The sequence below is a fragment of the Cricetulus griseus genome, chromosome 3, assembly GCF_003668045.3.
Source record: "Cricetulus griseus strain 17A/GY chromosome 3, alternate assembly CriGri-PICRH-1.0, whole genome shotgun sequence".
NCBI lineage: Eukaryota > Metazoa > Chordata > Mammalia > Rodentia > Cricetidae > Cricetulus > Cricetulus griseus.
In genome coordinates this window covers 200,485,324-200,556,403 of record NC_048596.1, presented here as the reverse complement: position 1 = coordinate 200,556,403, position 71,080 = coordinate 200,485,324, and the positions used below count along the sequence as shown (strand labels likewise).

At 45.1% G+C, this 71,080-nt stretch overlaps 3 protein-coding genes across 5 annotated transcripts; 1 reads left to right on the top strand and 2 right to left on the bottom strand.

Moving 5' to 3' along the window:
- Positions 1-17,885: 17,885 nt before the first annotated feature.
- On the top strand, positions 17,886-35,222 carry Ccsap (centriole, cilia and spindle associated protein). Its single transcript, XM_027404864.2, has 3 exons — positions 17,886-18,298; positions 30,365-30,633; positions 32,800-35,222. Exons 1-3 carry the CDS (start codon positions 17,989-17,991, stop codon positions 32,974-32,976), a joined length of 756 nt encoding a protein of 251 aa, XP_027260665.1. The 5' UTR covers positions 17,886-17,988; the 3' UTR covers positions 32,977-35,222.
- Positions 26,179-26,516, bottom strand: LOC100769251 (small nuclear ribonucleoprotein E). Its single transcript, XM_027404866.2, has one exon. It carries the CDS (start codon positions 26,485-26,487, stop codon positions 26,209-26,211), a length of 279 nt encoding a protein of 92 aa, XP_027260667.1. The 5' UTR covers positions 26,488-26,516; the 3' UTR covers positions 26,179-26,208.
- A 4,470-nt stretch (positions 35,223-39,692) lies between the features above and the next one.
- Positions 39,693-68,420, bottom strand: Rab4a (RAB4A, member RAS oncogene family). 3 transcript variants are annotated; one of them, XM_035442749.1, is made up of 9 exons: positions 68,092-68,420; positions 67,189-67,257; positions 52,313-52,393; positions 48,196-48,310; positions 46,455-46,517; positions 45,014-45,168; positions 42,213-42,308; positions 41,156-41,288; positions 39,693-40,245 (listed from the first exon to the last, which is right to left on the bottom strand). In XM_035442749.1, exons 2-8 carry the CDS (start codon positions 67,235-67,237, stop codon positions 41,173-41,175), a joined length of 675 nt encoding a protein of 224 aa, XP_035298640.1. In that variant the 5' UTR covers positions 67,238-67,257; positions 68,092-68,420; the 3' UTR covers positions 39,693-40,245; positions 41,156-41,172. The 3 variants fall into 3 exon arrangements, with proteins under 3 accessions (XP_035298640.1, XP_027260666.1, XP_035298641.1); XM_027404865.2 differs by lacking the exon at positions 67,189-67,257 and having other exon boundaries at positions 68,092-68,417; XM_035442750.1 differs by lacking the exons at positions 48,196-48,310; positions 67,189-67,257; positions 68,092-68,420 and having other exon boundaries at positions 52,313-52,380.
- Between the last annotated feature and the right edge of the window lie 2,660 nt (positions 68,421-71,080).

Genomic DNA, 71,080 nt, shown 5'->3' with positions numbered 1-71,080 from the left:
CAAAAGCTGCACCTGGGAAGCCTTTACCTCACAGGGATGAGGGCTTCCCCATAGCCCACATAGGTAGAGCCCCCTTCTCTTAGCCTTCTCTGGCCTATGTACTCTAGCCCTTCCCTATGGGACACATTGCAATTAAGGCCAAGTTGCATAGAATAGGTAGGTAGTATGAGTGATGGGACACACCAGTGAGAGCCTAGTGACTCTCCCCACCCTTCTATGAGGGGATGTAAACAGTCAACAGCCCAGCTGGGAAATCCTTTTGCAAGAAGGCACAGCTGAACTCCCCAAGATGGTGGTTGCTTGGTTCAAAGGATACAACGCAGGACGTTTTCAGAAAGGCAGGTGCTTGTACATAGAAGTGTCAGCTTTAGAAATTGCCTCTGGTGTGGGTTTTAAGACCCTGGCTTAGAAGTTGAAGTCAAGGCTTTGCTGAGCTGAGCCCAGCCTCTACTGTAGTGAGTCAAGTAGAGAATAATGATACTCCCAAATGTTCTCCTGCTTCAAGATCAGCAGGTGTCATGACTCATGTGTCTTAAAGGTTTTCAGGGAAGGACAAGGGACCAGAGTAGGGATGAGGTGGATCAGCAGGTAAAGGCACTTGCTATCATGCCTGAAACCCCAAGTCTGATCCATGGAATCCATGTGCAGGAGAGAACTGGCTTCCACAACTTCTTCTCTGACCTCCATCAATGTAGGACAGATGAGGGACAAGTACATGTCCACACTCACATGTGCACACTCACACAATAGTAATAAATAAATTTACCATAATTGACCTCAACATCATAGCCTCTCACTTTCAATGTGAAATCTCATCTTTGTGTCCTTATATCCCCATGGTAGTTTGAATGTAAGGCCCCCATAAGCTCATAGGTAGTACCACTATTATTAGGAGGTGTGGCTTTGTTGGAGTAGATATGGCCTTATTGGAGGAAGTGTATCACTGTGGGGGTGTGCTTTGAGGTCTCATATGCTCAAGCCACGCCCAGTATCTCAGTTCACTTCCTTCTGCCTGTGAGTCAAAGATGTAGAATTCTGAGCTCCTCCTCCAGCACTATGCCTGCCTGCATGCTGCCATTTCCCACCATGATGATGATGGACTGAACCTCTAAACTGCAAGCCACCCAATTAAATATTTTCTTCTATAAGAGTTGCCATGAGCTGGGTGGTTGTGGCGCATGCCTATAGTCCCAGAACTCAGGAGGCAGAGGCAGGTGAATTTCTGAGTTTGAGGCCAGTTTGGTCTACAAAGTAAGTTTCAGGACAGCCAGGACTACACAGAGAAACACTGTCTAAAAATAAAACAAAAACCCCAAAGCGGAAGAAGTTGTTGTGGTCCTGGTGTCTCTTCATTGCAATAGAAACCCAAACTAAGACACTCCCTATGAGCTTTCTGATCTGAATAAAAGATCCTGTACTTCAGGAGTGATGTTGCTTCTGATTCAAAGGGCTTTCAATGAGACTGTCATGAGGAGAAAAATGAATAACAACGCTGTGGATGATTCATCTCAGGGATGTTCCGCTCAGCCCTGCCGTCTGTGTGCAGGAAGATCAATTTTGAGAGTCAGAGAGAACAGTTTGCACCTTTATGTAACAACAAAAATAGCATTTGCTCTGTTAGTTTGGGACTTCTGGAAGCAAAATCTTAAGCATTTCCTGTGAGCCTGGCTCTCTAGCAGGAACAATCCCATCCCCAACCTACAGGGCTATTGTCTGATGGGTAACGCAGCACGCTGGGTGATAATTATGGGAGGAGTCCCTATTTTTCTACCAGGAAAGGTAGATGTAGGCCCAGTGTCATGATGCATGTGCCTATAATTCCAGCAATGAGAGGCTAAGGCAAGAAAATCCTAAGTTCCAGCTCAGCCTGGACTACATAGCTAGATCCTATTTTAAAAATACAGGAACAGAGCCAGGCATGATGATGTTGATTTGCTAATCCCATCACTTGAGAAGCTGGGAAAGGATGGCAAATTTGAGGCCTAACTGAGTTACATATTGAGCTACGAAGTACCAGGCCAGACACTGCTGCATAGCAAGACCCTATCTCAAAACAAACAAACAAACAAACAAAACAAAACCAAGGGGGCCGAGTCCACCAAAGGCTTTCTGAGTGGGAAGCTCTGATACAGACTGCAGAGCTGGGTTGGGCTTGAGTGTGGCTTGGTGCTTAGATCCAGTACTGGTCTCTGTCCCATGTTCACATAAGGTGTCTCCACAAGGGTTCTGAAGCTTGTGGCAGGAGCTGTCATGGATAGTGGGTGTATAATTACCTTTTCTGGGGTATGTGAGGGAAATGGAGAAGGGGCTAGTGTGTACAGAGATGGTTTCCTGGACTCTGACTAGATACCAGACCTGCCTGGGCTCAGGGTTGGATGGAGATATGAGGCAGATACAGAGAAGGGGTCTTTTTCGAAGACCCTGCTGTGAGGGGTGACCACAGTGCAAATGCTGTGGAAGCAGAGGATAAAGTGAGCTAACTTGGGCCTGCAGAGCATAGCCAGCTCACCACACAGATTGCTGGCCTCTGTGCCCACACTGCCCCTAGCAGAACACTCTAGAATTCTGTCCGTGATGTTGGGTGTCTGAGACACTGGCCAGAGAGCAGTTGCAAGCACTTTTTCAGAATCCACTGTCCTAGCTGGGTATCATGGCTGGCACAAGCCTAAAATTCCGCACTCAGGACCCAGAGGCAAGAGGATCAAGAGTTTGAGGCTAGCCTGGACTATAAGAGAACTTGTCTCAGCTGGGTGATAGTGGTGCACACCTTTAATCCCAGCACTTGGGAGGCACAGACAAGTGAATCTCTGTGAGTTTAAAGTCAGCCTGGACTACAGAGCAAGTTCCAGGACACACTCTAAAGCTACACAGAGAAACCCTGTTTGGGGGCAAGGGAAAAGAGAACTTGTCTCAAAAACAAAACAAAACCAACCAGCCAAATAAATAAACAAAGGAGCCCCAATATATTTCCTTCCTCTTAAGCGTGACCAAATGTTCTCTTTGAGTGAGGCTATCCCCTGAGCGCCAAAGACTGGATTGTTAGCATTCTTGCATCCCTTCCCTAAGGCCTGAGATACTGCCCAGCACTGCCCACCTCCACATAACTCCTCAGGCAGAGACAAGATTTACCTCATCCTCTCTGAGATCTCCAATGAGCAGATAGGAGGAAGGCTCAGCCTGTTTGTCCTTCCTCACACAGATTCCAGGCCCAGATGAGCCTTCCTCCCAGAACCTCAGGTGAGCAGTCCACACTGACTCCTGACCTCTGACCTGCCATTCTCTTCTCAAGTTTCTACACACCATGGTAGGGACTGGGCATCTAGTCCAATGGCTGAAGGCTGTAGTGAGATGGAAATAGTAATAAAGATACCAGGGTAGTGTGTGTCCTTTACATTAAAGCCAATGCCTGAAGTGTATCCTGCTGGGCAGTCAAGGAAATAGCCTAATCCTATTTCTCAGAAGTTGGGCCTTGACCTCCACAGTGACCTGGAAAGGTGCCACTTTCAGCTAGGTATCTTGAGGGGACTGGATTGCTGAGGGCCTGCTGTGAAAGGCATGCGACATTTCTCTGCTTTCCAGTAAAATGGGTCATTAAGCTATTTGGAAAGTAAGTCTTGAGTCCCTTCACCGCCGCCCCTCCCCCCAGCCCCTGCCAGTGCCCCAGCCTCTAAGGTTTCTGGCCTTGTGCTGTCTGGTTCTTGCTGCCACAAATCCAATCTAAATCCCAAAGGAAATTAACCTGAAAATCCTGGATTCTATAATAGGCTTGACTTGATGCTTTTGAAATCATAAAAGCGTTCTTTTCCCTCACCTCAGCAGTGCCCTTTACTCTCAGGAACACCTTGAACCTAGAGCAGAGCTGGAGGGCTATTTATAGCCCTGACACACTGCACAGGCTTTGATGAGCGCCTGCACAAGGATGGATGTCTGGGCATGTGGACCTGGCCGTGGTATCATTTACTTCCTAATCCACAGTGGCTGTTACCCAGGAGATGCCTTGCAGAAGGCTTAGTCCCTGAGGACCCCAGCTGGTGGGTTTGGAAAAGTCTGGGCCTGTCACATGTGCTGGGCATGGAGAAGTTTGAATTTCTGTGTCAGTTTGTACCAACAAGGAGGTTTCACTGCTCATAATGGACAACACACTTAGGCAGGGTGAGACATTGTGAGTGGGCTGTAGCTTCTGGCCAGGGGACCTAGCGTGGGCCTTCTGAGCATTGTAATTGGGCCTCAAAAGTAATTGGCCATCAAGTATAATTGCTCAGGGTGTAACTGGAAACTTTTTAGGGGACTTTATCTCTCTCTCTCTCTCTCTCTCTCTCTCTCTCTCTCTCTCTCTCTCTCTCTGTGTGTGTGTGTGTGTGTTTCAAGACATTTGTCACTATATAGCTCTGCTGATCGGCAGCTTATAGAGACCTTGCCTCTGCATGCCCAGTACTTGGATTAAAACTGTATGCCACTATACTAGGTGCAAGTGGGTTGGGTGGTTTTTTAGTGAAGAATTATACAAGAATCAGAGAGAAACTGTGCTTGGTGGCTCAAGCCTGGAATCTCTGAATTACAGAGGCAAAACAAGGAGGATTGCTGCAAGCCTGAGGTCAGCCTGACCTGTATTTCATTTCAAACTATCAAGAGCTACATAGTGAGCAAGATCCTGTCTCATAATGAATGGATAAATAAGTAAATAAATAGACACCAGAATGATAGGACTCACGCAGGAAAAACTTTAATTTCTTAAAAGAAAGATGTCTCACTTCTTGGCCTTTGGCTAAAATCAAGTGAAAAGGAGGGTTTAGCTGACCCTAAGAGATAGTTGGAGAGTGCATGGTCAATGACCATCAGTAGCAAGAGTAAAGGCTACCAGGATTCTATGTGTCTTAGTGTTCTATTGCTGTAAAGAAGCACTATGACAAAGACAACTCTATTTGTCTCTTTGTTTTGAGACAGGGTTTCTCTGTGTAGCCTTGGCTGTCCTTGAACTATCTCTGTAGACCAGTCTGGTCTCAACTCACAAAGATCTGCTTGCTTCTGCCTCTCAAGTGCTGGGATTAATGGTGTGTACCACCTGGCTAACCAAGGCAACTCTTATAAAGAATTTAATTGAGAGCATATCATTTAGTCCATGATCACAGTGTCAGGAAGCAGACAGGCATGGAACTAGGACAATAGTTTAAAGCTTTATATTGATCTGGAGAGAGAGAGAGAGAGAGAGAGAGAGAGACAGAGAGAGAGACAGAGACAGAGAGACAGAGAGACAGAGAGAGACAGAGACACACAGAGAGAGACAGAGAGACAGAGAGAGAGAGAGAGGAGAGAGAGAGAGAGAGAGAGAGAGAGAGAGGAGAAACTGGGCCTGGTGTGGGCTTTGAAACCTTCAACAAGGCCACACCTGTTAATCCTTCCCAAACAGTTCCCTCAACTGAGGACTAAGCCTTCAAACATATGAACCTCTGGGGGATATTCTCATTCAAAACACCACACTGTGTTTATTCCCAAAGAATACATCAAATTAAATATTTGCCATTCTCTGTAAGACAGTGCTCAGCTATTAACTTAGAGGAAACTGGCAGAGAGCATTAATGAAGACCATAAATTAGGTGGTGCACACCTTTAATCCCAGCGCCCAGGAGGCAGAGGCAGGAAGATCTCTGAGTTTGAGGACACTCTAGTCTACAGAGTGAGTTCCAGGACAGCTAGTCATACAAAGAGAGACCCTGTCTCAAAAACCCAAAATAAATAAAAATATAAAAATCCATGTCAGGGCTGACATGGCTCAGCAGTAAAGGTGCTTGCCCCCAAACCTCATGATATGAATTTGAACCCCAGAACCTGTGTAAAGGTGGGAGAGGAGGCCTGAGTCCACAAAGTGGTCCTCTGGATTTTTACACATATTTGTCCCTACCACAGATAATAATAATAATAAATAAAGTTAAAAAAGAGAAATCCATGAGACACTCCACATAAAACCTGTGTATGGTGTAATATGGGTTGTGTACTAGCAAAACTTGTCAAAGATCCCCTAACTGAACAATTACATTTTAAAAATAATATTACTAACATTGTATAAAGTGGTAAAATGTGTTCTTGCTCCTCAGTGTTCGGAAGCAGAAAACTTGCCAAATCTGTGGGTGGCACAAGGCTTGTCTGGAAATTTCTAGACAATGGCCAAACCCATCTCCTGAATTTAACAACTTGCAACTGTGGACTTAGGGCCATCTCTAACCTCTACACTCTTGTGGTATGTGTGTACACATACACATCATACACATACACATACATACATACATACATGCATACATACATACACATACATACACACACTACATGTAAAATAAAATGTTTGCCAAGGTAATTTCCAGGTTTGCATTAAGGATCTTTATTTATTTAGATGTGTCTCATGTAGCCCAAGCTATCTATCCCATCCTCCTGTCTCTGCTTCCTTCCTAAGTGCTAGGTATACAGGGTGTGCCACCATGCCAAGTTTATGTGGTGCCGGTGCTGAGAGCCAACCAGACTGTGTAAGTTAGGCAAACACTCTGCCAACTGAGCACACTCTCAGTCCTGCACTGAGATTCAGCAATGGAGGGATATCTCAGGTGATTTCTGCAAAAGAGCTTTAGAGAGTCAAAGAGAACAAACACAGTGTCACAGTTGGTTAAAGTTGCCTCTAGCCCTGTCCTGTTTTCCTGGGACACCAAGTGGATCACCATCAGTCACAATAGAAGAAAGTGAGTTTCCTTCCAGCTCTTGCTGAGCCACTCGCATTTGAAGATCCAGGAACAGTGCCTAGCCAAAGACACTGGGCCAGAAGAACAGGGAGGAATCCCGAAGTACCTCACACTAAGCATGCTAGATTTTAATGTTTAATGCATATGTATGTTTTATGTTTTTGTGCTTTGTTTTTTGGTTTTCTGAGACAGGGTTTCTGGCTATCTTGGAACTTGCTCTGTAGACCAGGCTGGCCTCGAACTCAGACATGTGTCTGCCTCTGCCTTTGCCTCCCAAGTGCTGCATCTGCCACCACAGCCTGGCTATGTTTTTTTTTTTTTCTTAAAAAAAAAAAACAAATGCTGGTGTCACATCCCTTTAATCTCAGCACTCTAGAGGCAAAGGTGGACAGATCTCTGTGATTTCCAAGGTATGCTGGTTTAGTTCCAAGTCAGCAAGGGCAAATAGCAACAAACAGAACAAAACAACAACAAAACGACACCACCAAAAAAAAAAAAAAAAGCCCAACAACAATGCACAGCATATAAGGAGATATCCCAACAACCTGTGTGTTTCTGCCATGGAGAGGGTAAGGCTGAGCTTAGGTCTGACTTGGCTTCCAAATGGCTACCTTTTCACCAGAGAAAGGGACTTCATTTAATGGTCCTGTAGCCTACCTCTAATGTTCAAAAAAAAAATGGCTTGCTAATAGATGTACATGTCTCTAATCAGAAGACAGCAGAAAGGCTTCATGGTCCTGAAGAATGCAAGGTTTTTCGTGCTACTTGCCACTCACCTGGCAAACCAAGTAACAGCTACTCCACCAACACTACTGACCAGGTACCAAGCACTCTGATATGGTGTCACTTGTTTTTGTCAGTCAGCATGACACCCCGGAGAGATTGTCACAGTCCACCATAGTGCCAGCCTTCTTAGACTGTCAGAAAGTTCTCTATTCTGAGGCAAATGCTGCCTCCCCATCTCTCCCCACCTCTGAACCCTGATTATGGATGTGTGCTTCCATTTTAAGAAGACAAATGAGCTGCACAGATGGAGGACAGATCTAATGGACTGTCTTCTACAATGTTTCTGAAGCAGATCCAGGGCAGCAGCACACAGCAGCAATCATAAAAGAATGTCTCTTAGCCTAGTAGAGTGACTCGTGCTTGTAGCTCAGAGCTTGGGAGGCAGTGGAAGAAGCAGGAGGACTGTCGTAAGTTCCAGACTAGACTGGCCTACACAGTGAAATCTTGTCTCATGAAGAAGAAGAGTGGGGGGTGCTGGGGAGAGGTCTCAGGCATTAAGAGTGAATACTGCTTTTGCTAAGGACTGGAGTTCAGTTCCCAGCACTCACATAGGGCAATTCACAACTTATTATATAACTCCAGGGAATCCAACACCTTCTTCTGGACCTGATGGGCAACTGCACTTACACACACACACACACACACACACACACACTTAACAATAAGATTTTTGCTGGGTGGTGGTGGCGCACACCTTTAATCCCAGCACTCAGGAGGCAGAGGCAGGTGGATCTGTGAGTTCGAAGCTAGCCTGGTCTACAGAGCGAGTTCCAGGACAGGCTCCAAAGCAATACAGAAAAACCATGTCTTGAAAAACCAATAAATAAATAAATATAAAAATTTAAAATATTTAAAAGAAGCATATTTCACAGAAGGGTTGAAGTAAGGTATTGTCCATTGATCCAGGATCAAGAGCTACCCTCAGGCTGTATTCCTGTTACAACAAGGGGCGTTCTAAAGGTTTAGCAATTATTCTTTAGGAGTGGTTGTAAAGATAGACCTCCCCTTGGGCAAGATTAAAATTCTTATCTAAATCTAAAACATTTTATTTTAGATAAGTTTGCCAAGGCAGACTTTTATTTGAATATACATGTACATATATATGTATATATACATGCAAATACATATAAATATAACAGGGCTCCAGACCTTAACACAACTGACTCCATGATGGAAATACCATTCAGGCGTAAAACTCAGCACACAGATAGCACCACCTGCCAAAACTAAAGACCTAATCCATCAATGTTCACAGTTCTGGGAAAGTCTCTAAATGTACTAACCTTGCTTTTTAGCTTCTGTAGTTCCACTTCTGGTTAACTGTTCTCTCTAACTGAAGCGTGTAAACCCAGGATATGGTCTTTGTGCTTAAAAGCTCACCCTGAGAAAGGCTCAGTGCTGATTGGGATCCCAGACACCCAGTGTAGTGCCAGCCAGCTAATAAAAACTTTCTATTGGCTTCAACCCATATCTGAGCAGTCTTCTCTAGTGAATACTCCACAACATAATCACATATTTGGAGAGGAGAGGTGGGACTATTATATATATCTATATAAATATATATCTATCTATACATCTATATATCTATATAGATGTATCTGTCTTGTAAGCCTAGAAAATCTGTCTTAGAAGGCCTAGACTTGCCTCAAAGTGGATATGTGAGGATGACCCTGAATTTCCTGATCTTTCCACCTCTATTTCCTAAGGACTAGTATTACAGAAGTGTGCCACCATACTTGGATTAATGTGGTGCTGGGGGATCAAACCAGGGCTTTGTGCATGTTAGGCAAGCACTTTATCAACGGAGACCTACATTCCCAGCCCCAAGGTAGACTATTTTCTTTTCTTTTCTTTTCCTTTCTCTTTCTTTCTTTCTTTCTTTCTTTCTTTCTTTCTTTCTTTCTTTTTTTTTTTTGAGACAGGATTTCCCTGTGTAGCCCTGGCTGTCTTGGAACTTCCTCTGTAGACCAGGCTGGCCTCAAAATCAGAGATCTGCCTGCCTCTACCTCCCAAGTGCTGGGATTAAAGGCATGGTCCACCAATGTCTGGCAGCATCCATCTTTTCAGTTAGTTTATTTATTTTGATTTTGTGTATCTGGGTGTTTTGCCTGTGTGTATATGTCTGTGTGCCACACACATTCTGGATGGTCCCAGAGGCCAGAAGAGACATCCAATCCTTTGGAACTAGAGGTACAGATAACTGTAGCTGACATGTGGATGCTGGGAATCAAACCTGGGTCCTCTGGAAGAGGATTCAGTCAGTGCTCTTAAGCCACTGAGTCAACTCACCATCCCCTATTTTTATTTTTTTACTGGTGGAAGGTAATGTGATAGCTCCTAAACTCCAGGGCATGCTAGGCAAGTGATCTATGACTGAGCTACACTGCCAGACACTTATTTATCTGATAAATATTTTTTGTTTGGCCCAATAAAATCCCAGTTTTCTATTAGACTATTCATTTATTAAAATAAATATAGGTTGAAGATTTATTTAACTCATGAGTGTGTGGGCCAGCATTTGGAAAGAGATGTGCTCTTAGATTCCTGGGGAAATTTTGTACTCATGAAAAACCATGATGAGGGTTGGAGAGATGGCTCAGTGGTTAAGAGCATTTGACTGTTCTTCTAGGTCCTGAGTTCAATTTCCAGGAATCATAACTCACTGTGCAATGCCTTCTTCTGGTTTGCAGGAGTAAATGCAGACAAAGCACTTACACACACACACACACACACACACACACACACACACACACACACAGAGAGAGAGAGAGAGAGAGAGAGAGAGAGAGAGAGAGAGAGATAAAGATAGGAAGGAAGGAAGGAAGGAAGGAAGAAAGAAAGAAAGAAAGAAAGAAAGAAAGAAGAAAAAAACATGAAGTATGCTTCACTTACAGAAAAACCGTGGCTTAGCAGCAGAGAACTATGACCCTACCTGGTCTCCCACCTCTGGCACTGCTACTGGGATGGGGAAATGCCCTGTTTCTGTTGAACAATGTGTAGGGTCTAATTATGGTTGGGGCTTGATGAAAGCAAGAAAAAGATAAAATAGAAGACGGTTGGGTGTGATGGCACACACCTGTGCTCCCAGTTAACATAGGAGGCTGCTCAGGACAGATCACAAGGCCAAGTTTGGCCAGTGCTACAGGGTGAATCCAAGGTCAGTCAGAACAACTCAAAAATAAGGAATAGGAAAGGGTTAAGGACATAGCTTGACTAGTAGAATGCTTACCAAGCATGCACTAACCCCTAAGTCTGATCCCCAGTAGTGTATATACATGAAGTGGTGGTACATGCCTGTAATCCCAATGACCCAGGTAGAGGCAGGAGGGTCAGAAGTTCAAAATCATTTTCAGTTACATAGTGAGTTTGAGGGTCTGTCTTTAAACAACAACAACAAAAACCACACACACACACACAAAAAAAAAACAAAAAAAAACAAAAAACAGTTGTGATTGATTCTTGGGGTGGAATGGGGAAGGCACATTGATCTTGAGTGTTCCAGTATTTAAAGCAAACAGACAAACAGAAAGAGTTTACTTTCTCTGAGAAGTAGAGAGGAAGTCAGTTTACTAATCAAGGATGAAGATAAATGTCTTCTAAGGTCTTCACAAAGGGAACCGTGGGCCAAGAGTGATGGCTGCTTGTGGACTATTTTTGGAGAGCCCAGGCACTAAACCAAGTACAATTCAGCAAAGCAGCTCTATGTGGGGCTGGGACATTCTCCCCAGAGCACTAGCTTTCCAGTGGCTTGGTTAGGGCTCAAAGAAAACCTTAGGATTTGGAAAACCCACAGCAGCAGAGCATCAAATATTGATTAGCAATCCTTGAAAATTATTCTCCGCCTCCCAGTAGATCTAGAGGTGCAACCTTCTGGGGTGGAGACAGGGTGGGGCAGAGGAGCTGGGGTATAGATATACTGAGCTGTGGGCAGTGGGACGATCATCCTCTCGTGGAAAGTCTCATGGAAAGAGAGAACTCAGATCTTCAGTGACAGGTGGATGGAGTAACTTCCTCAGACATGCAAGGAAGCAATCAGTTTTCTCCAATGGAGTATCACAAGGTGTGTCAAACACATTCCAGGTGAGCCCTATGCCCAGGAGTAGTTGCCAACAGAAAACAAACTCAACGGCATTTTGTTTCATTTTCTTTGTCTTGACATTTTTTTTTGTCTTATTGATCCTTTGTTTGTTTCTTTTGATTTTGATTTTTCTGTTTTTGAGGGGGTTTTGTTTCTTTTCTTTTTTTTTTTTCTTTTTTGGTTTTTTCAAGACAGGGTTTCTCTGTGTAGCTTTGGAGCCTATCCTGGCACTCTCTCTGGAGACCAGGCTGGCCTTGAACTCACAGAGATCTGCCTGCCTCTGCCTCCCAAGAGCTGGGATTAAAGGCATGCGCCACCAACGCCTGGCCTTTTTTTGGGGGGGGGGTTGTTTCTTGTGTTTCTGTATTTGTTTCTTTTTTGAGAGAACATGATCAAAATATGATGCATGGAAAACAATTTTCAGTTAAAAACAATAAAGAAAAATTTTTTGAAAAGATATGCAAGGAAGCAGGAGCCCCAAGCTAAGCATAATCACCAGCATCATTATTAGTACCAGTGTTATCAGCTGATTTAATAACAGCATCAGCACCAGTATCCTCAGCATCAGTACCAGCATCATCATTTTCACCATCATATCATCATCATCATCATCATCATCATCATCATCATCATCATTAATCATCATCATTAGCAGCAGCAGAAGTAGCCTATATTATGGAAGAAAGCAGGGAAACTCAATCCGGGCACATTTTCAAAGCAGGTGTTTCCACTGCAGCCAAATGAGGCTGCACATAGAATTTTGTGTTCTGACAAATTGCCATGGTAATCACACTGTTCTTCTTCATTTGACAGCTTATTATCTAGCAGTCGAAGTAATTGGGGAAATGTTTGTTTCTTTGTTATGTGGTTCTAAGAGGGGGAATATCAGGGAAAGGTATGGAAGAGAAAGGCAAAGAGAGAGGTAGAGATGGCGAGGAAGAGCAGAAGAGAAGAAAGGAAAAGAGAATGTGGAATAAGACAGAGTCATCGCTGTTTGCTAATAGGAAAAGATTAGAGGGTGTGGAAAGGCAGAGGCTTAGAGTCCTTGAGGGCATCAGTCCCATCTGAGACACTTCTCAGGAGAGAAGAAGCTGGGCCAGAGCCTAATCAGGGCTTGTGGTTGGCAGGTTCCACAAAGAACATCCCTGTCTTTCCTCAGTGAGTTAAGGTTGCAGGCAGTTTCTGTTTGAGCCTGAGAAACCCCTACAGGGAGCAGCTGTACTTCAGTGTAGAGACAACATGCAGGTACTGTCGTTTGATCTGTGGCTGTTGCACGTTCAGGGGGTCCAGGTCATCTGTCTACTGGAGGGGGAAGATTCCTTGTCTGACTCAAGCTTCATGCTTCAATTTCAAAGCACATTCTTGACATTTCCTGGAGAAATAAGGGCATGGCCATCATGACAATGGAGAGCAACAGACACTGTTCTGAACTTCACTTTCCCTATGATGCTTTCACTGTGTCTGCTGTAGATAGATGATCAAGAAAGGGGCCAATATAGCCAGGTGTTAGTGGTGCATGCCTTTAATCCCAGCACTTGGGAGGCAGAGGCAGACGGATCTCTTTGAGTTCGAGGCCAGCCTGGTCTCCAGAGCAAGTGCCAGGATAGGTTCCAAAGCTACACAGAGAAACCCTGTCTCAAAAAAACAAAAAAAGGGGGGGGGGGCAATAAATTGCTGAGTTGTCATTGACTTGATTCATTATTTTATGTGTATGAGTGTTTTTGTCTACACATATTTATGTGTGTACTACATGCATGCCTGATTCTTGAGGTCTGGAGAGGGTGTTGGATCCCCGGGGACTGGAGTTACATCTGTGGGCTGGGAATCCAAACACGGTGCCTCTGCAAGAGCAACAAGTGTTCTTAACTACTGAGCTAACTCTGCAGCTCCAAGGACTTGTTTTAAGGATCTTTGTTCTAATTCAGCTGCCTGCCTGGGTCAATCTGAGAGCTCTACTAGTTCCTTTTGGACCTCAAGTATGGGGACTAGGAGATCCCGAGAGCACAATAGCTCAGTTGGGCCCAAGCTGGTTGCAAACCCTTCCTTTGGATCTGCAGGACCAAGAAGGCTTGATGCTTGTGGACTATGTCCCAACATGGCTTATCAGCCCCAACCAAGGTGATAATGGAGGAATTGGGGTGGGGGTTGATGATAGGACATTGTCTTGTAAACAGGATTGCCCTTCAAGTGTGTGAAGAAAGTCCATTTACACAGAGTGGAGAGCACAGCCCTTGACAAGGAAGCAGAGCCCAAATCAAGGAAGTCCCAGTGACATAGACTAAAATCCTGGGTTGAACTCTGCCTGAACCAGAAAGCATTTGTTTAGAATGAGGTCCCCTAAAGGCCCGTGTGCTGACTGCTTGGGCTGCCATATGGCAGTGCTCAGAGGTGGAGTTCTGAGAGGTGAGTGGATTCCAGGCACCCTAGGTTTATTCACAGGTGGATTCTTACATGGTTTAATGAGTCAATGGGAGGTGATGGAAACAGGGAGATGCAGTGTGGTTGGAGGAGGCTGGCCACTGGAGGTTGTGACCCTAAAGAGGATTTTCTGTTCATTCTTGTTTCCTCCTTGCTAGTGGTCTACCATGAGATGAACAGCTTTGCTCTACCATGTGTTCCCCACAGTGATGGTCTGCCTTGTCACACACCCAGAAACAATGGAGCCGATCTTCCATGAACTAAAAGTTCTGAACCCATGGGCCAAAAGAAATGCTTCTGCCTTTGTATTGATACTCTCTCCTTCTCTCTCTCTGACTGGGTGGTTCAGTGGTTAAGAGTACTGGCTGCTCTTCTAGAGGCTCCAGGTTCTTTTCCTACACTATCTGTTGTTGCTCCAGTTTCAGGGAATCCGCCGTCTACTTCTGGACTCTGCAGGCACCAGTCACCCATGTATGCATACATATATAGGCAATACCTATGCACATTAAACTTTTTAATATTTTTTTCTGAGACAGTGTCTCTCTACATAGCCCTGGCTGTCTTGGAACTTACTATGTAGAACAAGTTGGCCTCAAATTCATAGAGAACCATCTGCCTCACCACCACCCCCCAAGTGCTGTGTGTGCCACCACACCTGGCTTTAAATTTTTTTTATGTTTATGTGCATTGTTGTTTTGCCTGCATGTATGTTTGTGTGAGGGTATCAGATCTTGGAGTTACAGGCAGTGTGAGCCACCTTATGGATGCTGGGAATTGAACCCGGATCCACAGGAAGAACAGTCGGTGCTTTTAACTGCTGAGCTATCTCTCCAGTCCCCTAATTTTTTTTTTTTTTTAATTAAAAAAAGAATGAGGACTGGGGATGCAGCTTGTAAGGTGTAGCGAGGTATTTGCCAGAGATCCCGTAACAGTGGCCACGCCTTTTGGGCGTGGTTACAGGTGCAGACATGATCTGCTTAAGAGGTTTAAGAGGGAGGATCAGAAATCAGGGAGTCCCTTTGGTCTCGGAGGGCATAGGGGAGCAGGTTCTGTTTCCTTGGAGCAGGAACGCCGCTGAAGTTACTTTTTGTCTTCCGTGTAAGTTATTTACTAATAAACTGCACTTCAATTATACTAGTCAGGTGAATCCTAATTTCCATGCCTTCAGTAAGGTTCTTGCCTAGCATATATGAGGCCATGGAATCTATTCTTAGCAACACACACCAGGTGTGGTATGCAAGCCTATAATTCTAGCACTTAGGAGACAGGATTGCCCACTAGCTTGAGGCCAGTCTTGTCTACACAGTGAGTCCCAAACCAGACCAGGAACTATTTCAAAAAACCAAACCAATCAAAAATTAAATAAATAAATAAATAAATAGCACATTTTGTTGTTGTTGTTGTTGTTGTTGTTGTTGTTAATACTTTGAGATAAGCCCTTACTAGGTATCTCAACCTGGGTTCAAATTCATGGGCCTCTGCCTCCCATGTGCTGAGAGTAATACATCTTAAGGATGGAAAATAGACACATTACGATTAGGAAATATGAGGGGGGCATGGGAGGATGGAAGGGAGAGAGAACTGGGAATGATTTGTAAAATAAGATTTTTTCTAATTTAAATAAAAATTTTAAAAAAGATTAGGAAAGATGATTCTGATTTTTGTTTATATAAAATTTGGTACTAAACCTTAAAAGTCCTCTTGTGAGAGTGTATTCCCGTTTGTTGCATATCGTGATCCTTAACCACTGGGTCCACCAAAAGTGTGCAGTCCTTTTCAGTGTGTCAGTCTGATAGAGGTGGAATGGGACTTCTCCCTTGAATCCTCATGTGGGGACTTATTTGGACATTAGAACATGTGTTTGATTTTTAGAGGCCAGTCTAGCCCATTAGACATGACCCATGCTCCCAAATTTCTCTGGACCAACCTAGGCCCCTAGACTTCAGGGACTGCCCAGCTTATCTTTATGTTGCCATCAAAAGAAGTCATATTGGTTGCTTTAAATCACTTTGTTGTCATTATTTCATTTCCTTTTTCAGTGACAAAACTCAAGGCCTTGTACATGCTAGGCAAGTGCTCTACCATGATACTTCGTCCCTAGTTTTGTTTTTAAGACAGGATCTCAGTATGTAACTCAGGCTGGCTTGGATTGGCAGGCACCACAGGTAACCCAATCTACTAAATTTTGCAATCAGGAAGCAAAAGCTGAGACACTCTAACCCTAGCCCTGATTTCTCATGTCACAGCACATCATTTCTTCCACACTATTCAAAAATTATTTACCTAGTTTTTGAGACAAGGCTAGGGTTACAGGTGTGCCACCATGCCTAGTGATTAAATATTTATAAGCTTCTTTTGGTTGCTAACACCATAGATCAGTCAGCTTAAGTAAAAGGAATGCAATGAGAGGTTCCCGAGGCTTGTTAAGGGGTAGGGAGAGGAGTCTGACCTCTGTGGGAATCTCAGCAGTGGCGGCTTCCTTAATTCCTGTTTCCTACCAGAAAATGGCTCTGGACAATTCCATGATACAAATAATCAGTTCAGGTTCTCAGGACAGCCAGCTAGGCTGTCCTTTGAACCACCCTGAAGGATCAGTGTCTTATCGTCACGACTTTCAGCTACGAAAGGGTCCAGGCAGGACTAGACACCTGGGAATAGTTCATCTGAACTGAAGAAATATCAGAGTTAATCTGCCAACTGGAAATGGTTACACATCCTGGCTTGGGCCTACTTTTTGTTTTTTTAAACTACATTATCTTTCCTTGAATGTCTTTCCTTTCAAAACTTCCTGCAGCTACTGCACCAAGGCTCCTTTTCACAAACGCAATCCGTAGAGCAGGATTCCATCCCTGTAACACTATACATTTTGACAGAGCCGAAGTCAAACATTCGCACCGGTCTTTGAGCAGGCCCCGGGGTGTCTGTCTGTCTGTCTGTCTGTCTGTCTGTCGGTCTATTTATTATTAATATTGCAAAAGTTGACCTGTAGATAAGGATGAGGACAGGTGAGGTGAGGTGGCTTACACCTGTAATTCCAGCACTTGTGAGGTTGAAGCAGGATTAGAAGTTCAAGACCAGCTTGGGCGGTGGAATGAGTGCTAGGCCATCCTGGACTACCCGAGATTTGTCTCAAAGGAGGGCTGGGGAGGGGAATATATTAAAATAAGAAAAAAAAGTCTTAGGGCCTGAGTGAACAGAGAGGAACGAAGCGGGACACATGATTTGGGCTTGGCCCAGGTGCTGGTTGCTCACAGGCGCAGGTTGCACCTAAAGCTGAAGCCTGTTCCCGAGGGCGCCGGTAGCGAGTGGGCGAGAGAGCTGGGGGGGATCACAGCAGCGCCCCAGGCGCGGGCGGGGGCCCGGCGGGCGCGCGGGGAGGTGCAGGCTTCAGGCTGGGGCGGCGCCTTCGCCTCCGGCTGCCGTAGGACCGCGGGGCGGCCGCTCCATCGGCGACATCTTGGTGGAGAACGCGCTGAGGGAAACGCTGGTCACAGTGTAGCTGCTGCGCCACGATCTCTGCTGCCCTCCGGAGCGCGCAGGACTGAACGCGCAGTAGGTAAGGCTGCTGCTGCTCCCGGAGTCCCCACTCCCTTGCCCAGGACCCAAATCTGGGTGCCTGGGGACCCAGATCCCTGGCCTCGCCGCCCTGAGTCCGTTAGTCGCCACCTCTACCCAGTAGAGCCGACCCCAGATTATCACCTAGGAGTACCACTAGTAGCTAGGTCGCGTCTCCTGGAACCCGCCCCCGCTGCTACCTGAACCACAGAGCCCTCTCGGCCCGAGACTCCGCCCCCGCCCAGCCCCCGTCCCCGCCAGGACTCCGCCCCTCTCCCAGGGTCACCCCGTCACAGACCCGCCCCCTCTCCGCCCCTCTTTGCCCCAGCCTCCGCCCTCCAGTCCAGGCGGGGCTCCGGGTTTGAACCGCGCGGCGGGCCGGGCCTCTGAGTCGGGTCGGGCCCATAGGCGGTGGCGATCGACACCATGTCCCCGGGCAGTGGGGTGAAGAGCGAGTACATGAAGCGCTACCGGGAGCCGCGCTGGGACGAGTATGCGCCATGCTACCGCGAGCTGCTGCGCTACCGCCTGGGCCGCCGGCTACTGGAGCAGGCGCACGCGCCCTGGCTCTGGGACACCTGGGGCCCTGACAGCCCCTCAGACAGCTCGGCTTCACCCAGTCCCGCGCCCTCGGCTCCCTCCGAGCGGGAGGAGGAGCAGACTGTGGGGGAGCGCGGCGCAGAGCTGCGGGGCGCGGAGGTTGGGGACGCGGAGGAGCAAGACACAGTGCTACCAGGTACGGACACGGCGGGTCACTCCGATGACTGAATTGCTGACCGGCAGGCGCTTCCTGTTTTGTTTTAGTTGGTTGGGGTTGACAAAATCCGCTTGCTGAACTAAGAGGGGAAGATGCGGGCCGCGTGTCCGCTCTCCCACCCCTGATTTCCCTAATTTAGTGACTCTTGGCGGAGCCTTTATGATCTATCTCTAAGTGCCCACCCTCTCCACCCCATCCTATTCCCGGGACAGGGATCCTTGGTCGCAAGGCAGTGGCCTGCTCAGTGAGTCCTGGATCCACCAGATGGCGGATCTGTTTGTTTCTGTGCATCCCTCTTCCCGAGAGGAGCTTTCATTCCAAAGATGACCCGCCAAGTTAAGAACCCCTGGAGCTGGCAAAATGGGGTCATGGTTGTCTGTGTGAGCTCCTTGGTCTGGCTGCGCTGTTTCTTTTGAATGGTGTGCGTGTGTTTGTGGACGAACCCTCTTTGTATACGCTGGTGCCAGCCGCACATCATGGTAAGGCTGTGAGTCACTTTTCCCGCGGTTGCAGCGTGAGTCTATCAGCAGAGAGGCCTGGAGGGTGGCCTGGGCTCAGGGCTGTGCTTTAGCACAACTGGAGATCACTCTTCGAGATCTTATGAGAGTCTAGTGATAAAAAAAAGTTATTACTCAGTCACTCGCCCAGAAATATATATTTTTCTCACCCGACCTTCAAATATTTGTAAGATTGGGCCATTGTTTTTAATTTCAGTTTTGTAAACAAAGACGTAGGAGCTTGCAATTCTATGGTCAGAGTCTGAAAGGATCCGGTTGCTTTGCTCTTGGTTGCCCTGTTTGCCTATTCTCAGTTCCTGCATGGTGGGACTGCCCCCTTGTCATCGTCATCGGGTCGCTTGTGACAACCAGTCCTGATGCTTCTGTGATGTGGTTAGAAATTAGAGTGGCAGAAGGTTTCGGGGCGGGTGTGGGGCTGGGGGTGCTAGGAGCATGTCTCCCAGTTATTCCGGTGCAAACTGAGCCCTTGCTAACTATGAGGTTTATTTTATCGGAATGAGTAACAGGTTTTTCTTTTTTCCCTCTGTATTTTGATGAGGTTACCTGCTATCTGTGTGTGCAATATGAAAACTGTTGACAGCAGTTTAGTGCGTTTGGTGCCCAGGCTTGCCTGCTTAGGAGTGACCCGATTTCATGATTATTTGGGTTTCCATGGAGATACTGAGTCCTCAAAGATTCGCTAAATCCCTGCTAAAGTTTTTGGTATGTAGGCATTATGGAATATAGAAGATGTGTCCTGCTTTGGATTCTCCATCACCTGTTCTTTTGCATGGCCCCTGCAATATCAATATGAGAAATGTTCCTGGTGAGCCACTGATTTGCATTCCTCCAAAATACATTTGCCTTAGTTTTACTGCAAGCCACTTTTTTTTTTTTTTTTTTTTTAAGACAGAGTTTCTTTGTGTAGACCTGGCTGTCCTATAACTTACTCTGTACACCAGGCTGGCCCCAAACTCAGAGATCTGCCTGCCTCTGCCTCCCAAGTGTTGGGATTAAAGGCTTGGGCCACCACTGCCTGGCTATAAGGCTTTTTTTGCATAAAGAATTTTGTAGATCTGTGAAGCTTATTACCAAGTCATGACACCTGCCAGTAGCTGCCTACTTTTTAGGTAACCTGCTTCTAGCACCTCTGCTTTTTCCCTTTTGTGGTATTGAAGATTGAATTTGGGACCTTGGGCAGGCTAGGCAAATATTCTACCACCAAACTACATCCCTAGCTCTTTGTATCTTTTGTTTTGAGATAGGGCCTCACTAAGCCACACTGGCCTTGAATGTCCTCTGTAGCTCAGGCTGGCCTCAAGTTTATGATTCTTCTGTTTTAGTCTCCAGAATGAGTAGCTGGTATTATAGGCCTGTGCTACCAAGCCCATCCACTCTTTATTTGTGTTCTTACTTTGGGGCGAGGTCTTACTGTGGTACCCAGGTTGGCCTCAAATTCCTAGGCTTAGGCCATCCTCCTGCCCCAGTTTCCTGAGTAACTTAGCCCACAGGCGAGCGTCATCACACTTGGCTGGTATTTACTTCCATATACCTATGTTGACACTAATTGATACTTCTCCCCAGTTTGTTTTTGTTTTTTTTTTAATCTTGGCTTTTATTTCTACTCTCCTAATACACACGTTTGTTTCCACACATTTTTCATAGCCATGATAGGCTGTGTGATACTGGGCCCATGGGAATGGACAAATGCTCAAAGCTGACCCACTTTGTTTCTCTGGTTCCTCTTTCTTTCTCTCACAATGTAGCCAATACAGTGGTTCACCATCATACTCACCTTAACTCATCCCTCGGGGCCACTGACCTACTTGGTTGGCCTTCGTGCCACCCTGTGGCAGGCGTGGCCTGATGCTTGTTGTCTAAAGAGGGGCCTTGGCATTGCATAAGGCCCTTCCAGCTTTTCTCTCACAGGTAGGAATCACTGTCAGGTTTGACTTACCCACTCACGGTAGAGATCACCTATCAGCTTAAGAAAAGCTGAGTAGAAAATTGAATTCTTGAGACCATTGTTTAAAAAAACAATCATAATTTTTGAGTTTGTGATGATGGTTCATTGTTTCTAAAACATCTTGAGGCATTGCTCCATTGCCGTGACTTCTGAGTCTTTTTTTTTTTTTTTCCCCCGAAACAGGGTTTCTCTGTGGCTTTGGAGGCTGTCCTGGGACTAGGTCTTGTAGACCAGGCTGGTCTCGAACTCACAGAGATCCACCTGCCTCTGCTTCCCGAGTGCTGGGATTAAAGATGTGTGCCACCACCGCCTGGCTGTTTGTTCTTAAAGATTGGTGTGTGTGTGTGTGTGTGTGTGTGTGTGTGTGTGTGTGTGTTGCCCTGGCTGTCCTGGAACTCACTCTGTAGAACAGGTGCACCACTACCACCTGACTTCTGATTCTTGATCCTTACCTTTAACTGCCCCAAGAGGGGCTGTTAGAATCTTTTGTCTGTCCTGACTCTCATGAATTGATGTAGGTCACCTGAAAGTCCCTACAACCAACCTCTTAAACTTTTTCCCATATTTTTTATTTTTTGATTTGTTTCTGGTTTTTTGAGACAGGGTTTCTTTGTGTAGCTTTAGAGTCTATCCTTGAACTAGCTCTGTATACTGGGCTGTCCTCAAACTCACAGAGATCCGTCTGCTTCTGCCTCTTGAGTGCTGGGACAAAAGGCATGCACCACCACTGCCTGGTTTTGTTTTTTATTTTATTTCTGTCTTTTACATGTATGTATGTATGTATGTGCACCTCGTACATGCAGTACCCTTGGAGGCCAAAAGAGAGTGTTGTATCTCCTGGGATTGGGTTGTAAGCCGTCATGTGGGTGCTTGGAATAGAACCTGGGTCCTCAGGAAGAACAGCCAGTGCTCTTAACTGTTGAACTCCAGTCCCCAATTTTCCTTTTTAATTCTGGGGTGACTTCTTGAATTATTTATTTTATTTCATTTTGTTTCTCCTTCTTTGGGTGGGACAAGGTAGTTTTATTGTGCTGGAAGTGGAATTCAAGACTTTGTATATCTAGAAAAGCACTGGGCAAGTGAGCTTCTACTCTATCCTTCCTTCCTTCCTTTCTTTCTTTCTTTCTTTTCTTTCTTTCTTTCTTTCTTTCTTTCTTTCTTTCTTTCTTTCTTTCTTTCTTTCTTTCATTTTTCACCTTGAGATAGGGTTTTTCTGTAGCCCTGGCCATCCTGGAACTAGCTGTGTGGACCAGGCTGGTCTGGAATTCACAGAGATGCGCCTGCCTCTGCCTCCCAAGTGCAGGCATTAAAGGCCTGTGCCACCACCGCCCACTGCCCTGCCTTCTTGGCCTTCTATTCTTTCTTTTTGGAAGGTTTAAAAAAATGGTACATAAAATGTATACACATTTATAGTTTACCTTGTGGTATTTCCACAGGTGTATACAGTGTGCAATGCTGAAATCAAATTAAGCATGTGTGTCATTTTAAACACTTGGCAGCTCAGTTTGTAGAGTGTTTGTTTACATGCATGAAGCCCTGGGTTTCATCCCCAACGCAAACATGAGGTGGTGCATGCTTTTGTTTCAGCACTTAGGTTGAGGCTGGAGGCTCAGAAGTGAGTTCCAGATCAGCTTGGGATACTTGAAACCTTGTTTCAATGGGGGAAAAAGTATCAAGTTTATTGTTTGTTTGCATAATATTTCTTTTCTTCTTTCCTGTTTTGGAGACAGTTTTCCTATGTAGCCCAGGCTGGCCTAATCCCCCGGAATCCTCCATGGGCTGGGATCACAGGAGGGCACTACCCCCTGCCTTCAAAAGTATTAGGTTCTTGACAAGGACACATTGTATTTTTTTCTTATAAAAGATATTGTTAGAGTGTTTTGTTTCTCTTTGTGTGTTTAGCAGAGTATATCCTCCCCCCCTTTTGTTTCTGTTTCTTTTTGCTTATAATTCTGTATTGCTCACAGGAGGCCTTTTTTCAAATGAATGAGATCTGTTGGCTTCTTTTTCTTATTTGAGAAAGGGCTGTGATAAGCATTTTCCTGCTTTGAAAAATGGTGAAGACTGCCTCCAGATTTATTTTTTGTGATACTGAATATCCAACATGGGTTTCTCCATGCTAGGCAAGTGTGTCACCGCTGGTCCACAGCAGTTAAAATGTCAGGCTGCCAGGTTAGACTGTTTCCAGTTCCTTATTCCATAGTAACATTTTTCAACAACATTTTACTTTTGGTAAGGCTTACATTTGCCTTATTTTAAACCACCTGTTTAAGGTTAGGAAAGTAGTCCTACCCCATTTCCAACTCACGCCCACCTCTCACTCTTGCTACTTCTTGTCTCTTAGCATTGTTTTTGGTGGGAGGCTGAAGCTTTTAGAAGATTCTTTTTCTTCTAGGTATCCTCAAATTCAGTGGTATGCCTTTCTCTCTTTTTTCATTCATTGTATAGGACTTTTTGAATATGGAAACTTCTAGAAGATCAAGATGTCCTAATACCACATAAATTAATTTCCTCTGCTTCACAGTTCACTGTCTTTTTCGTCTCTCCCCTCCTCTTATTGAATGCCCCCTCCCATCCCTCATTTCTCTCTGTCTTTGAGACAGAGTTTCACAATGTAGTCCAAACTGATTTCACACTATAAAAAAACCAACTGCCTCAGACTTCAGAATACTAGCATTATAGATTTGTCCTGCTATGCACAGATTATTTTCTTTTTTTTGGCTCAAGCCTTTAATCCCAGCACTCAGGAGGCAGAGGTAAATTCAAGGTCAGCCTGATCTACATAGTGAGTCCCAGGACAGCCAGAGCTACATATGAAGACCCTCTCTAAGGGGAAAAAATGTCTTATGTGTATAAATGTTTTGCCTGCATGGATATGGTCCCCAGGGAAGCCAGAAGAGGGCATCAGATCTACTGGGACTGGAGTTACAGTTGTGAGCCACCATGTAGCTGCTGGGAATGGAATCCAGGTCCTCTGGAAGAGCAGCCAGTGCTCTTAATCACTGAGCTATCTATACAGCCTGTAATATTGATCTTGATCTCTCTATCCTTCCACTTTAACCTGGTTAGCTGGTACTACAGGTGTGAAATACTATACCCATCTCTGTGTTTATTTTGTCTAAATATGTACCCATGGGTTGGTGAGATGGCTCAGTAGATAAAAGTACTTGCTGAATGTCTGAATACTTGAGTTTGATCCCTGGGTCCCACATAGTGGAAGGAAAGAACCAACTTCTGCAAGTTGTGTGCTAACCTCCACACATATGAGCATACAATTTTGTGTGTGTATGTGCGCGCGCGCGCGCGCACACACACACACACACACACACACACACACACACACACACGTAATGGGGGGAGGTCCATACCCAGATGTCTGCTCCTAACCTATCTGCTCATATTTAATGTGAGGCCTGAAAGTGCTCTGAGGAACCTGGATATGGAGTCTTTTGGGTTGCTTATTGGCTGTATAAGAGAAAGACACAGGTGTTTCTCTGGGGAGTTTAAAACTTACCCTCTGGGAGTCTCCTGTGTGCCCTTCCCAGATGGTGCCTCTAATCTTGCCCCAGGGAAACCAGCCAGTGTGCCACATGCTTGGAGCCTAGGAGGAAAACTATAGAGAAGAGTGCTCTGTGTGCTGAGGCCTCCAGAAGCCTGGAAGGTATTACCCTGGCTTCTGCTGTGCTAAGGTCCCAGGTCCAGGACCCCTCTGCTTCTCCATCTTTAAACAGTACTTTAGACTGAAAGAAAGTCTGGGTGGTAGTCGTGGTGGTGCACACCTTTAATCCCAGCACATGGGGCTGGAGAGATGGCTCAGTGGTTAAGGGCAATGACTGCTCTTCCAGAGGACCCTCGTTCAATTCCCAGCACCCACATGACAGCTCACAGCTGTCTGTAACTAACTCCAGTTCCTGGGGACCCTGACACCCATGGCAAAACACCAATGCATATAAAAAAATAAAAATTAATCCCAGCACATGGAAGGCGGCGGATCTCTGTGATTTCAAGGCCAGCTTGGACAGCCAGAACTAAAAAAGAAAGATTTTGAGACGGTTATCCACTGCTGCAAAACTGTCACCTGAACTCAGCCAAAACCCATACCACTCCCGAAGCATTGTAGGCTCTGGGCTGGACACAGGCCCTTTCTGAGGCTGGCACATCTTGTCTGATAGGTATTATCCTTGGCCTCTGCTGAGACCTCAGCTGAGCTGTTGCTGGATCAACACTTGCAAGGCTTCCTCCTGTGCTGGGCCTTCCTCATTGTGTGTAGATGCTCTTTAGGACAGCACACAATACATCTGAATTGATGGTGCCCGCTGCTTTTGCAGTTTTTCTGTGGATCAGATATCTTTTCCTCTCAGCCTGCTTTCTTTAGAAGTTACAGAAGTCTGCTCAAGTCTGGAGTTGAGGTGCCCTGACCCAGTTCTCAGTGGAAATGTGTCCATTGCTTTACAGAAGGGTGTGGGTTGGAGCTGGCTAGTGATGGGACTTTGGAAAGGAAGTCTACAGCCCTGGCACTGTGAGAATCCTGTGCCTAGTCGACTCTTTCTGGTCTCAGCTTTTGTCCTGGGCCTCCTTTCAGGCAGTCAGCCTCCTCTGCCTGATTTGAATCTGTGTTCCTCTCTTTCCTGCTTCTCAGTATTTATTGTATCTTTGTGCCTTTTGGCCTTTACTGAGTGGGACTTGGGGGAGGAAGAGATTGAAGTACATGTTTGCAGTGCTTATTTGAACAGAACCTCCTGTTTTACTTTTATTATATACTTATGTGTAAATGTATATGTGTGAAAATGCACATATGGATGCAGGTGCTCAGGAGTCCATGAACCTGGAATTGCAGACTGTCATGTGCTACCTGATTTGATGCTGGGAGCCTAATACAGGACCTCTGCAAGAGCAGCAGGTGCTCTTAACTGCTGAGCCATTTCCCCAGCCTCTGCTTTATTTGTTTATTTATTCACTAATTTATCTAGAAACAAGGTTTCACTGTGTAGCCCAAGTAGCCTAGAACTCTGTGGTGTAGACCAGCTGGCCTTGAGCTCACAGAGATACACCTGTAGTGCTAGGATTAAAGACATACATCACCGGGGCTGCAGAGATGGCTCAGGGGTTCAGAGCACTGGCTGCTCTTCCAATGGTCCTGAGTTCAATTCCCAGCAACCACATGGTGACTCACAACCATCTGTTATGAGATCTGGTACCCTCTTCTGGTGTGCAGATATACATGGAAGCAGAATGTATAATACATAATAAATAAATAAAATCTTTTTTTTTTGTAAGGAAAAACAACCTCACAGTATTTATTGTCACCTGATAATAACATAAGGGCCACTAAAACAATATGAATAAATGTTTCCGACTGTGCATCCAGCAGAAGACACCTTTAAAAGCACTGTACTTCCTCTTCAACTTCCCAAGTGCCTGAGTTTCTAGTTGGAAACACTTTGGAGCTGAGTAATATTGTCTCCTTTCAACATGATCTGACCCAGTTGTTTCCTTGACTTTGTTTTAGAGTGAATCTCTTCTGCATCATCTAATACGAGGTTCATGTACTCATCAAGGCCAATAATACAACCCTCTATCCACATATTCACTTGCTCATATAGCCACACCTGAATCCGAGACCTATTTTGCAAGTATCTGAAAATGAGGTTGATGGGCTGCACCATCACCTTCTGCACCTTCTGGCCCTGGCCGCGGTACGCCATGGTAGAAGTCACAAAAGACCACACGAGTAGGGAACAATAAATAAATAAAATCTTAAAAAAAAAAAAGTCAGACATCATGATGTCTGCCCTCTTTCTTTGCTTGATGGGAATGCCTCATCTCCAGTTGCCTCGTGTTTATTCTCTCTACCCCAGTGGGTCATTTGTTGTTCGTCTTGCCATGTTTTGGTTTTTTTTTCCTCTTCAACAGGACTCTTCAGAATAGCTCTGTGGTAGTAGATGCATTTTCTATAGCATCCACTGTGGTGTCACTGAGTGGTTGACATGCCTAGCAAAGGTGCACAACCCCCTCATTTTATTTACTTTTAATTTACTTGAATTTTTTAATAGCCACATGTGGCTAAAGGAATTGTATTGGGCAGCTCCATTTTAAAGACTGGATTTATTTTAATTTGAATGTTCTCTTAGTTGATGAGAAAAATGTTGCAATCTTCCCCTGAATCTTGTGGGAAATACTGTTTTTGTTTGCTTGAAAATATCCTTATTTTAAACATCATTCTTTCAAATAGGATCTTAAAAGCATATACTTATATCTAATTACTATGTACCAGGCCCTATTTTGAGAGTTTTATAAATATTAAATTACAGCAATTACGTTCTGTCTCTTTTCTTCTGTTCTGTCCATCTTTTGTCTCCTTCTGGGAATAATTTTCAAGCATTATCCTTTTTTCTTAAGCACAGAGTGTAAGTACCATTATTTCACAGTCTGTAGATGATAATTTAGGTATCTTAAATCTGCTCCAGCTGCTTCTCTCATCATCGTTATCTTTTCTTGGGTGTTGGGCTGTCTTCTGTGACACTGATAATTGTGTTAAAAATCATTTGTAGGAGTCATTTGGACTCTGGGGTCCTGCCTAGGTCCTGTGGGCAGTGACTTTTGTACTTGACTGAGCTGTGTTTGGTCCCTGTGGTAAGGAGGGTTGATCCTGTAGTGATCCACTGCTCTGCCACTTGGCTTGATTCCTGACCCTCATGTCCCCTCCTGCACCCACCAGAGCCTCACTGATAAGTTGTAGGGTTTCAGTCTATCACCACACTGACTTTCCTGTGGAATGTGGCACTTCCTTAGGTTTCCTTTTGGCTTCTTTTTTACTTTTCTAGACGTCCTTCCATTGTCCTACTCTTGGGTTCCTTCTCTGCCGGATCATTAAATAAGTGTCCCAGGGATCCAACTGTCCTTTCAACCTCCTGCTCCACAATTCTGCTGGGCAGTCCTGTGCACTCAGAGCCAGTCCCCAGCTGTCTTCTCCCTCAAGGTGCCTGCGGTTGTCTACTAGCAGCCTGCCTGGTTGTTCCATCCTGTGCAGTTCTTCCCTTCATGCCTGGGACACCTTGGGTCTATGGATAGGAGGACCATCTGCTTAGGACATTTGTGGGGACCAATCACATTCTCCTGCCCCACCCCCATGCCAGCCTGGTGCCAGTGTGTCTATTTACCCTAGTCTGTTGACAGCTTTTCCCGGCAGGCACTTGGGCTCTATTCTTTTATCCAACCCATCCTAAAAAATAGACAGGACCACATCATTTCTAATCTTAAAATCTTTTCATAAGTCCCCATGATTTCTAAGGTATAATCACTCCCACCTCCAATCCAAGTTTGGCATAGAAAGGTTTTATTTCCCTCATGCCACCTGTTCCCAGCCTGGAGCTGAAGGCTCTGTGTGCACTTATCCTTAGAACTGTTGATTATTTCCTCTTCCCTTTCAGTGAACATTCCTTCTTTAGGTCTCTTCCTGGCCAGCATCAGCTTTTTCCTTAAAGAAGGGCATTAGTGTCCTCTCTGGGCTGGCAGCCCTAGGAGATCTGAAGGAGAGAAGAAAGGACCCAAAACTCAGGTCACTGCACTGTTCCTCATTCTCTATATTTGATCTGCATGGGTTCTGCCCCATGCTACTTTTTCTCTTTGCTTTGACTTTGAGGTTCCCTCTTTTTCTCATCCTACACTAAGGTGAGGAAGGGTGTGGGTACAACATGCAGAAAGATACTTGGGCAGTGAGTGACTTAAGTTCCTGGGATGAAGTGGAATCTGGTGTCCCATCACCTCATGAAGCACTGCTGGGATTACAGCCTGGTGTAGCATGTAAGATGTTAGACCCCAGGATTGGCTTGTGTCACCTGATACTTAGGATGCTCAGTAAAAATGAAAGGGTTTTGGAGCTAAGACCAAAGCTAAGGCAGAAGTAAAGGGTTCGTACAATCAGGCATGCCCTGTCTGGGTTGCCCACGTGGGGTACACTCTTCTTGTAGAGGAACATGAAACAGATGCCCAGCCAAGGGCAGCAGGGCTGAGGGACTGTTCTCTGAGGGAACCCAGCTTTGTTACAGTAGTCTGTATAGTTGTCACAAACAGCCAAGTTCTGCAGCAGCTGATAGAGGAGGGTATGTAATGCCTAAGTGACTCACATGGAGCTCATATTCTAGGGTGTGTGTAGGAGGAAAGGAAACAGGTTCAGGAAGGATTTATGCAAGAAATCATGCCGTATGTCGTGTGTGTGTGTGTGTGTGTGTGTGTGTGTGTGTGTGTGTGTGTGTGTTTGAAAATGTCAAAATCCCAAAAGGTAGGCAAAGGAAATTAGAGACATTCTGGAGTGTTCTTTCATACCTGATATTTACCTCAGGTTGGGCAGCCACATCCCCCACTGTTTCCCTCCCTTCCCCTAGGGCTACTGATACTGTTCAGGCTCCACACACCATACCAGTCAGTTACTTTTCTCATCACTGTGACCAAATACCTGATAAGAAGCAAGTGAAGGGTGGAAAGACTTCTTTTGGCTATGCTTGGAAAGGGTATGGTCCATCATGATGGGGAGGGTATGGCAGAGTTCATGGCAGTTTGAAGGTGAGGCTGCTTGCTTACATCTTGATCATTCAGGAAACAGAAGCTAGGTCAAAACTAAGATCAAGCTGTAACCCATAATACTCATCCTGTAGCAACTTACCTCTTCCATCAAGACCTCATCTCCCAGAGATTCTACAGACTCCTAAACACCACCACTAGGGGCTGGAGAGATGGCTCATCGGTTAAGAGCACTGACTGCTCTTCCAGAGGTCCTGAATTCAATTCCCAGCAATCACATGGTGGCTCACAGCCATATATAATGAGATCTGGTGCCCTCTTCTGGCATGCAGGTGAAAAACTGTATACACAATAAATAAATACATCTTAAAAACAAACAAAACAAAAAACAGCACCACTAGCTGGAACTGTTCAGATTCATGAGCCTGGGAAGACATTACATATTCAAGCACAATACTGTGGCCCTGACTCGTGTTTCAACATCTCTTGTTTTTTACACTGGGGATGCTGTAAAGGGCTACACTCAGGTGAGTGGCTGTGGTGACCACATCCTGTTGTGACAAGTGCCCTTAGACTCAGGTGGACAGCCACCTCTTTGGAGGCACAGGTGAGGAGGTTTTCCATCAATGCACATCAAAAAAGGAAGCCTAATCCTGGAACTCCAGGAAGTGACTTAGAAACCTTGAGCAGCTTGCCTGGTGAGGACAGCCTCTTCTGTCACCAGAGGAAGCATCCAGAGAGGACCACACACTCTGGGCTTGTGGACAGAGCTCCCAGGTGTGTGCACTCACTTCTCATAGGGATGATGAATCCTGAGGATGTCCATCAAGGTTGCTTTGGAATTGTTTTTGATGTAATGTTGGTACCTTTGTTGTCAATTTTTAAATTTGGGTAAATGACAGTTATTCTACAAATTTATTTCCTTATTTTACTTTAAGTAAAACCTGTTGAGTTAAACATGAAACTGACTTGATGAAGCTTTATTATTTGTTAACTTGAGTAACTATACATAAACTGGTGATTTAAAGTATTTCCATCTTGTCTCATCCCTTTTTTCAAAAGCACCACCAAAAAAAGACATAGAAGAAAAACCTGAACTACAAACTGGGGCAAAAGAGACTGACAGGGTGCCCAGTGGCCCCGAACCTCGACAACATCCTAGTGCCTTATTTGCCAGAGGAAGTAAGAAAGCAACCAGAAGCCCCCAAAGATCAACAAGCAAAATAAAAGAGAACAAGCACCCATTTGCTCTGTATGGCTGGGGAGAGAAACAGATGGATACGGGGAGTCAGAAGACACACAATGTCTGTGCATCTGCCTCTGTGCACGAGGTGTGCCTTGGAAGGGCGAGTCTAGCCGTGCATTGCCCCAGGGCATTTCTCCTATGGCTGTCGTTGCTCTGGGCCATGGGAGGTCCTTGGGTGGTGTGGGGTCCATGGAAGCCAAAAGGGGCCTCTGGTTACTAGGAAGATGGAGTAGACTTTGGTGGACTGGCACTACAGCAAGGAGAAGAGGCAGATGTCATTGTGGTTTATGAGATCTATGGCCTGGGTCAAGGGCAGAGTACACTGAGAGCTGGAGCTATCCCCTGGAGAGGCCTCAGTTTCCCTTAGCTTTGCTGACCTGGGTCCTTGACCAAGGTTTTCTCCTTGGCATGTCTGATTACTTGATATCTACTGGGGACCTCTGTTTCCCTTCTGATGAAATTCAGCTTGCAATAGTGGGTTTTTGTTTAGGGGAGGGGTTGGTTTTTGTTTGTTTGTTTGTTTGTTTTGTTTTTTTTGAGACAGGGTTTTTCTGTGTAGCTTTGGAGCCTGTCCTTGAACTCACTCTGTAGACCAGGCTGGCCTGGAACTCACAGAGATTCACCCACCTCTGCCTCCCAAATGCTGAGAATAAAGGCGCACACCACCACTGCCTGGCCTGCAATACTGTTTTGTTCCCAGGAGCTCCAGTCAATCTGACTCAGCCTTAGTTTGGCATCCTCTCAAGACCTGAGATATTTTAGACAGGGGGACAGAGAAGGTATGGTCCATCACCAAACAGTTACTGTGTTAGCACCAGCTGGATGCCAGGGATGCCCGAAGAGCAGGTAGAAAGAAAAACTGCAAACTCAGTTTCTCTGTAATGCCAGTCAAGTTCCTAGAGCACTCTAGGTGGCAGATGCTGTTTATTTGAAGTGAAATCTGAGACAAGGGAGCTGTTATTAGCAGAGGGTTCTGACCCATCTCAGGGACTAATTTAACAGTGTGTTTATCTGTCACAGGATAAATTCCCCTGATATTTTTCGTTTTGTTGTATTATTATATTTCGAGGCAGGATCTTAGTAGCCACAGGCCTGAAACTCACTACTTAGCTGAGGATAACCTGGAACCTCTGATCTTTCTACTTCTGCCTACCAAATTCTGGGATTTCAGGCTCATGTGCCTGTACCTGGCTGTTGTCCACATATTTTAGTGCAGTGTTCCCTTTTCTTTTTATATTTTAATTTATTTGTTTTACATACCAACAGTTCTCCCCCTCTCCCAACTCCCCCCATCCACTCCTCAGAAAGGGGAAGGCCTCCCATAGGGAGTCAACAAAGCCTGGCATATTCATTTGAGGCAGGACCAAGAGCTCCCCCACCCTATTAAGACTGAACAAGGCATCTCACCATATGGACGGGCTTCAAAAAGCCAGCTCATTAGTGCAGTATTGTATAGCATAGTCAAGAACTCAGACTCTTTTCTATGCTCACTATGGAGGAGTTCCCACAGTTTTTCAGAGCTTGGTGTGGTGGCATACCTATAATCTCAGTACTTGGGAGGCAGAGACAGGAGGATCCCTGGAAGTTTATAGCCAGTCTGATCTATGTAAGCCAGTTCCAGGCCAAACAGCTACAGAGGAAAATCCTGTCTCAAAAAAGCAAAACAAAACAAGTTTTCCCAAGCTGGTCCTAGATGACATGAAAGTTATGTGTATGTGTGTGAGTCTGTGTGTGTGAGTCTATGTGTGTAAGTGCTGGTGCTCTCAGAGGCCAGTGGCATCAGATGCCCTTGTAACTAGAGTTACAGTTGTGAGATGCCCGGCTTGGGTTCTGGGAATTGAACTTAGGTCCTTTGCAAGAGCAGTACTTGTTCTTGATTCTGAGCCATCTCTCCAGCCCTAAAAGTTAATTTGTGTGCTCAGCTTTGCCATCGTTAGTAGTGGGGTGAACATGGTAACAGGATAGTTTATTCTGAGAAGTGTTGATACCAAAGATTGTCAGGGATTGACTCCTTGCTTCAGGGAATTGGGCTAGTAACATAAGACAGGGTCTCTTGTGTCCCAGGATAGCTTTGAACTTAGGGTTCTCCCAAGTGCTGGAGTAACAGGTGGGTACCACCACACCTGGGGATAAAACCCAGGGCTTCATTTGTGCTAGGCTGCACTGAGCTATATCCCCAGACTTAGATATTGTTAAAAAATTGGGCCTTAAGCCACTTAGGCGTCTACCTTTATTTTTGAACTTTCTTTAGATTCATGAATCAGCACTTCGAGCCAAGAACAGAAGACAGGTGGAGAAAAGGAAACTGGCTGCCCAGAGGCAGCGGGCTCACTCGGTGGATGTGGAAAAGAACTGGAGGGTAAAGCCATCTTCCGCAGAGAACCCGTGGCTGACAGAGTACATGCGGTGCTACTCAGCAAGGGCATAGATGCTGGGACATGCTCTTTCAAGTGTTTATGGAAGAAAAGAATGACCAAAACTAGCAAATGGGACCACACACAGGTGGAAGAAACAGACTGGTCCTGCAAGGCTCTTCTTAGGAATTTCCAAGAGATGGTTTTGCTTTCATGATGGTTGATCACCTACCTTCATAGTTAGGGCAGATCATCAAAGCCATAGTGTTGGCTTGTTTATGAAGACAAGTCCCCGAGTCTTGATATTCTTGTAAGAGTTTTATTTTAAAGATTTTGATCTTTGGAGATACCCACACCAAATGCCTTTAACCGGCTCTAGGCGCTTCCCATGCACACCCTCCTGTAGTACAGTCGGAGCTGTCCTTTTTGACCAGCACATTCCACATCTGGCAGGGGCATCCCATCCCACAGTGCGGGACTCACAGGCACCACATCTGTGCAGTTTGCCTTGCAGAGGGCACCAAGGAAAGCAAGGGCATCAGTGCGAGGTCAATGCTGTTCCTGACAGACTAGAACTGTGGCAACTGCTGAACAGTTACTCTCAATGTTCCTTTCACCTCACCTCCATGTAGACTATGATTCTTAAGAATTTCCTGGCCAGAATGAGGGTCACCTTTTCTCCTTAAACCATCACTTAGACATTTATTTAGTAATATAATTTAATAGTTCTGGTACATTCTGGTGAGTGACGTGCAGTGCAGTGCAGTGCATGCTTTAGAGCAATGATGACATTTGTTTTGAGTCAGTGTCACATTCTTTTAACTGCAGAATTCCCTTTAGAGCACACATGGCATAGTCAGCTCTTTTTAAGTCTGACCTGCCACTCCCCTCTTTGGAGACAGCAGACGATGACACTGAAAACTTGAAATCTGAAATGATATTTAATGAACTGAGTTTGTGTAGCTTATGGGGATGGGACCAGCAGGCACCCTTCGGTATCATCACCTCCATTCTGCTTTTCCTTCCATAGAACTTAATGAAGGCCTCATGATGCACAGTGCTGATACTTTAAGTTGAAAACATGACTACTTGATATCCGGCCTGGTGACCTGTGCTGCCGAACTGTGGGAGAATGGGGCGTACACTGGCCTGGGAACCACTGTCAGGGTTTTTAAAAAAAGGTTTTAAAAAGCATAGGTTTCCATGAGATGGGCGCCTTTTCCATCCTGCTGGAAAGAAGTTTAAGAGGATGAGCACTGTGATCTTCCAGAAACAGGGAGATCTTTGCCTGCACTCACTCAGCATCTGAGTTTGTTGGGTAAAACTGAGTGCTGGGTGTGTGTGTGTGACTGAGCATCTCCAGGATGTTTTCACTTTGGGTTTTTGAGTATGATAATTTCTAGAACACAAACTGATTTCATTACATATAAATTTGTCACACAGTGTCATCTTAAAACTGTATGAAGCTTTGAAAATGCAAACTGAAGGATCATGAGTGTTTTTTTTAAAAAAAAAACAAACTTAAAATATTTGCCTACTTTTGTATAGTCCCTTGTGTACAGAGCCCTCCCACTGAAGTGTATATCTAATTAAAGATTAAGTTCTACATCTTGTCCAAATACAACCTTGCTAGTGACTCTGTTAACCACATAGTCCCCAGATGTCACATAGGCAAGGTGATTGGGACAGTGGCCCAGTTGGTTGAGAATTACTCTTTGTAAAACTGTGCCTTGAATGCCTGTGTTCCTCACCCAGCCTACATCATCAAGTTGTACCCGACAATCTCAGAAAGACAGGTGGGGAGGGCATAGGACCTCCCCACGACCCCACCCTCACCCCTGGCTTTCAGAATCATGTAGAAGATACGCGCATCCTTTTGCCTGTGTGTGGACGCACAGGCTGAAGTGCACGGAGAGGCCATGCTGGTGTCTTTGCCACTTTCTTTTTACACAGAGCACAACTGCTCAGGACTTTGCAGAATATTTAATGTTCCCACACCACAAATAAGTCAGTATGAGTTACCTGCGACTCCCCACACCCCAGTCTCTGTATGTTTAGGCTTCAATTTCTTTCCTTTAAAAAAGATGGTGATTACCTTTTGAGCCTATGAAGTTTTTAACAAATTGATCTTATGAACAATTTTTTCCTATCCTAGGAGCTAATATAGGACAAGCTACAAGGCAATGAGATAATTTAAAATTAGCTTCCATGCTGGAGACGTCTGAAAATGTTTGAGAATACAGTCATATTTAAAATAAATGATACACAGTCTTTTAAAAATTTTTGATTTTAAGGTCTTAATTAAAAATTTTTTCCATAAGTGTTTTTGGTGGGTTTTTTTTTTTGTGTGTGTGCTACTTTTACCTTAGAATTGACAATAGAATATTGAAGCTCTGGAGTGACAAGAATGAGAAGAAAATAGAAATGTATTCTTAAACTGTATGTTTAGAAGCTGTCTGACTACTCTGCATTGGTTATGTGTCTGCTCATCCGTTCCACTCTCACGGAATTTCCAACATGTTTATACATTTTCAAGTTAATTGAAGGCATTGTAGGCGGTCTCACCTGCACACAGTGAGGCAGCACATGCTCCTGTCAGTTCCTATGCAACACCGTCATAGTTGTGTTTCATTGAAGGTTGGCTGCTAATTCAAAGGTGTGTTTGCTCAGGTCACGGTAAGTGGACTGAATTGCAAGAAAAGAGATAGAGCAAAGGGGCTGATGTTGAAGGCTTCATTTCCAAAAGAATTCTACCATGCTGGGAATGTAGCTGGGTGATAGGTTTTTACCTGGAATGTAGGAGGCACTGGGTTCCCCACAGGGGAAGAAACAAAGCAGCAATCAAAGTGAATTCTGCACAACTTTCAAGTAAAAAATGCCTTCAGAAAACTTTGTAAATGGAATGACACTTAGGACCCAGAAGTAGTATTGGAAAAGTGTGGGAGAGGCCCAGCATGTGGAAGGTATGGCTTGCTTTCCAGGTAAGTTCACTGCTCAGGACAAACAGGATAGCTATATGGTCTACTTTATGGATAAACTAGTGCTATGCCTGGCCAATTCTGCCGTCACCTGGCCCAGGTAAGGTCTTTGCTGTATACTCTGTGGCTGGTATAAATGCAGTCCTTTAAACATGGCCTGGTCATTTCAGAATACCTGCACCTGAATTTGAAGTGAACTTGGAATCTCCCTATGTAGCCCTGACTACCCTGGAACTCCCTACGTAGACCCAAGGACCTCTGCCTCCCAAGTGCATCTGCCACCATGCCTGGTTATTTTTCTTTTTAAAGATATGGTCTCATGTAGCCCAGACTGGCTTTGGAACTAATAGTCAAGGATGACCTCAAACTTTCTGCTCTTGTCTCTATCTTTCAGCTGCTGTGATTACAGGTATATATCCCCACACCTAGTTAATGTGGTTCTGGGGGGTACAAACCCAGGGCTTCATGCATGTTAGGTGGTTACTCTGCCAATTGAGTTATATTCCCAGCCATCAAAATAGGTAGGCTTTAGATTGGCAGAAACTACATATTTTTTTTTTTTTTTTGCTACCAACTTCTATAAGTAGGTAAGTTAGTGGCATATTAAGGTCCTCTCATCATTTGTATGTCTTTATTTTTATTTTATTTTATTTTTCCAAGACAGGGTTTCTCTGTTGCTTTGGAGGCTGTCCTGGAACTAGCTCTTGTAGACCAGGCTGGTCTCGAACTCACAGAGATCCACCTGCCTCTGCCTCCCGATTAAAGGCATGTGCCACCAACACCCGGCCATTTGTATGTCTTTATGAAGGTCTTCTCTTGTATCCTTATCTAGGCTTGTACAAGGCACAGTTATATCAGGCATGATCACCATATCACGAGGTGGCTGTTCAGTACCTGGGACACTTCCCTGCAGAGCATCTCAAATATGACCATGTGAGGACCAGCTGCTCCAGGCTTAAAAGACATCAAAGTCAGCACCATGGAAGGTGTCATGAGCAGGAAGTCATCTATGATTGACCCTTAGTACTACTACTTATATGGAAATCTGGAGATCTGGGGGGAATCTTTTACTCACAAAAAGCTTTTTAAATAATTGAAATTACCTGAAGACTTGAAAAACTCCACAAGAAGCAGTTGTTGGTCATCTCTGGGCATTTTTAACTTTATGGACCTTTAGTGGGGGATTTTAGGCAGTGGGGATGGCCACTGGAAGATGGAAGCTGGAGTTTGTCAGCCCTCATTCTGGATTTCTTAAATAGTAACAAAATTGTATTTAGGAAAGTTTCCACCATCACTCTAAGCTTATTTTGAACACCACATTCACTTCAGAGTGTTGAAACAATACAGGCTGGATGGGCAGGGCCACGGCTTGCTTGGTTCACACTGGTCCTAACTAGCATACCAAAGGAAACTGAATCAGGAGGGGGCCTCTGGGTCACAGGTGGGGCAGGTCCAAATAGCACAGCCAGGGCTTTAGGAATTGAAGCTGAATTGGGATCATACTGACAGAAGGTAGCTTCAAACACCTTCAACTCCACAAGGCACCTGAACTGGAAGGATCAGGGGGAAAGACAGCAGACATCGATACGAACACTGAAGTAGCTCTAATGAGCAATCAAAACACTCTCAAAGATTAGAATATGAATGATGATGACAAAAAAGAAGTGAGTGGGCAAATGTGTTAGTGTACATCTTAATCCCAGAATTGGGGAGGCAGAGGCAGGAGAATTGTTGCAAGTTTGAAGTCATCCTGAGTTACACAGGGAGTTTCAGGTCAATCAAGGTAAAAGGAGCAAGACTGTACCTCAAAAGCTGGATAGACTCAATGGCTGAATGGAGACAAAGGAGAATCACCAGTTTGAACGACATAAGAAGAGAAGAAAAAAGAGCAGAGTTTCACGGGGTCCTGTGGCATGGAAGAATGGAAAGACAATGAAGGCTTTAAAAAATGGGAAGGAATAATGGCTGGAAACTTCCAATCTGATGAAAGATATAAAACAAAGAGTCAAGCTGAATGAACTCCATGTGTGATAAACCCAAAGGGATGCACTGAGCACCCGTGATCCCAGCACTGGGGAGACTGAGGCAAGAGCATTTGAGTTTGAGGCCACATCAGGCTACATAGTGAGACCCCGTCTCACACAAATACCCATCTGAATGATGGTATATTCTTTATAGAGATCATGGAGGCCAGAGGAAGTGGATCATTAAGAATCAGAGGAAAATGTCACCTGGGAATTCTGTATCCAGAGTTGGGCATGTTGGTACACACTGTAATCCCAGCATGAGGGAGGCTGAGGCAGGATTCTTATGAGTATGGGGCAAGCTTGGGCGAGAGACCCCATCTTAAAGGCGTGCGGGGGGGGGGGGGTCTGAAAAGACTAAATTTTATAATGAAAGAATACTAAAAGTGTTTAACCTAAAAAAGCAGGTTCAGGGAAGTTGAAAAGCATTTAAAAATGCAAAAGACTCCAAATGTATCAATGTATTCAGTGCCTTCTTGGTGTCTCCATGTCAACAGTGCTGTGAAGATGGCTGAGAATTCCCAGGACCCATATGACTGCAGAATGTGTGAGCATCACACCCACAGAGTGATACAGGTAAGTGAGGACATCCTGTGGCCAGCAGCTGTATTGGGACTGGGCAAAGGCAGTGTGGACAGGCCCAAAGTTGTATAAGTCAGCTATAGATAGGGAATCTGATGGGACTGACAAATCCAGAGTAAGAGCTGGAAACTTTCACATCCCATAAGCACCAGAGAGATAACAGATGAGAATCAGCCATGATGTCTGGAAAGTCTGGCGATGACCAAGTGCCAACAGTCAGAGACTCCAGCTCCCCTCCCCCATAGTCATGCAAACTTCTCCAGGGCCACATAACATTACCAAAACACCAATCCTGTTGTATAAACAGACCTTGCCAATCAAAAAGATTATACATTTTATGTTTGTGACTGTGGTAGAGTTAAACTAGAAATTAGTGACAGAAGATCTGGTCAGGTAGAAATTAAATAGCACACACATAAAACAAACTGCCAAAGAAAAAGCCTCAAAATTGGAAGACATTTTAAATAGAAGAGAACTGAAGTTTGGTCATATTAAAATTTTCACAAAAAAAGGTAGTGTTCAGGAAACATTGCTTGTTAGGAACTTTGCTAGGTGTTGTGGCCTACACCTTTAATCTCAGAACTCTTAAGGCAGAGGCAGATGGATCTCTTTGAATTTGAGCTCATCCTGGTCTACATAGCAAGTTCCAGGGCTACATAGTGAGATCCTGTCTCAAACAAAAACCAGGTTAGCTTGATAACTGTATACAGTAAAGGCATTTACATATTCCAGAAGAGCTACAAAGAAGTTTTGTGTGATCCACCTCTACCCTGTACTCACTCCAGTCTATCACAGGATGGTCTTGAGGTCATGATTGATAGCCTTTTGCTGTCTCAGCCTACTGAGTGCTGGGATTATAGATGTGTACCACCACACCGTGCATGATGGTAATGTGTATGGTGGGGAGTTGCTTGCTGGGGATCCAACTCAGGGCCTTGCACATGTAGAGTGAAGCACTTTACTACTGAGCCCAAGATTTCTTAAGTAGTATCCTTTGCCAGAGGTAGTGAGTTTCCTGAAAATGACTGCAAAATAATGTAAGATGTGGAAAAAGAGGCAGTGATGCTCTTATAATGGGTCTTCTAGCAGGGAGACAGACAGTGGAGGTCAAGGGTGATATGGAAGCCGGGCAGGCTGACTGGGGCCCACAGCGGCTCTTGCACTGACCTCAGTTAAGAGCCTTACAGTCCACAGAGCAGTCTAGTGTACTGTGCACGAGAAACTTGGTTCCACTTTATTTCCAGATGTTAGTGCGTCCTGTAGGTTTAGCATTTCAGGTGTGGATCACAGAAACAGTGTAAAAAGGACAAGAGGGATTAAATAAGAAACGCACTGACTGTTAGCGCCAGAGTCCTTTGATACTGAGTCATATGTGTAACCAACACAATGAGAAAAGCACGCTCACATTCACAAACTGCATTTCCTGTGAGTTGAAAAAAAAAAGCTTCTTTGAGTGCAGGATTCTACCATGTCACACTGGCTCTGTGCTGTAGGAACGTGCTGGGCTGTGTGCAGCACAAGCTTGATTTAACGGAACATGAAGGGGTAGGGATGTGGGGTAGGGATCTTTGCATACATGTGGCATCTAAAGGTATTGTCCGCTGAGTTAGTTTGCAGTATGGCTGCTGAGCCCTGTCTGCCAGTGTGCACTGATGTTTCCCCCATGAAGATCTACTTCTGTGCAGAGTAGAAAAGATGGTTGTAAAAACTTCAGACTCTTCAAGCTCCAGCAGCTGTGCTCCAGAAACCACCACTGAACCTGAGAAATGTTAGATACTTGATTAGATACTTGTGTGGTTGTAAACACAAAACAGCTCATGGCCCAACAGACAGGACAGACAGTTTCACCTTTGGATTAACACTGGTTTACCCTGCTAGATAATGCCATGGTGAGCTGAGCATGATGGCCTACACTCAGAATCTCAGTATTAGGGAGGCTGAAGCAGGAGGATTGCCATAAGGTGGTAGGCCCACCTAGGCTATATTATATAGTAAGCTCCTGCTTCAGCTTCTTTGACAAAAAAGTCCACTGTGGTAAATGGGAAAGAGCTATCAAAAGTATAGACAGGCTGTGGTGGTACACATCCCAGCACTCAGGAGGCAGAGGTAGGCAGATTTCTGAGTTCCAGGCCAGCCTGGTCTACAGAGCGAGTATGAGGTCAGCCAGAGATACACAGAGAAACCCTGTCTCAAAAAAACAAAAAACAAGGGCTGGAGAGATGGCTCAGGGGTTAAGAGCACTGCCCGTTCTTCCAGAGGTCCTGAGTCCAATTCCCAGCAACCACATGGTGGCTCACAACCATCTGAAATGAGATCTGGTGCCCTCTTCTGGCCTGCAGAGATACATGTATACAGAACACTGTATACATAATAAATAAATAAATCTTTAAAAACAAAACAAAAATGGAGTGCCTATTGGTTTCAGAGATGCTCCTATGGAGGTCTTCGTTAGGCCAAGTCTACTCCAAGGTTTAAGGAGCAGGAACTCTGTCACAGCAGGTACCTGCTCTGCCTTTGCTTCTGAATGGCTGGGAGGAGTTCCTATAGGGCCAGTGCTGTTGGGCAGGTCTCTGATTATCCATGTGGATCTCCTCTCCTGGGCTCCCCAACCCTCCCATTGCAGTTTTGCAACTCTTTTCTATCCAGCATGCAGGGCCTCCAGCACCCACCTGTGTTGCTGGCATGCCTAACAGCCACATTCCTGTGCATTTGGGGCCTGTGTACGCCGTGGTGACCGTAGCTGCCTCAGGGCAGCGTCTCCATACTGGATGCCAGAGCCCATTCTCTCTGGGTCCAGCTCACCTGAGGACCAAGAAAATGGCCATGAGTCCGTGCTCCCCAAACATGGTAAGTGGAAAAGGGCAAAGTGTAACGTACCGTGCAACTGTATCTTCATTGTGAAGAGCAAAAATATACTCACTAAAAGTATTTTATTATTTGCTTATTTTGGTTTTTGAAACAGCCTCACTATGTAGCCTTGGCTGGCCTATTACTTACTATGTACACCAAGCTGGCCTAGAACTCAGAGAGCTACCTGCCCCTGCCTGCCTGATGCTGGGATTAAAGGTATATGCCACCACACCTGACTGGGGGAAAGATGTCTTATTTTAAAAATTTATGTGTGTGGCCAGGCGTTGGTGGCACACCCCTTTAATCCCAGCACTTGGGAGGCAGAGGCAGGAGGATCTCTGTGAGTTCGAGACCAGCCTGGTCTCCAGAGCAAGTGCCAGGATAGGCTCCAAAGCTACACAGAGAAACCCTGTCTCAAAAAACAAAAAACAAAACAAAACAAAAATGTATGTGTGTAATACATGTGTGCAGGTGTGTAGCATATGGAGGCCAGAGCTCACCCTATGAGCTTTTTACTTGTTTTTGAGATACAGGCTGTCACCCAAGACCTGGGTGCTCTGCACCTCTGAGACACCTGAGCCTGAATTTTGGATGTTGAGTAGAACTATGTGACAGATTACATATATGAAACTAAATGAGTTTAAAATTAATAGCAGTGTTCACTTACTAGTTTATAATAACCCAATCTTGATGCTACCCTCCCTCCACACACCTGCCCCTGACCAGTGACTCCTCTGGGAGCTTTTTTCTGTCAGGCAGGTGTGACTGGCATGCTATTTAGGGGTGCTTTACTACAGCCTTGCTCATAACAGCCAGCAGAGGGCACTGTTGAGCTACAGGGCAAAAACCACAGATGAGGCCAAGGAAGAATGTTACCTGATTCAATTTTGTTAAGTATTTTCCTTGCACACTGCATGAAAGCCTCTTCAACGTTCTCACCAGTCAGTGCACTTGTTTCCAAGAACATCAACTCTAGAAATGATATAAAAGAAGACAGGGAACCACATTAAGAAGATAGTGAACTAGTGAACTTTAAATTATTATTATTATTATTATTATTATTATTATTATTATTATTATTATTATTATTATTTTGAGATAGGGTTTCTCTATGTAGTCTTGGCTGTCCTGGAACTAGCTTTATAGACTAGGCTGGCCTCGAATTCACAGAAATCCTTCTGCCTCTGCCAAGTACTGGGATCAAGGATGTGCACCACCACTGCCCCCCTAAATTTTTTATTCATTCATTTTGTGTGTGCTCTGGTGCATGTGTGGTGGTCAGAGAACAGTTTGTAGGAGTTGGTTCTCTCCTTCCATTATGTGGGTCATAGGGATGGAACTCGGTCCTTAGACTTGGAGGCAAGTGCCTTTGTCCACTGAGTCATCTTGCTGGCCCAATGACAGTGATTTTCAACTGCTAACAGCCTGCTCAGCATTCTCATATAGTGACAGGCAAAACTCCATCCAGTACCTAAATCTTCTATTTCTCTAAGCATAAAATTAATACACATAAACATATTTTTGTTGTTGTTTGTTTTTTTTGAGATAAGGTTTTATGTAGCTGAGGCTGGTCTTGAACTCTTGATCCTCATACCTCTTCTGTTTCCCAAGTGCTGGAATTACAGCTACCATCACATCCCGGTATGTTACTATATTAAGTAATGGGGAGTCCATGGAAGAATGACTACTATCATGCCCTGGCCCCTGAACTGATAAGATGAAGTAAGCACACTGAGAACTGTGTCAATGACTACCATGAGTGGTGGGCTGGTCAGCTGAAATTGTAACTTAGAGCCTCAGTTTCCTTTTCCAAGTAGATCTGCAAGTCACCATGAATGCAGACACAGCCAACAAATCACTGCATTGCACTACACACAAGCAGGACCCATGTCCATCCAAGTCAGATACAGTCCTGCTGTCCAAGAAAAGCCATCCCCATCCAGGGCTTTTAACTTGCATTCAGTTGGAAAATGTGTGTGTTTGGGTATCATAGATTATTTTTACTAATTTTGCTCTCCTCTAATAATCAATAGTTTTAATTGGGGAGGCTGGGTAGAAGAAGTCTCACTTGACTTACTTTTATTATTTTGTGTGTATGAGTGTTTTGTCTGCATGTATGTCTGTGCACCAGATGTGTACCTGATGCCAAAGGAGGCGGTGTGCAGGGAACTGAATCTGGGTCCTTTGCAAGAAAAAGTGTTCCTAACCACTGAGCCAACTGTCGAGTCCTGAAGTCCCACTTGAAGTCATGCTCCTTTATCCCTAGAACAGGGATTGATTCCAGTGGAAAGCCTGATCTGTGTTGTTAGCTGCACCACAGCTACTGGCCTCTGGTTTGTACTACTAGAGGACTTTCCTTGTCATAGCAAACAGCTCCTGCTTTCTAAATAGCTCTAAAACAGTGGTTCTCTTGGGGAGTTGAATGACCCTTTACAGGGGTCACCTAAGACCACTAGAAAACATATCTACATTACAATTCATAGCAGTAGTGAAATTATAGTTATGAAGTATATGAAAATAATCGTATGGTTGAGGTCACCACTACATGAGGAACTGTATTAAAGGATTGCAGCGTTTGGAAGGTCGAGAATCACTGCTCTAAAACATCATCCATGTACCTAGTCTGTACTGCATTTACTTTCTTTGTCTTTCTTCCTACCTCCCCACCCCCTTTTGGAAACAGAGTTTCATTGTATGGTCCTGGCTTGCTTCAAGCTTTCACTAATCCTTCTGCCTCTGCATCCTCAATACAAGGATGATAGGCCCCAAACTCCATGCCTGGTTCATGTTTATTTCTTAGTAAAAACACATCAAACTGGGAAAACAGTTTTCTGTCCTTGAGTCCAACCAAATGTGGACATAAGGATGTACTAGTTTCAGCTGGCTCTCAGAATTAAGGTTCTTCCTAAAGGTTTATAGTACTGTTACCTCTACAAACAATGTCTAAATTTGCAATGTAGTTTTAACATTAATAAACTTGTTATCTGGCCTGGTCTACATAGTGAGCTCCAGGACAGTCAGGACCACATACAGTCTGTCTCAAAAAAAAAAGAAAAAGAAAAGAAAAAAGAAAAAAGAAAAAAAATCAAACAAAGAGATTTGTTGCCATTAAACAAATGACTTAATGTAAGAAAATGAAGCCAGCTAGCTGAGTGTTTCTTCTGCTTCCTTTCTATGTGAGATGACTAGATGACTACTTCACCAACTATGTTTCAAGATACATAAGAAATGTGTCACCCTACGATGGCTGATAGTCCAGACCTTTCCTCAGCACATTGGCTGTTGTCAGCAGAATGAGACATGCTGAGCTGTGCTGAACTAGTCTAAGTTGATAGTGGAGATTGTACAATTTTGTAAGATAATTTAACCTCAAAATTCCACATGTTTTCTTTCATTTAGTATGCATGTATGTATGTATGTATGCATGTATCCATTAATTTACTTTTTGGATTTTCAAAACAGGGTTTCTCTCAAACAGTCCTGGCTGTCCTGGAACTCACTCTGTAGACCGGGCTGGCCTCGAACTCACAGAGATCCACCTGTCTCTGCCTCCCTAGTGCTAGAATTAAAGGCATGTGCCACCACCACCCGGCTCCACTCGATGCTTTAAACCCAAAGAAATGTCACTGTGCCCAGACCCACCCTATGAGAAGCTGTAAGAGGAAACAGTCACTTGCCATTCTCTTGTGCGAACCTGGAGGCTTCAAGGAAGGTGACTTCCCGGTCGGCATCTAGGTCCTTCTTGTTCCCGCAGAGGATGATGACAATGTTCTGACTCGCCAGCATTCTGGCATCTGTTAACCAATTAGTAAGCGCATTGTAGGTTTCTCGGCTGTGTAACATAAGATTGTGGAAATAATACATGTATTTTATAAAACTAGCAACTCTTTCCAGTCATCCTCACCATGCACACTGCTTGTCAACATTTCAGCAAGGGCAATGACGCCTCAGAGGTGACTTGGGAACCCAAATGCCTGGTGATATATCAGACCCATGGGCTATGTTTAGCTTTTGTTACAACAAAATCTATGAGTCAGACGCTCTGGGTTCAAAGGGAAAGGGAACTTCTCATTCACTTCACAAATGCACCTGAGCCCTGAGCACGTGCAAGGTTCGTGTCTGGCTTGCAACATGTCACCTGTAGATTCGTGGGCACCTTGACCCACAGGAATCCACCACAATGACTTTCAAGGATCTGCTACTAGGAGCTGGGGCTCAGGGACATGCAGGACTTCCAGGCTTTGTCTACCCAGGACCAACTCAGACCTGCAGATTGGCTCTCACATTTGAGGACTGGCCCAAGAGATGTCACACCCGGGTAGGCTGAGCCTCTCATGGCACTGGGGGAATGAGGAGGGTGGAGTCAGGAGTGTCACCCCTCTCTCACAAGAAAAGACAACCAAGCATTGCCGTCTCCTGGGTCAGGTTCCTCTCAGGAAGGGACCCTTAGTAGAACGGCCTGGATTCTTTGCTTCTAGGGCAATGCTGCAAACACTGAGGTCAGTGCATTGGTCAGATATACTCAAGAACAGGATTGTGTTGCAGCCTGTTTTGGCCAATCCTGTGGTCACTAGTCACATGTTACATGGAGGATTTGAAATGTGGCCAGAGCAACCCAGGAGTGAAACTGAGTTGTTACATGCAGCTAGTAACTGTAACAAGTATTTCATTAGTTGACTTAACCCCCCCCATCCCCCACTGCCATAGTTTTCTGACAGTCCAAGTATGTTACCCTCATCTTATAGATGAGAAACCAAGACCGAAACAGGGAGGCCTAGGCCTGCAGAGATCACATAACCACTGGCTGGAGCTGGGGTCTGAACCCAGATGATCTGAGCCTGAGTCTGCATCTTTAGCCTCTTGATTCACTCCGGAGAATTCACAGAGCCCTGTAGACCTCAAGGAATGTTCCCACATGGTGTGAAGAAGAATGGGGCCGAGGATTGTTTTTGCCCCAACAGCTCACAAACAATAAAGACCTCTATGAATCTCTAGGAAAGGACCCAGAGGTTTGCTGGGTATAGCCATGCTCCTATCTAGACCAAAGTGAAGCACACATCTCACCAACACAGGGATTCAGGACACCACCTGGCCTCTGTGGTAGGGAGTTGACTTTACCTGGTGATGTCGTAGACGAGGAGTGCCCCTGCTGCACCTCTGTAGTAGCTTCTTGTCACAGACCTGAAGGAATGACAGGGCTTCTAACAATCAAGGCCCTTTACTTCTCCCCCACAAAAACCATGCTTCCTTGTGAACAACACAGGGCCAGGACAAGCAGGATGTTTTCTCCAAAGCAGGAACAGCTCTGCGGTAGCTCTGCTGTACAGGCAGTTCAGGTGTCCGCATGTGGCCCAAATGTCCTTAGCTCTATTTGGGCACCCAGCTCCAGGAAACCCTCACATCTCTTCCTAGGAAAAGCCCAAGATGGGAGGAGCCTAGGTCCCTGCCTGTGCCCCCATTTACTGTGTCTCATGGAGCATCCTTCTTTACTCCTTGCTCTATGAGGACTGGCCTTTTGTCCACATTCTTAGTGGTCTACTTTTCAGCAATACATTTTCTCTTCTTTAATGCCAACTTCTGTCTTGCTAGTTTTGTTTCTTTTTTAAACTTTATTATTGTGTGTATTATGCTTGAGTGGTGCATGTATGTAGAAGTCAGACAATTTTGTGAAGTTCTTTACTTCCACCTTTACACGGGTTCTGGGGTTGGAATTCAGATTGTCAGGGTTGCCCAGCCTTTATCTACTGAGCCATTTTATTAGATTTCTTTCTTTCTAAGATATTTATTTATTTATTTATTTATTTATTTATTATGTATACAGTGTTTGCCTGCATGCATGCCTGCAGGGCAGCAGAGGGCACCAGATCTCATTATAGATGGTTGTGAGTCACCATGTGGTTGCTGGGAATTGAACTAAGGACCTCAGGAAGAGCAGCCAGTGCTCTTAACTTCTGAGCCATCTCTTCAGCTCTGTTAGATTTTTAAACATTTTCTCTGGTACTTCCTATGGTCTCACACTATATTGCTCAGGCTAGCCTTGATCCCCTGAAGTTAAGTGATCCTCCTGCCTTAACCTCCATAAGTAGCCAGGACTATGGGCACCACCATACCATATCCCCAATTTTAATTAAAAAGTCAAGTCCTCTGTGGGGGTGTGGCTTATCCCATACTGAATTTTGACTCTATGACATGGTGTACTAAGCAGAAAGCATGACTGAAATGTTCACACACTACCTTGCATTCACTGTTACAAGATGCTAACTACACAACCTGATTAGCAGGGACCTGGAATCAGTTGTGCAAGAGTGTCCAGCAGAAGTCATAGCAGCTGTCACAGCAGCTATGTGTAAAGGAGTCAAAACCTAAGATGGGTGTTTGTGGAAAATTCCTCATAGAAGTGTACTATGGAGAATTTCTCAATTTGTCCTGTTGCACTGCCTTGGTTTTAATCTAAAAAAACATACTATGGCCGGGATGGTGCTATATACTGGCCATCCTGATACTCAGGAGTATGATCCAAGAAGGTCATGGGTTTGAGGTCTACCTAGACTGCTCAGCCAGGCCCTGACTCAAAACACCAAAGGAGAGACAGACTGAAACCCAAACCACTGCAGGGTACTCAGCACCGTGGCCTCCAGACTGAGTTGCTGCCTCTGAGATTCTAGTTACCTAGTGCTCTCTCTTGTTTGTCTTGATATCTGGGGTCCAGTCCGTGCTCTCTGAGCAGTGAGAGCTTCCAGACTGAGCTGGAGCTTTTGAAATCAGTGTGCATATTGGTTTGAGAACACACACCATGAGGAAATCCAGCTACACAGTTTGAGTCTAAGTTCAAATATTCTTAGTAAATTAGGAGAGCTACCTGAATCGTTCCTGTCCGGCTGTGTCCCATATCTGTAACTTTACATATTTACCACCAACATTTATTATTTTTGAGCCAAATTCCACTCCTATGGTATGATTTGAGTCATCTTTGACTAAAAAAGAAAAACAAAAAACAAGTAATTACATTTTAGAACAGGAAGGTAACAGTTCACAGACTTAAATAGTAATGATAAGATCAAGGGCTGAGAACTAAAATAAAAACAGTAAAAAGAAGTGGGGGAGGGGACATACTCAGGGCTCTGCAGATGGAAAGGCTGCTAGCTTCAGTCATCCACTCTCTGTCAGCTGATGAATGGCACTAACTTTAAGTAAATCACATGATTCCTGTTCTCAAAGAGACAGCAGAGAGCTCCCCTATCTCCTAACACATGGTATAGTTACTGCAAGAGGCTGCCCTGCGCCTGAGACACCTGATTGTCCACTGAGACACCTGATTGTCCACAGAGAAGATTGACACCAACCACCTTCTTCTTTTTTTTTTTTTTTCTAGACAGGGTTTCTCTGTGTGGCTTTGGAGCCTGTTCTGGAACTTGCTCTGTAGACCAGGCTGGCCTTGAACTCACAGAGATCCACCTGCCTCTGCCTCCTGAGTGTTGGGATTAAAGGCATGTGCCACCAACACCCGGCACCAACCACCTTCTGACACCAGCCTACCATACAGTAGGGTGTGTGCCTAGTAACCAGCTGGACAGCAATGAGGTGGCCAGAATGTATGTAGTTATTCCTAAGAACTGAACAGAGGAGACCCCAAAGATAACCTGATCACAGAACTCTGATTTGGGGTCTGTCTGGGGAATCTTTTTTGGGGGGGTCCTTATGTGTGTTACTGGTATCAAATGCTCATTAGTTGTGGCATTGCACAGCGAAAAATTTGAATGAGTTTATTGGAGAGTCCCATCACGTCTATCCACATAGGATATGCCATAGGTACAAGATGGCTACAACAAAGAGATGAGCTAGATGTCACCTGCTGGCTCTCATCTCATGACTTGGACACAGTGTACTGCTTCAAAAATCAGGGGTGCCACTTGATGGTGCATCTTTTTTTCTCTCTCTCTCTCTCTCCTTTTTTCTTCTTGGAGGGATGAGAGCTTAGACAAATAATACAGCCTGTGCCAGAAACAGATTCAGGTGTGTGATCAGGTAGGAAGCCCACAACCGCAACCCCAACTCCAGACAAACTGCAGGGAGGACCTTGGTAGCATCCAAGTGGAGGCATGCTGTTTTGACAAGGAGAGAGTGACCTTTTCCTTGAGGCTCTGGGGACAGGAATGGATACACACCCTGCTTGGCTGCTCTGTTTTCAGAGATGGAGTAGACACTATAAATATGGAAAAGATGTCATGTGTGTTGGTTCATGCCTGCAATCCCAGCAATTGGGAAGCTGGGGCAAGAAGATTGGCATGGACTAGAGACCAAGTTGGTTATATATTAAGTCTCTAGTCTGCCTGACAACTAAAGGATGAGAGAAGTCCTGTCTTCAGAAATCAAAAGTAAGTGAATGCACAGAGAACTGTGTCTGTTGACAAACCACGCTAGAGCCTATGCTGGGCAGAGGCTCTGCCAAGCTCTTCACTGATGGAAGTGGCAGAATAGAATCCAGAAGTGTCTTTTCATTCTCTGCCAAGATACTCTGTACTCTTCCCACCTGAGGGGTTTCCCACTTTAGGAGCACTTTATTTAGCCAGTTCTGTGTCATGCCTTCCTCTGACTGCCCTGAACTACCAGATCACTCTCCACAGTTATTCACACTGTGATCACAATTTTGCTTATTCTAAGGGCTTTTTGAATCTATAGGCTTTCACAGTCTCATACAGTGTGGAAGAAAGATCCCTAAGCATTACTAGCCAACACAAGCATGTGGGGCTGTGGTCCAGAGTCCTCTGTAACAGACACTCCTCTCAGGAGCACCTGTGACTGCTCCATTTCACTTCCTGACCTGAAGACTAGGATAGGAGACAGAAGGGCCTGAGAGGCACTAAAGGCCACCCAGAGCAACTGAAGGCTATAACTTATCCAGTTACACTCCAGTGTATATCTGGCTACTCTGCCAGGAAACAGGGTTTCTGTTGAAAAATGCTTCGCTGTGTTTCTCTTAAGATAAAACACTATAGGGGGCTGGAGAAATGGCTCAGAGGTTAAGAGCACTGGCTGCTCTTCCAGAGGTCCTGAGTTCAATTCCCAGCAACCACATGGTGGCTCACAACCATCTATAATGAGATCTGGTTCCCTCTTCTGGTGTGCGGATATATATGGAAGCAGAATATGTTGTATACATAATAAATAAATAAAATCTTCAAAGAAAAAAGATAAAACACTATACATTGAGCCACTATTAAACTGAAAAACTAACAATAAAAACTCTGTCATGTAAAAGTATGAAACACAACCTATTTGGGCGCGAACCTTTAATCCTAGCACTCAGAAGGCAGGGACATTGGGTGGATCTCTTTGAGTTCAAGGTTTACATAGTAAGTTTCAGTCCAGCCAAGGCTACATAACAAGACCTTATATTAAAAAACAAAACAAAACAAAAAAAACCCCAAAGCCCAAACCAAAAATCACAACCTTGTAATGCTACATCAAAGTACTTTTACCTAGTGGCACTACAATACTGTGTGCTATAATACTGACACATCAGGCAAGAAATACCTACTGGTACAACAGTGGCATGAATTTTTTGTTTGTTTTTGTTGTTTGTTGTTTGTTTTTAGAGACAGGGTTTCTCTGTGGCTTTGGAGGCTGTTCTGGAACTAGCTCTTGTAGACCAGGCTGGTCTCAAACTCAACAGAGATCTGCCTGCCTCTGCCTCCCGAGTGCTGGGATTAAAGGCTTGTGCCACCACCACCTGGCTGTGGCATGAATGTCACAAGAGTAACCAAACACTTTCAGACTGGATTTGAGGCAGGCCCCACAGTAGGAAATGCATGCCTATTACTGCAATCTTGGTCAAAACCCAAACTAGAGAGGTTATATACCTCAGGGGAGAACGTAATATAGTTGTTTTGCTAAATGGACATGATGCCAAGCTGCCTTCTAAACGTTTATGTTTTTACCCTTAGATTACTGCTGCTCTCCACCGTAGTCAGGAGCAGACAGAAATTCAAACTGCTGAAAATAAAGGCTGGCTGTTGCTCCCAGAAAAGTGGGAGCAGGTGAAAAGTATAAGAACCAGAGGATGGGAAGTAGAGCTGGGAAACACAGTCTTCTGGACATTAAGACATACGTGGCCATGGCACTCATGAGCTCACAGCACCAATGGGAAGTTATCTGCACAAAATCGAGCTCATCAACATTCCAGCATGGATGGGTGAGAGACTCATTATGTACTACCCCTGGCAGTACATATTAGCAGTCAATGGTTGCTAGGGGAGAGAGAGTCATTTTAATGGGGGATTTCCTTCTGTATATATGTTTCTCTTATTCGTTTTTACCCTTTGTTGATGAATAAAACACTGATTGGCCAATAGCCAAACAGAAAGCATAGGCGGGGCTACCAGACCAGGAGAAGGCTGGGAAAAGGAAGGCAGAGAGAGAGAGAGGCAATGAAGAGACGCCATGTAGAGACTGGGAAGATAGGACGTGCCAGAAGTTCTCTGGTAAGATAAGGCATGTAGAAATACATAGATTAGTAGTTATGGGTTAATAATTAAGACAGAGCTAACTAGTACGAAGCCCTAGCTATTGGCCAACAGTAATTAATGTCTCTATGTGTATATTTGGGACTGAAGGGCAACGGGACCTGGAGGGACAGAAACCTCCCCCATCACATTTTACTTCAGGGGTATAGCCACTGGTAAGCTGCCTGTTCTCTATGATCCAGTAAATAAGCCCACACATGCACACAAGCAACCTTAACAAAACTCTGTGATATTACATCAAAGTAGGGAGAGAATGGGGGCATGTTAGGGAGAAGGGTTCTAAAGGGAGAGATAATCAAAATCTATACATGGATGAAATTCTCAAATAATAAAAATGTAAAAGTGAAGTACTTTAAAGCTATGGTTTCCCCTCACAGAAAGCTCAGATATCCCATAAGCACCTCTGTGGCCAGGGTGCTCACAGACACTACAAAAACATCTGGTTTCACTCACATTTTTTTTCAATGAACTGATGAAGCAAGCAAGATTTGCCGGTTCCCGCATTTCCGATGACCAAAAATTTAAACAAGAAATCTGAAAGGAAAAGAAAGAATAAGAAATAACCTTTTCTTGTTTTGTTTTGTTTTAAATGGCTTTTTCAAGACAGGGTTTCTCTGTGCAACAGTCCTGGTTGGCCTCGAACTCACTACTGCCTGCCTTTGCCTCCCAAGTGCTGGGATTAAAGGCGTGCACCACCACCACCTGGCAAGAATAATATATAACTTTAAAGGGAGCTAGGAACACACTCTTAGACTATGGTCATAAAGTCTAGTGACGTGTTAGTTGTTGATGTGACAGAAGAGGCAACTGACTCTCCTGTGAAAACACACACACTGGCTTGCCTTTTCTTATCTACCCATTTCACATTTGCACATTTCTGATACAGTCAGAGCTTTTCCAACCTGCTCCTTCGACAACTTCAGAAATTTGAAGGCTGAAAATTAACTGTGACATGAATAAAACTGGCTCTTGATGGCCACTATAAACACCCAGACTTAGCTGCAAGGAAAATTAGGCTAGAGACGGAAGCCTGTTCCTTCCCTCTCTAGACACACAGGTGAGTTCCCAGGCACGGGGGTCACCCCTGATCCCTCAGCTGTAGTTCCTGGAAGGCAGCTGAGGCCAAGTTGCTGCATGTCTGACTCAGTGAAGACAGGGTTGTTTAATTTGGGATATTCCTTTTTAAAAATGTCTTATTTTATGTGTAGTGGTGTTGGCCTATACGTCTGTGTACCTACCCTGTGTGTGCAGTGCCTGAAGAAGCCTGAAGAGGGCATCAAATCCCCCTGGAGCTGGAGTTACAGATGGTTGTGAGCTGCTATGTAGAAGCTTGGAATCAAACCTGATTCCTCTGGAAGAGCAGCCAATGAATGCTCTTAACCTTTGAGGCAGTGGTCCTCAACCTTCATCATGCTGTGATCCCTTAATACAATTCCTCATGTTGTGGCGACCCCAACAATAGAATTATTTTTATTGCTACTTCATAACTGTAATTTTGCTGCTGTTATGAATCATGATATAAATATCTAATATGCAAGATATGCAATCCCTGTGAAAGGGTCATTTGAATCCCCCCAAAGGCATTGCAATTGCAACCCAAAGGTTGAGAATCACTGCTCTGCGACATCTCTCCAGCTTCTGGGGTATTCCTTTTACAAGACTGAAGTAAAAGGTTTTCAAGATTGAATTGATTAATTATATGAAGTAGCTTCAGAAAGTCAGGGTTGCAAACTTTCAATGTAGCAGAGGCTGGTCTTGAACTCTCGATCCTCCTGTGTGCACCATTACAAGTGTGCCATCATACTCAGCACTTCAAATGCTCTCTCTCTCCCTCCCTCCCTCTCTCTCCTCCTATCCCTTTCTCTGAGACAGGGCCTCACTATGTAGATCATGCTGGCCTTAAACTCCCAGATATCTGCCTGCTCCCACCTCCCAAGTGCTGAGATAAAGGCATGATGGCTAGCTTGCTTTCTATTTTTGATACAGATTCTTTTTTTTTTTTTTTTTTTTTTGGTTTTCGAGACAGGGTTTTCTGTGGCTTTGAGCATCAAGTTGGAAATGTGAGAGTTCAAGAGATGGTGACCGCTGTATCATGAAATGTGACTGGACTTTTGCTCCTGATTGGAGATCTTATTTATTTTTGCTTTAGTGAATGGGTGTTTTGCCTGCATGTATATTTATGCACCATGTGCATACAGTGCCTTTGCAGGCCAGGAGTTGGCTCCCAGGGACTGGGTTGTGCTAGGAATAAAACCTGAGTCCCCTAGAAGAGTAGCCAGTGCTCTTAACCACTGAGCCATCTCTCTAGCCATCCCATCAAATGTGACTGCATTTTCATACTGCTGAAATGTACACTCAGAATTTCAGTTGGTTAAGATTGCCAGGCTAAAGGGAATTGGAATTTCTCAACCTTATTCAATACACTCTTCTGTTAGGAAATAACGTTATATAAGGAGAAGACAAAAAAAGAACTAAAGTTGGATCTGTGGTTGCCTTGGCTGGAGTTAAGGAGGCAGGCAAAGGGAGGCTCCCATGGAACACTAAAGACTCTGCTTGAAGAACACAAATCCCTGCTTCTGGACTTTGGACTCACATAGATAAGCATGGCCTCTGGCTCAGATTTGCTGAACCATCCTTTACAGACTAACTGCTGACTGCACCATTGCCATACCTGGCCAAAGGGTGATATATCAGTGCACCAAGATGGAGAAAGGCCTGGCAAGATGCACAATCTCTACAACACCAAAGCCCAGAAAGTAAGAGACGATAAACAAAAAACATTTTGTTTGAAATCACTTTGGTCAAATAGCTAAGAACTGTGGAGCTTTTAGGAAAATGGAAGACTGTGCCTTTCTGGAACAGTAGCAAAATGCAGCCTTGGAGGGGGTGAGGAGTCTGGAGTGCCCCGATGACTGGTAAAACCCACTCACGCCTCCCAGGAGGATGGAAGCATTTCCCTTTGAAAATGAATTATGAGCTGATACTGTAATTATTTCAGACAATACACCCTGTGTCAGGAATCAACGATGATATGCCTCAGAAAGCAATGCAGATCACTTCAGAAGACACACCCTGACTAGAGACACAAAGGTTCCCCACACACAGCACTCTGGAGATGTTTACAACCTAACTATAAAACATACAAAGAAACAACCCCTCAAGAGGACATTATGGTCAGTGACATAAGCCAAATGTTGATGATCCCATTTATGTGAAGTTCCTGGAGTTCACACACAGAGAACAGGCTAGTGGGGGTGGGGAAGCACCTCAGTGCCTCAATGTGTACAGACCCTGCTTTCAGGACCCTCCAAAGGGCAGCTTGGTGAGGGACCATGGAGATGACCAATCACGTGAAAATGTGGTTAAAACTGAGGGAACTGGGGGCTTGAAAGAATGGGTGGAATGGACTCAAGATTGCCTAGAAAAAAACAAAACAAAACAAAAAAACCTTTAAATGTAAGTCCTCACAGGACCTGGTGCTACAGGCTTGTCATCCAGCTACTTGAGAGGATGAAGCAAGAGAACTACAAGTGTGAGGCCAGTCTGGATAACTTAGTTTTCAAAAGAAGAGGGCTGGGCATGTGTTAATGACTAGGTGGTAGAGCACATGTCTGGCATGTACAAGGGCCTGGGTTCACTCTCCAGTGTTGAAAAACAAAACAACAAAAATAATGGACAAAAAGAGGAGATGGACAAAATGAAGACAGAATAAGTCGAGCAGGCACTAGAGTGTCATCAAGAAAACACAGGGGGCCTTTAATCCCAGCACTCGGGAGGCAGAGGCAGGCGGATCTCTATGAGTTTGAGGCCAGCCTGGTCTCCAGAGCGAGTGCCAGGATAGGCTCCAAAGCTACACAGAGAAACCCTGTCAAAAAAAAAACAAAAACAAAAAACAAAAAACAAAAAACAAAAAAACAAAGAAAATACAGGGGAACCTGAAAGACACAGAGGACTGAGGGAACCCCAACACCTGTAAAAGAGGGATCAGCACCAAAAGAAACAGTGACTGAAGATTTTATAATACTGACATCAAAGGAACCAGTTGGGTGTAGTAGTTCATACCTGAGACTCCAGCACTTGGGGGGAGCAGAGGCAACAGCATCGCTAAGGGTTCAAGGCCAGCCTGGGCTACAGTGTGAGACCCTGTTTCAAAACAAGGGCCAGCAAGGTGACTTTTGGGTAAGGCTGATGACCTGAGTCTAATCCCTGGAGCTCAGGAACAGGTGGGAGCCTGGTGGCACATTACGTGCCCTCCCCCATCACATGCATACACACAACAATAATAAAAAAAATTGTCAGAATAAAAATAACATTGAACCATTGGGAGGAGTAAGTGTACAGTAGACAAGCACAAAGGGGACAGAGAGTGGAGCACTCAGCAGGAAGGAAGACTCCCTCAAGGACAAGGGGTGTCCCAACTGCAAGGGCAGAGTGATGGGTACAGTAGCTACTTGCCTAGGTTTTCCTCTGCCTTCAAAAGTCAGGAGTTCCAAGAATCTGATAACGTACTTTTAAGCAAGTGCAACAGGCCTTCTCTTTGGTTCTAAACTATGCATGGCTGCTTTAAAAAAATGACGACCTTATCAGTCATGATTGTAGAAATACTAGAATTCCTTAACTAAGTGAGAAATGGAGAAGGAAATACAAAGACCAGGTGGTGGGATGACTCAGACGTTAAGAGCACTTGCTCCTTTTGCAGAGGATCAGTGTTCAGTTCCCAGAACCCATAAGGCAGCTAACATTTTGTAATTCCAGTTCCAGGGAATCCAGTGCCCTCTTCTGGCCTCCAAGGGCACTGCATACATGTGCTGCACAGACATACATGCAGGCAAGACACCCATACACATAACATTTTAAAAGCAAGGGAAGGTAGGAACAAAGGAAAGCAAGAGTTCTACCCTTTATCTGGTCAGGCAAGGGTTCTTTATTTTACCCTTTGGTAAAATGGCAACAGCCAATAATGACATATTGCACGTGTAAAATGCTGTATCTCTGGCCATCACTAAAAAGCTGTGAAAAGGGATAGGTGTGTTGTAATCAGCAGAATCAGGAATTTAAAGTCATTTTAACTATTTAAGGATCTAGGAGCCAACCTGGGCTCTGTGACTGTATCTCAACAACAATAATAAATAAGCCCCCTCTACCCATCCACCAAAGAAACAACAAAAAGAAGAGCGGGGGCGGGGGGGGTGGAGTTAGCTAACATGAAAAGGGGCTGGAGAGAGAGAGAGAGAGAGAGAGAGAGAGAGAGAGAGAGAGAGAGAGAGAGAGCGCTCTGCTCCCACCCAAATCATAGTGGATTGGATTTCCCTTCTCAGGTATCTCTACCCCGATCCTCTTGAAAAGCCCAGTTATTACATTTACAAGGTCATGGTTTCTTGAGGGAGGAATTAGCTTGAAGGCAGGGGAAAGTCTGTATCTCAAAATAGGGATGCTAAAATGGGATATTATACTGTGCACTTTTAACTTTCCATATGATAAATGTCAGATGGGATTGGGGAAAGCTATCAGGCAATCAGCAATCAGTGGGTAGACAGCAGCCAGCAGAGTACATGACATTCAGTGCCCTTACCTCCTCCCTAGGCCCCAGCAGACCCACAGCTGGACTATGAGCTAAGGCACAGAAGCAGGGTATGCAGTAGGGAACAACTCAAAATGACCAAACAGCACAGCACACTATGCTCAGCAGCCAATGTAAGTAACCTCAGGCTTGGTTAGCAACAGCGCTTCTGCTTGCGTAGCTGCTGCTGGCTGTGACCTCCATCTTGCTTTAACCCTGGGCCTGTTCTCAGACCATGGTACCACTCTGTATCATGGGGTCCTGCTGTTTTTTTCTGAGTTCATTATGGAACTGACTGTTAACAGAAAACTGATCTGAAACTGGGATGTCCAGCCTCAAGATGAGAGAATACCATTGGTGGGGGGGGGGGAATGGGACTTGCCACCTGCAGTCTGTGCCACCCCAGATTTCAGGAGACACTGACCTGGTTCTCCCAAGAATGCTCCTTCTCTAAGGAAGGGGAAAGAGGTGCATGAGACACAAACATGGTGGCCGCCTTCCAGGACTCCCACCCTCATGCGTGCTGCCATCCTCACAGTGGAAAGCTTTTGAACACAAGTTCCATGACACCTTCCTACTCTTCCCTTCACGTAGCCACTTTATGTAAAGATTTCGACACACCATACTAGGCTGGAGGCCCTTAAACTGCAACCCCCTCTAAGGGTCCCTCTTCCTGGCAGAAAGGGTTTGGGCTGGGTGGCACTTGGCTTTAGATAGGTAAAATGAAGGCATGGGGCACTTTCCCTTGCTTTCCTGCTTAGTTTGTGATGCCAGAGGTTACAAAAAGAATCTATTTTGAGATACTGAGTGGCAGATTCAGCTGAAAACACCTGTAAGCCAACAAGATGAGCCCACAGGATGCAACCGTGAAAAGGAAACTTAAAGGTCCCTGGTGAGGTTCACACCCTCAAGGCAGAGCAGAATCCTGACTACAGTGGCCCAAAGCATGAAGTGGTACTGTGCAGATGGAAATATTGGTAGCTCTTCCAAGAAGCTGGGAGGGAAGAGGTAGAGAATTAGAAGAGGATGCAGAATAATGGGTACATGCCCGAAAAGAAGAAGGGGACTTCCTTCTGAGACAACAGGGAAGGCACAGGTGAACGTGCTGACTGGAACAGAGGCAGGCACATCCTTTGCCAGTGTCTTCATCTACTGGTGTGCTCCACCAGGGTGAATAGTGCATTGAGATGTGCAAGACAGCTGACATACAACAAGGGGAGTGTTAGGGGTGAGCAAGCTGCACACCCGCCACCACCTCCCCCTACAAAGCTCTCTGTTCTATAGCAGCAGGTCTACAAAGTAAGGATTTGGCCAGGACTTTGCAAAGTACATGTACTAGAAGCACAGAGAAATAGTGGCAGCAAATAAAGACACTGGAGCTAGGGGTGGAGGGCAGGGTATCTGGAAAGGAGGCAGACCATGGCCTATCAAAGAACCAGGAACTTTTATGTCAGGATGAAATGCAGTCAGTGATGGGAACTGGGCAGAGGATGCCCAGGGTGAAGCCAGGGAATTGAATATCTGAAGCAAAAGAGGATAAAGTGACCAGAAGTGACGCTGTGGAGCCATGAAGCTGAGGAACTGACCTGTCCTCTCTCCAGATGCTTCAGGCACCATGTCAGTCAGGAGCGGAGGACAAAGCAGGATGCTCAGCAGATGACCTGATGATGACTAGACTGAATGTCGGTGGATGACAGCAGCTCAAAAGAGCTAGGGACGGGGCTCAGCCTGAAGGAGATATGTGTTTCAGAAAATGCAAAGTCTGGTGCCCTCCTAAGGGAAAGGCAGCCCAGGAAGGGAAGTCAGCTGCCAGTGAAGGACACAGTGAACTAAAGATAAAGAGGTCTGATTAGAACAGCTGCCCTTAATGAGAAACAAATTTGGGGCTTATTAAAGAGTAGACTGTCCAATTTGATTAGGTTAACAGAGGGATGAAACCTGCCAAACTCTATAAAGAAATAAGGGCAAACAATCTGTCAAAATGGTTTACAGAATATCTCAATTAGAGGATAGACAGAGAGGACAGGAAAAGAGAGCTGAATAGCATTTCTGTTTTAGACAGAGCCTTAATACGCAGTCTAGACTTCTGCCTCTGCTTCCCAAATACTGGGATTACAAGTGTGCATGACCCCACCCAGTGTGAATAGCTAACTTGATTTGTGGCTGACCCAAAGGGGCTTCCTGATGTGCCATGATGTACTGGAAGGGCAGGCAAACATGCTAGACAGAGAACAGTCAGCTGGCTCTCAGCCCCTTCTTTATGGGGAGCTGGTTCAAGAGGGCAGAGACTTGAGGTCTCATCATCTTTGTTTTTTTGTTTTGTTTTGTTTTTCGAGACAGGGTTTCTCTGTGTAGCTTTGGAGCCTATCCTGGCATTTGCTCTGGAGACCAGGCTGGCCTCGAACTCACAGAGATCCGCCTGCCTCTGCCTCCCAAGTGCTGGGATTAAAGGTGTGCGCCACCAACACCCTGGTGGTCTCATCATCTTTGAAAGCCTGACCTCCTACTGTTGTGATGGGGCCACCATAGGTGCACACAGAAAACATGGGTCCTAACAGTACATTGTTCAGATGGACAGTGTCTGTGCTCCAGAGATCTCCTAGGTCTGTGGTACCACTATGCACTCCCACCTTTTAGCCCCAGTTAGCCCTGGATCCACAAACAGATTTTGTTCCATATGGAACTGGAGCATAGTGAGTTAACAAGATCTGGTCACATCAGTAGGGGTGTTGAAGGCTAGCCTCTAGGTCATCTCCACCCCTATATGGGACTTGGCCCACCTCATAGTGGATCTGAGTTCTGGGCGCCAGTATACTGGGCATTAATTATAAGACTCCATCCCCATCTAACTGTCCAAAACTAACTGTCCACTCAGACACATACGTGTTCCTTGGGTGGGGAAAGTTCCCAGTATAGCTAGCACTGGGCATAGGACTATCTTTGGTGTCAGAAGAACTTCCAACAGTGTTCAAGGTGTTGACCTGAAAGCCAAGGCCTGGCAACAGCTAGGACTAGTCCATTCGTATGTATAACTAAGACACATGAACTGTACTTCTAAAACAAATTAAAAATTTGTAATGTTTTTATGACTGTAGAGAGCCTTCCTGGCATGTACAAAGCACTGGGTTTGATACCTAGTATCCATAAACTGGGCGTGGTGGTGCATACCTACAATCTCAGCCCTTGGAGGGTGGAGGCAGGAGCATTAGAACTTGAAGGTCATCCTTGTCTACATAGAGAGACCAAAGTAAATGAGAGGCTACCAAGTAGTCATGACTTGGGACAAATGGGTGTTCCCTCTGCAAACAGTAACAATGAGTGCGCAGGGGCTCTCTACTGAGAGTATCTCTCTGGGGTTCCAAGCCAGTTCTGGGCATACATGTGACCCGCTTGTCACCTGTTACTTCTTTGGCTGCCCAGACTTCATCTGAACATCTCTCGAATCTGGTACCTGCAGAACTTGCTCTGAGGCCAAGCGGGCCTTGGCTTCAGGTTTGGGTCCTCAGCAGGGATGCTTGTTTTCCCTATTTTCAGGCCCCATGAAGTGCCCACGTGACCTTGTCAGTCCAGGAAATTTGATCTACAGAACGCGTTTTATTAGAGTTCTGCTTCCACTAGCACAATGGCACTGTCTGATTTCTCCCACAAAGAACACAGTCGAACCAGGCCGCGACGTCAGGTTTCTATTTATTTTGGCTTTTTGTTTCATCTTCTCTGAGAGCAAAATCGTTTCTCAAACAGACTCTCATCAAAGCCTGTGTTGGCTGGCTGGGCCCTGGATTGTACTGAGGAACAAGGCAGAAAGCACCTGGACCTTCTGTTCCCAATGGCAGAGTTTGCCTTCTAGTATTGAAAGAATGCTTTGCTTTGATCATCAGCAAGAGCTGATCTGCAAAGGGACCCTTGGGCTGTGCTCAGACCTGTGTTTACTTTGTGAGCATCCCCTTGTAACTTCGATGGCTGGCACACCAGGAGACGGTGGAGTGGCTAAATGTACATTCTATGTATATTGCCAGCAATGCTGAAGGAGGGGGTGCTTTGTTCTTAAGCCTCCAATTGCTTTTCTGCTCGATTAAAAATTTATGTTTGAAAAAAATGATAAATGTCTCTCTAAAATAGACCTCACATTCATAATTTATTAGCACTTTATGAATAGTGTCCTTTCTTCCCCCACCTAAATATTACTGACTCCTTAGGACTTAAATGCCAAAGCACTCTGCACCTGTGCGGTGATGGAGCCAGGTATGGTGGCTCAGTCTGGTAATCTGTTTCAGGAGGTGAAGGCAGAAGGATCAGGATCAAATCCAGCCTTGGCTACAAAGCAAGTTTGAGGCCTACCTGAGTCATATGAAACCCTGTCTCTTTCATTATTTTTATTTTTAACACATCATACATGTGTGTCTGTGTGTGGGTATGTGCACACGAATGCAGGTGCCTACAGAGGCCAGAGGTGATGGGACCCCCTGGAGCTGGGTCCAGGGAGGGTAACGGGAGTAACAGGGGAGTTACAAGTTGTGAGCAACCTGATATGCATGCTGGGAATTGAACTTGGGTCATCTGGGAGAGAACAAGCATTCTTAACCACTAAGCCATTTCTCCAGCCTGAAACTCTGTCTTAAAACAAAACAACAACAACAAAAACCAGAAGAGAGAAGTAGAAACAACCACAGGACTCGACCACTAAGTGCTGTGTGCGGCTGTTGGAGGCGGGACTTGTTTTGATGCAGTATTGGAGCATACATTCAACTAGGCATCAAATTCACTGTCATCACACACTTATTTGTACTGACCAAGTCTTTCACAACATAAACTTCCTTTGGAACTCTTGATTTTGAAACAAGGTCTCACTTTGCAGCCCTTGCTGGCCTATGGCTCTCTATGTAGACCAGGCTGGATCTGATTGCTTCTGCCTCTGGGAGCTAGGATTAAAGGCTGTGCTACCCCACCCAGCTCCTTGGAACTCATAGACAAGCTTAAAAAATAATAAATAAATAAAATGTTTAAGTATACAGTGCTTACTTGCCTTATGTTCTCTGCTATAATATAGTTCCTTTTCTTTTATCTTTTTAAAAGACAGGGTTTCATATAGCCCAGGCTACCCTCCTACCTCTACTTCACAAGTGTTGGGACTATTGGCATGACACTCAGTTCTACCTTTTAAATAATAGGTAGAACTGTCCTGTGCCATCTTATATTTTATTCCACAGTTACAGTCAGTAAGTAGCAAATATCACATGGCCTTCAAATGCACAGAAAACAATCCAGCTTGATCCCATCTCACAATCACCTGCTTGATCCCATATTATGATCACCATAACTCCAGTTCCAGGGCATCCAATGCTGTCATCTGACCACTTTGGGCATCAGGCACACACAGTATATTTACATACATCCAGGCAAGCACTCATACATATAATAGAAAAGTAAATCTTACAAACACACACATACCCCACAATTGCCCTATCCAGCAACAGGGGTTAAGGCACAGGCCAGGGCGCAAGCCAGCAGAGGCTTCCAACACTTTAACTGGGCAATATTCTACTAGAATTACTAAGAATGATAAAAACATACAAGCTCAGTTTGACCACACCCCCTAGGAAGACCTGAGAGAAGAAATTCCAGAAACAACATGAACCTTTTCTCATGTCAAAGAAATGTTCAGGGGTGGAGAGATGACTCAATAGTTAAGAACACTTCCTGCCCTTCCAGAGAACCAGAGTTCGACTCCAGGGCCCAGCTCACAGCTGCCTGTTACTCCAGATCCAGAAGCTCAGATGTCCTCTTTGGACCTCTGTGGGCACCCATACATCACACACACACACACACGCACGCACGCACGCACGCACGCGCGCGCGCGCGCGCGCGCGCGCACACACACAGAGTTGGGTTAATCCCAGCATTCAGAAGGCAGAGGCAGGTAGATCTCTGTAAGTTTGAGGTCAGCCTGGTTCATAGTAAATCAATGTTGAATTGTTAAAAAAAAGAAGTCTTGTTATGAATAATTGATACAAAGTGGGCCAACATGTAAATTCTTTTTCTTTTTTTTTTTTTTTGAGACAGGGTTTCTTTATAATATAATAGCTATAGCTGTTCTGGAACTCACTTTGTAGACCACGCTGGCCTCAAATTCCCAGAGATCCCAGAGTGCTGGCTGGGATTAAAGGCATATGCCACCACCCGGCCAACATGGGAATTCTTAAACAAACAAACAAACAAAAAACAAAGACACTGGCATGGTCTTTAACAGAAGGACTGCTATTATAGCAAGAAGAAAATTTCAAACTTATATTTACCCAATAATCATGGTTTTTCAATGATACTGAATTCCAACATAATTTTCTCAAGGCCCCTTCTCTCATGCACATCCAGGGAGCTGCGGGTCCTATGAGGAGTCTGACTGTGAAATGAGTGCTCTGCCTTCCGAGGCATCTTACTAGCCTGCCTTTCTCTCCTTCCTCCATACCTCCTTCCCTTTCCTCTCTCTTTCCTTTTTTTTTTTTTTTTGATACAGGATCACATGTAGCATAGGTTGTTCTCCAGCTCCCTATATAGTATAGTAAGGGATGACCTTCAACTTCTGATCCTTCTGCCTCCACGTCCTAAGTGCTGAGATCAAGGACATGCCTCCCACCCCAGCCCTAGTCCTTGCTTCTTAAAATCTTCAATGAATGAGAAAAAGAAAACCCCAACTTTGGCAGTCTTTTTTCTGATGTCTGCTTGAACTGTTTAAATGTTTTGTAATTTTGAGTTAAGGCAATGGTAATTCAGGTGATTTTCCAAACAGGAAATTAATTTTACTTTATAAATGAAGGGACTTTGAAAATGTTGCTCTTTTTAATTTGGCATATCCTCGACAATCCAAATTGCCTTATCAAGCCTACATTTCAAGATTCATCATGTAACAACTAAGTCCTGTGAGTTACCTTCCGAGGCTTTTACCTTAAAGTGTCCCAAGTCCACTGGCTTAATGTGGCAGATATTTGCTGTCAGAGCCAGAGGCTGCAGTGAGGTGTGGCAGCATTTGAGCTCCTGCAGGCTCAGGAAGGGGTGCTTCCTGTCTCTTCCTAGTTTCTGGTGGTTGGCAGCTATGCTGGGGGTACCTTGACTGGGTACTGGACCTCTCCAACCTGAGGCTCGCTGCCAAAGCCCACTCTCCTTGTGTATGTACAAACATGTATGTCCATATTTCTCTGGTCTCACTGGAACACAGTCACCAAGTTTGAGACATAAAACCCCAGCGTGACTCCACCTTCAATAATCACCAGCAAAGACCTTGTCCCAAATAAGGTCACATCCACAGGTCCAGAGCTAGGATGTATGTGTGACTTTGAGGACACAATTCAAACCTCATGCACACAAATGAGGATGCGCAGTTAGCAGAAAAACACCCTGATGATCTCAACCTTATCTGTTAGACACCAGAACGCTGTGTGTTATTTTCGAGGTGGAATATACTATGCTGAATATACTAGGACAGAAACCACCATGGGGCCAGCAACATGAGCAGAATTCTTATGTCTCAGGAGTTTCTCGCATAGCACCTGGCATAAATTGTAATGCACAGTCACCTGTCTCAAATTCTTCCTCCAGGTCAGTCTTCTCTGTCCTGGAGGTTTAAAAGCTCCCTGGCACTTTCCCACCACATACACTGCTTAGTAATTTCTGTGACTCACCATTGGGTGTCAGGAAGTACTTGAGGATAGCTTTCAAACTCTCAGGTCTCAGGCTGCCAACATGAATCCTTGGCCCCGATAATGCTCATTGAACGCATATAGCCATAGGATGCTGTGTCTCTAACAATAACTAGGAGAACCTCCCTTCGGGTTAGGGACATTCACTTTTGCTAGCTGGGACCAAAATGCCCAAGAGAACTGAAGGGAGGAGGGATTTGTTTGGCTTAGTTTCACAGGAGTCAGCCCATCGCAGCTGGGGATATGTGATGGGACAGTTGACATCAACAGAGGCCAGGAAGCAGAGAGAAGGGACTACAAGAAGAGGCAGGGGTGAAAAAGAGCTCCAAGGACATTCCTCCAGTTTCTTCCAGTCATGTCCTACCTCCAACCTCTTTGATCACCTGCCAATAATAACATCAGATAATGAATATATCAAGGGTTTAATTCATTGATTAGTCTGGAGCCTCTAGTATCTAATCATGTCTAGAAACCCACCACAGCCACACCCAGTAGTATACTTTACTAATATCCTAGTGTCTCAGTCTCATCAGGTGGACTAGGCTAACCACATTTCAAAAGTGAAAAGCCTACCTGTTTAACATTCCAATTTACATTATTACGTGATCTAAAGCACAGTGTTCGTGGAGTTAGGGACTTCAGATCAAGAAAGTGCTGACCACCACTCAGCCTGTGCAATGTGCCAGGACTGTTCTACAGGCCATTAGCAGCCAGCTCAATAGCAGTAGCCATAAACACTGGCTCCCATTTTTCATTGAATTTCCACCAAGCTGCACAGAACCTCCTTTCACGGAAGAGAGAAAACCAGCCTCAAACACACGGAACTTAAAGGTTAGGCAAACATTCCTATGCCAGCCAACAGGCAAAGGTCTGGAAGGAGAGGTCTTGGTTGTTTTAATTTGGGGAACAATACTGTGTAAACATAGTCAAGGATGAGTGAAGGTGACAGCCTCTGCCTTGGTTCTGGGTGACTATTCTTTTATGCCAGCAGCTTTAGAGACCACTCTTGCCTCTTTCTAAAGCTAAACTTCCACTTATTAGTTTCTATTTGCTTTTTGTTTGTTTCCTCCATTGAAAGGAAAGACTAAATTCAGACTTAGTTAAAAAGTAAAAACCTAGCCGGGCGTTGGTGGCGCACACCTTTAATCCCAGCACTCGGGAGGCAGAGGCAGGTGGATCTCTGTGAGTTCGAGACCAGCCTGGTCTACAAGAGCTAGTTCCAGGACAGCCTCCAAAGCCACAGAGAAACCCTGTCTCAAAAAACAAAAACAAAAAAACCCCCCAAAAAACAAAAGTAAAAACCAGGACATGGGGACACATGGATATTGTGGATATTGCTTCAAGTGTGGGGCCAGCCTGGGCTAAGTTGTCCAGAACTATATATAGAGAAACTGTCTCAAAATAAACAAAAATTAAAACTAAAGGCATATTTGGAAAATACCTTGAAATGAAGGAAAAGGTAAACACACCTGTAGCCCTGACAAAACCGATACCCATAGATAGTGTCTTAGGGTCAGACAAATGCCTCAGTGCCACAAGAGTGCTGGTGCCAGGAGACAGTGCACCAGGCTACTGTGTGCCTCATAATACCCTTCCCAGGGTCCCACCCTCTCAAAGTCCAAACCTCAAGGTTCTTTAACTGCCTACTCAAGTTAAGGTGCCCAAACCATGCTCCCAGACCAGATCCCCAGATCTGCCTGTCCACATGCCCCTCTCTGACCCATCTGGGTCAGCTCTTTCTCACACAGTTGGACAGACCAAGCTCTTTTGGAACTGCTGCCTGGATTTTAATTGTTCATCTATTAAGGTCACAACTGGATTAACAATCTATTCCTCACTGGACTGCAAACTCTTGGGGAAGTTTCCATAGCACTTTTACAATGATTAGAATCTCCCTGGCTGGACCCTGGCCCCACCCTGTGGCAGGAAAGTAGCAGGTTAACACATTGGGATAACACGAAATGATCACCATGCTTTTACATGGGAGTCCCTCCCTGTAACCAGCACATACCAAGTCAAAGTCTCAAGTCTCAGTTAGGGGCTGGCAACCATGCACACTACCAGTTGTTTATTCTTACCTCGACTGGGTGTGTGGGGGGAGGAGGGGCGGGACAATACCCAGCACATGCATTAGAAACGGCTGGGTGCTGTAGGAGAAACAAAGATGAAAAACACAGCTCCATATCCAAGGCTTATGGTCATAAAGAGGACATATGTTTATAAAAAGCTATAATGCAACCCAAACAGGGATGAGGGAGGGATGGAAAGATACACGAGGCTAGGGGGTCTCCAGAAAAGAGATGCACTCAACCATTTAAAACTCATTATAATCTCAATGCAAAGAAAGGAATTCCAAACCTTGAGGGGCCCACAGCCATGCCCCCAAAGACACTAAATGCAGGCGTGGCCGAGCCTTCATCCCTGCGCTCGGTGCTGCAGTGGGGAGGGGGAGAATCAGTGATAAACCGGCTCCCCCAACCTTGATCTATTTAAATAATCCAATGTAGGGTCAAAGCAGGAGGGAACTTGGAAGAGAGGATCACAATGCTTTGCACAGCTAGGAGCACCTACTGGCCAGAGAGTCCAACCCAGCTCCCGACACCCTCCACCCCCATCCTCAAGATTCCAGCCCAGCCTCAAACATCCAGGCGCTCTCAAGTTCTAGCCCGACCTTGACACTCCAAGAATCTCAGGATCCCAGCAGCTGACACCCCGGGATTCTCAGTATCTCCACCTGACCCCTGAGACCTAGATTCTCAGAATCCCAAGATTACTAGGATCCCAGCCCAGCCATAAACATCCCAAGATTCTCAGTATCTTCACCTGGCCCCTGACACCGCGAGGTTCTTAGGATCCCAGTCCAGTCCCAACATCTCGATATTCTAAACACCGGCTCTGGATACCCTAACCCCAGCCACAAACATTCCGGGATCCCAAGGCCTGCCCCCCTACACACATACCCACGAACCAGCGCGATTTACCGTAAGTCTCGGACATGGCGGTCTGCGCCATTCTGTCGCTACAGTTCCGCGTGGTCCGGTCAGTCCTCTGGTGTCCGCAGAGCGAGGGGGAACCGAGCGTGGAGGGCCGGGTACAGGCCCACTGCGAGCCGGCCACCGGCTGCGGCCCAGCGGGACTCGGCTCCGCGCCTGCGCACCGCCGCCCCGCTGAGGAGCCAGGCCGGGGTGGGGGGAGGCGGGGTCGCTGGAGGGAGGAGGAGCAGGGCTGGGGAAGGGGTGGAGGGACAGGGAGAGAACTGGTGAGAGGCTCCTACTCCAAGGAGGAGGTGAAGCGAAGGAAGATGAAGGAGGGGGACCAGGAAGGAAGGAGGGGCGGGGCTCGGGTGGGGTGCCTGCACCCGGTAGGTCCTCCCAGATGGCATTGCAACACAGACTCAGTCATCCTTAAGTATGACCTAGCAAGCCAGGGGTGGACCGGGGGCTTGCTTTGAAGGAAAACGGGGTGGGGGGAGGGGGTGGGGGGTGGGAGGTTGGTTCACCAGCTGAAAGCCAAGCTCTTACCCCAGGCAAGAGTAATTGGTCACCTGAACTCCCCGACTCAAGACTTTCAGGGAACTGTGCATTGGAGATTGGGGCACAATGTTGCCTGGCCCTTACTGCAGGCTAATTTCAAAGGTGTGTTCGGCTTAGGAAACAATGCAGGACAGAACCTGCTCCTATCCCAAAGAAAGGGGTCCGGGACAATTACTGAAAGGCAAACTGGGAATTTGGCCCACCTGAGCAAACCAGGCCCTAAGAGCCTACCTTCTTCACAGTAGCAACAGAGGCCTGAATGGTGGAGAAGGCCACTGTGTACCTTTTCATCCTAGGCCATCTGGCTCTGCCACGAATCTATCACCTGCTCCGTGCTGTCTGGTTCAATATTTCACTCTCGTGTTTTCTCACACAGGAAATTAGGAAAAGAGCCCTCATCCTGAAGACTTGTTGAAGCCTCTTGCTGGCACAGTACGCACAATTTGCAGTTGAGATTGCCTAGCAAGGTATCCCTTGTCTGTAATCTCAGCATTCGGGAGGCATAGGCTGGAGGATTGTTTTGAATTGGAGGGGAAACAAAGATAAAAGAGACACAGCTCAAAAAGAAATGAATAAGTTTTAAAAGTACAAAAATGATTGCTTACACAATTTTGAAATAGAGATATTTCATATAAGAAGTTAAGATAGCAATGAACTGTGCTTATGGCCCCAGTATGTGAGCTTTGAGCTTAGCTTAGTTTCTTTCCCAGATGTAAATCTGTACTATTTCTGAGGACCTCACAAACAAGATTACATTCAAAACACATGTCTTAGTTAGGCATGGTGGCACAGGCCTTTAATTCTAGAACCCAGGAAGCAGAATCAAGCAGATCTCTGAGTTTGAGTCCAGTCTGGTTCACAGAGTGAGTTCTAGGCAAGCCAGGGCTGCTTTGTGAGACTCTGTCTCAAAAACAAACAAACAAACAAAAATGTCTTAACTTTTATGACTTAATATAGTAAAGAATCTTTTGGCCCTTGTGACCTATGTTTTTATCTTGGCCTCTAATCCTATGAAGTGTACCTCAGAAACAACTCTATGACCTAATTTTTTAAAAAGAAAGGGAGGGCATCAAAATTGCCAAGTATGATATCGTGTTTGTAGTTCTATCCCTCAAGAAATGGAGGAAGGAATATTGAGAGTTCAAACCAGCCAATCTTAGCTACATGAGACCCTGTCCTGGTTGGTATTTTTTGTCAACTTGACATGAGCTGGTATCTGAGAAGAAGGCACCACAATTGAGAAAATTATTTCATAAAATTGGTCTGTAGGCAAGCTGGTGGGGCATTTTCTTGATTAGTGGCCCATCCCACTATGGTGCCACCACTGGGCAGGTAGCCTGAGTTCTATAAGAAAACAGGCTGAGCTAGGCATGAGGAACAAGCCAGTAAGCAGCACTCCTCCATGGCTTCTGCTTCAGTTCCTGCCTCCAGTTTCTACCTTAACTTTCTTTGATGACACACTTTGATGTGGAAGTATACTCTGAAATAAACATTTCCTCCTCAAGTTGCTTTTGGTTGTGGTGTTTTATCACAGTAATAGAAAGAAAACTCCAGCTAACCTGCCTCAAAAAACAAAAGCAAGGGCTGGGAGGTGAGCCATTTGGTAAGTGCTTGTCATACAAAGTATGAGGACCTGAGCTGAGATTCTCAGTGTAAAAAGCTGTAACCCTAACACTGGGAAGACAGTGACAGAGACCCACGGGGCCTACTGGTCAGCTATTCTTGTGAAATCAGTAACCTCCAGATTTAGAAATAAACTGTCAGAAAAGAAGGTAGTGATAGAGAAAGATACCCAATATCAACATCTGGCCTCTACATACATGTGCACAGACATACATGTCCACCTGTACACACATACACATACAACAAAACAAAAAAACTAACAAAACAAAACAAAAAAAACAGGGCTGACAGAATGGCCTAGTGAGTAAAGGTACTTGTCACCAAGGCTGATGACCTGGCACCAAAAACATAGAAAGTTCATCCTCTGACTGCAATGCTCACTTATGCAACACAAAATAAATAGTAAGCATACATGTGTACATGCACATACACAATAAATAAATGTATAAAAGAATTAAAATAAAACCAAAATCATAAACATAATATATTATATATAATATTATATATATATATATATGCTATTGTTAAGACACTTGAAGCTGTCTCTCTCTCTTTTTTATTTTTATTTTTGAGACAGGGTCTCATGTAACTAAGGCTGGTCTCCAACTCAGTATGTTACTGAGGGTAACCTTGAACTTCTGCCTCTGCCTCCTGAGTGCTGAGATCAGAGTTTTGTACCACCATGCCTGGTCTATGCAGCTCTGGGGATTGAGTTTAGGCTTCATGTATGCTTAGTAAACACTTTACCAACTGAGCCCCATCTTCAGCCACACTCTTCTCTTTTGAGAACACCCATTCACCCATGTCCTTTTCT

Coding starts and splice junctions, on each gene's coding strand:
- Ccsap (XM_027404864.2), top strand. CDS start 17,989: ATGTCCCCGGGCAGTGGGGTGAAGAGCGAGTACATGAAGCGCTACCGG. Junction 18,299..30,364: donor GCAAGACACAGTGCTACCAG/GTACGGACACGG, acceptor TTTTTTCAAAAG/CACCACCAAAAAAAGACATA. Junction 30,634..32,799: donor CATCTGCCTCTGTGCACGAG/GTGTGCCTTGGA, acceptor AACTTTCTTTAG/ATTCATGAATCAGCACTTCG.
- LOC100769251 (XM_027404866.2), bottom strand. CDS start 26,487: ATGGCGTACCGCGGCCAGGGCCAGAAGGTGCAGAAGGTGATGGTGCAG.
- Rab4a (XM_035442749.1), bottom strand. CDS start 67,237: ATGTGCTGGGTATTGTCCCGCCCCTCCTCCCCCCACACACCCAGTCGA. Junction 48,311..52,312: donor TCAGTTCATTGAAAAAAAAT/GTGAGTGAAACC, acceptor TTTCTTTTTTAG/TCAAAGATGACTCAAATCAT. Junction 42,309..45,013: donor CAGGTTCGCACAAGAGAATG/GCAAGTGACTGT, acceptor TATCATTTCTAG/AGTTGATGTTCTTGGAAACA.